Raw genomic sequence first — 72,089 nt, 5'->3', positions numbered from 1 at the left:
GACTAAATTAAAAAAGTTGAAAAATGTGAGTTCTAGAAGCTTTAGGCATGAAATTGCCATGGATTATTGATTAAAGGTCATTAAATAGTAATTTTCCCAATTTCTATAATTATGGACAAAAATGGACATGAATAGGAAAAATTTGAAAGCTTAAGGGCATTTTTGTCATTTAGTTAATAAAGGAATAAAAAGGGGAAAATAAGTCAAAATTGTGTTCATCTTCTCCATGCCATAGCTGAAATTCTCAAGCTCTCCATAACTAGGTTTTTTCAACTTTTCAAGCTTGAAAGTAAGTCAATCCTAGCCCGCTTTTGATGTTCTTTGCATTTTTTAAGTCCTTGAAACATGATCTATCCATTTTTAGCCATATTTTGAGCTAGGGTTCATGTATGAAATTTGACCCATGTGTGACATGTTTTTATTTTCATGTTTAATGGAGGAATATGAAAGTTTGATGCATGATAAACATCTTTTACTAAGTGGTTTTTCATGAAAACACCTAAAAAGGACCTTTTTGTAAAAGTTGTGAAATAAGTGGTTAAAAATCTAATTTGAAAGAAAATGTGGGCTGATATGAGTATGATATAAGTTTGGCTAGGCTTGGGTATCAAAGAAAATGAATATATTTCATTTTACGACCCTAGGGGCTAAGTTGTAATTATGTAAAAGTTTAGGGGAAAAAGTATAATTTTACCAAAGTATGATTTATGGACTATTTTGAACAATGTGATGATTAAGTGAGCTAAATTTGCTATTATAGATAAAGAAAAACGGAGTCGGACCTAGACCGGGGAAAGAACAAGATTTTTGACTAAATCAAATTAATTGTCCATATTTTGTACCAAGGTAAGTTCATGTATAAATAATGCAATGTTGTATCATGTTTTAATGCTCAATTAATGTATGAATTTATATGTTTAATTGTTACAATGAGTGTATGAATGATACTATGGTAAATGAGAATAACGTTGTGAACGAGTTCGACAAAGATGAGATGTCGAGAAAATCCCATTTAAACCTTAGGAATAGTTTAGGAAACAAGTGACATGTCACTAGGAACTATGTGATTGTGATCTCATGAAATTATGTGTATATGTGATTATGTAAATCCATGTGCTAGTCTTGTACGTTCTACTGGTGGCTGGGTAGCCCGGCATATGTTGCGGGTACCTGTCAGCTTGTGTGAGCAGCCCGAGTAGTTACGTCCTGATTGTCAGCTTGTGTGAGTAGGCCCATGATTAGCCCAAGAGCGAGTAATGTGTGAATATGATGTGAGGTAGCATGTGGCTACGTTTGAAGCACTATGTGCAAGTTTTCTATGTATCTGATAGTATTCAGAGTGTTCAATGGGTAAACCTGTGAGTTATTCGATAAGTAAGTCAATGATGAGGAAACATGACAATGTGTTACGAGTTGGTACAAGTATGTACGATAAACTCATATGAATAAGCTCAATATGTGATGAACTTTTGGTAAGATTTGAAATTGTGTAAGTTATGTCTACAAATTAAGCTTTACCTATGAATTTATGATAACACATAAGTAAACTATGTTATGTCAATGGTATTTTTACATATGATTATGTTGCTATTTATTTGCATGTGAATTTACTAAGCTTTATGCTTACTCCCCTCTCTTTCTTATTTTCTTATAGTATTGCCAAGCTAGCTCGGGGATCGAAGGACGTCGGAGTCTCGATCACACTATCAACCGAACATTTGGGTATAGTTAGTCTCAATATTTTGAGTATGGCATGTATAGGGACTTGGTCTTTTTGTTATATGTCATATTGGTTTAGCCAAATGTATTGGCTTATGGTAACATTTGATTCACTTTGTATATGGCCATGTGATATGGTTCATATTGATCATTTGGGTTGTAACCCTAATCAATTATGCATGCATGCAATGTATTATGCTTGATGTGATTGCTTGTGGATGAGATGTGTGATGAATGGCACATGTGCTAAGTGAATGAATCATGGCTAATAAGGATGACTAAAACTATAGTATGTTAAAGTAGGTTTAGCATGATGAGTGAATATGAAAATGGTGTGGAATGTCATATGAAAATCTGATGATTTGGATATGTGATGTGTTGACATTACAAAGGCATGAATTAATCATGTTTATGAGTTTTTTAGTGACTAAATATAATAAGTTGCATGCCATCTAAGATGAATGAGTAAATGAGCATTTAAAGGTGACAATTGGCTCGGAAAATAGCATCAAATTTGTCCACACGGATAAACACACGGGTGTATGTCTAGGCCGTATGTCACACTCGGCCTACCCCATGGGCATGCAATCCGGCCGTGTGTCCCCTGCACCATAATTAACGCAAAACAGAATGCCCAGTAGTAAACAAATGAGCAAAGACACGGCTCTTTGTCTCAGTCGTGTGAAGGGCACGGCTTTAGGACATGGGTGTGTACCTAGGCCGTGTGAAGTCTGCACTTAATTTTTAGAATTTAATTCACCACATGGCCTAAGCACAAGGGCGTGTGACTTGGTCGTGTGACCTTATTTGCTTGATGACATCATAGTCAGAGAGTTACACGGGCTGAGGATACGAGCGTGTCCCAAGCCACACAAACGTGTGTGACCACACAGCCTACCCATATAGACGTGTGACTCTCCAAAACAAGAAAAATTTCCAAGTGTCAAAAGGGTTCCGAAGGTTCTCGATTTAGTCCCATGTACGTTTTGGGCCTCATAGGCCCTTTAAAGGAACAAATTGCATGTGATTGAAAGGTTTCAAATTGGATGAAATTTTATGGATCGATTTTGTGTGTTTGTTTACGTTTAAGTCCGGTAATGCCTTGAACCTTGTCTCGGCGTCTGATACGAGTAAGGGGTGTTACAACAATGACAGAGACTTAGCTTATTTATACCACTACGGAGAAGGAATTACTAGCAATGGTCTTTGCATTTGACAAATTATGTTCTTATTTAGTAGGAAGAAAGGTCAAAGTCTATAGAGATCACTCGGCTATCAAGTACTTGGTATGAAAAAAAGATGCTAAGCCAAGATTGATTACGTGGATACTCTCATTACAAGAGTTTGATTTGGAAATTAGATATCAAAACAAAAAATCAAGTGGCTGGCCATTTCTTAATTAAAATGCAACAATCTCTAAACATAGAAGGTTGTTCGCATGATATAAACTAATTCTAATTTTGAAAGGGTTGGATTGGTTGGATTAAAATTAAATGAAATGAGCAAGTACTCGATAGACACTTGTAGTCAACTCTAGACGTAGAGTCACGATCATACAGAAGGAACCCATGCAAGATACCTAAAAAGCCTATAGACACGGGTAAGATAACTTGAGGTTTTTCTTTCACGAGAGGCATGCCATTTTAGAACTCTTTTATGCAGTAAAGTAGATATGATTTTGCCAGGGTATTATTGACAATAAGGGTTGATTCTAGGTAATCTCTACCTTCCGAATCAAGATCACTTTATCCATATTCTTTATCTTAGTATCTTTTTCACAACATATTTAGTTGTCTATTTCTTTGTTTACAGTCTATTAGGATAATCACTCTCATTATTGCCATTACATTTCCACTTTCACTTTTTCCATATCACTTCCAATTACTCATCAATTCCATCTATCACATATATCATCATTCATTTGAATTATCACTGCATTGTTACCTTAGTTTGCTATAGCACTTTATTCATTATTCTTGCCATATCATTAACCAGATTATAATAACTTGACCACTTTTGTGCTTCAAGCCGATCCTCGTAGGAACGATACTATCATCAATTTATTACTTGAACTGACGTGTATACTTGCACAAAACTACATATAATTTTACACTCAAAAACATGTTAGGCACTTAGCTACAAACTCTGTCATGTCTCGTTTCAGCCTAGGCCACCAATATTGCTCCTTTACATCCCGATACATCTTATTTCCTTCGATATGCATGTCATAAGGGCTAGCATATGCTTCCTGAAGTATGATTTGTCTTAATTCATTATTATTTGGAACACAAAATCTCCCTTGAAAGCACAAAATTCCATCATCTTTAAACCTGAAATCTTCAGGTTTTCTAACTTCTAGCTGTTTTATTATGGCAACAAAGATATGTCTAAATTTTGTTTGGCTTTGAACTTGTTGGCTAAGGTGGGTTTCAATTGCAATTTGGCTAGCAAGCTTCCATCATCCACTAGACTTAGCCTAGCAAACATTTTTCTTAAATCTGTAATCTATTTTCTACTTAGAGCGTCGGCTACAACATTGACTTTTTCGGGGTGATATTCAATTACAAAACCATAATCTTTTAGTAGTTCTAACCACTTATCCAGTTGAAGTAAATAACCAACCTTGTGTCACGCATCTGCATTAAAAAATCCAACATTGTGCAAGTTTACCATACATGAAATCAATGCAACATCTTCTTTCGGAACCTATTTCCTTTTGGTTCCTTTAGAATTTTGGGAAGAAGTTGCAGTTGATTGTGAAAAGCCTGACATACATAATCAATTAATAGATAACAAAACTCAATATAAGGCTTGATTTAGTTTGAGAATAGACTAAACCTGTATGCCTAATACCACTAAATGTAACACCTTACACTCGAGCGATCGTCAAATTCAAGATGTGAGACATCACATTCGTCACTGAAGCAACTACGATCTCATTTCAACATCTAAAAGAAGAATCATATGAACAAATTAACTTTAATCATAAACTCAAATAAGTAAATGAGATTTTAAAATTTTAAAAGCATTATTAATTCAAATTCGATTTATAAGTAACCTTATGAAAGCTCTCATGAATCACTGATAACAAATGAGAGATCAAAACGTAAAAATGGATAAAGTTGGGATCGTGTTGCGACATTGAAGAATGCATATCATGACACTAAATGCAATTAAATTTTGTTGTTGTGAATTTATCAAGGAATGTCACAATAGCTTGATGTTGTGACTTTAGCAGGGAAATGTCATGCCCATTGAGACAATTTGCTCAAGAATGCATCATTTCTTACAAGATTACCAAGCATCAATACCATTTGGTCCAAAGTGACCCAAAAACTCATCCCATCACATTATGGGCATTATACAAAAATTCCAAATAACATCCTTGGCATACTTATACATATATAAATACATTATCACAAGAATATACATATTAATACTAGATTCATGCATCATACTCATTTACTAGGCATGCAAGCAATATCTCAATCATAACATAAAATAACCAAAATGAGAAAGCATACCATCTTATCACTAGATTAATACATATACATACTACCAAAAATATATGATCACATTCCAAATGCAAACTTTTCCTATAATAAGAACCAAAATAACAAGATGAACATAAGGACCAATACATGACACTAGGTACATGTCACTTGTTACAAGCATATCAAAAACTGTACAAACTTTGTTGGGTCGATAATTGAGTCCTAGATGCTGCCATACACCTCAAGTCCTCAAGATCTAACATTACCTATGCATGAAAATAAACAAAATGTACAATGAGCAATAATGCTCAATGGTGCTAACATGATTTAATGTAATAACCAAATATAAGCAAAATACCAAATAAATTTAATATGACGAGACTCTTATGATCGGTATAAATGTAATACTTCTCCCCCATACAAGTAGTGCCTCCAAATTTTCAGTGTAAAAACTACTATAGCCAACTCTAAATCATGAGTCGCGTAGTTGCACTCATGTTGTAACAGCTCGATTTTGGGCCTAATCGGAACAATGGTTTCGGGACCACAAATTCAATGTAAGAAAATTTATTTTTATTATATTTTTATGGTCTACGATTTCACAAAAGGCCAATTTTGGGGGATCTTAGGCATTCTAAAGCCTATTTAAACACCTGAGGAGGAACTTAAAAGAGGAACGGAGAGTAGGAAGTAAGGAATTACTAAAGGAAAGTCAATTGATCCATCTTAGAAGCTAGATTCATCATCAAGACTGAAGACCTCCCTTCAAGTTCCTTCAGGAGTTTTGGGTTTTCTTATGTTTTGTTATCTTTATGCTTTTGACATGTTTTCTTCCATAAGTATGAACTAAACCCCCTAAATACCTAAAGGGAATAAAACCTAAGACGGATCTTATCATTATTATCTGAATTGTATGATAAATATTTGACTTGGTCTTAATTATATGTTCTTAATTCTTGTTTTGATATTCCAGGTTATTAATTCAAGTTAAGCTCTTATTCAGAGGAGGAATAGACCCTGTCTAAGAGTAAATTTGTCATAATTAAGCGGAGTTGATTGCACGCCTAGAGATAGGGTGATAAGATTTTGCCGGATTAGGGTGAAACCTAATAAGGGAATCCATAGATTGAGTTAATGCAATTCTAGGGTGTTAATTAGAATGAGATTTGAATTATTCAAACTAAGGTTAGACGTTATTAGCCTCGAGAGAGATAATAATATAACTAAGGAATTTCTACGGATCAAGTCAAATGAATAAATCTTCTAATTCAGAGTCAAATAACAAGTGAAGTCTAGGTGGATTTTTCCTTAGGTATTGTCTTTATCAATCGGATTTTCCCAAAAGTATTTTCCCAAATCTTAATTCTAAGCATTCTTAGTTAGTAATTAGTTTAGATAACCAAACCTCTTAATTTTTTAGGCTAGATAATAAAAAGGAAGTAAATACTAGTACTCGTAGTTCCTTTGGGTTTGACAATCTGGTCTTCCTAAACTATACTACTATTCGATAGGTACATTTGCCTTAATCGTGATAATAAGTTAGTCTCAAGAACGATCCTTTCATAAATCTTTAAAACCTGTCACGAATATCACTTATCATGTGTTATGCATATAAAACGGGTGTGGAAAGGTAACGAAATAGTAAGTTTATACCTGAAGTATAGAATGATGAAAAAGGGAATAATGAATTGAATTGATATTATCTGAGCTAATGAGAGTAAATGTAATGGAAAGTAACGAAATGCTAATGAAAATAAGAAAAATTTGAAAGGATTTAAAGTTATTTAAAATCCTATTATGCTAGGGATGATATGTATAAGTGATGTTGTGGATTTATTCACCTTGTGAGTTGTTGAATATAGCTTCATGAATCTTGCAGTATCGGCATTGGATTATTCTTAATATGTATAAATTTAATATTTGAAATGAATTGATATGATTAAAGTTTATACGAGCTTACTAAGAATTCATTGCTTACATAGTTATTTTCCTTTACTTTTTAGATTATCGGAAGCTCAATCAAGTTGAAAGCTAGTAGGAAATCTATCACACTATCCATCGGCTCACTCAGTATTTTCGGTTGGTTTAAATTTGGCTATAGTGGCATGTATAGGTTATTTTGGCTAATGTTGGCCTATATGTTTTGTTTTGATTATAGCCATTTGGGTTGGCTTGTGTTTTGATATATTTTGGTATGGATATATGTGGCCTTAATTTTGTTGAAGTGTGGCTTGATTGGTGGTTGAGTGATAAAGGGTAAAATGATAGTTATATGTGCACTTTTTATAAGTGTTTTGTGAGTTGATGAATTGGTTCTGAATTGGTACCTTGTTGTGTAAGACATATATGTCTAATTATGCTAGAAATTGAATGGCATGTTTAACATAAATTGGTATGTTTTGGTAAAGTGATCTACATGATATGTAATTATGCAATTATGCATATAATTTTGTTGAAAATTTGGTTATATATAATACATTGTTAAAAATGTTTATAATTGTCATTTGAGGTGCCTATGGACATATTGGTTGTATATGAATATACTACATGTTTAAGGCTTGATTTTGCTTGTTTTGGATGCCATAATATGGCTTGTTTATATGCAGAATGTTAAATATAGGTGGATGCCAAATTGGGTGAGAAATATGGCTTGTAAAATGGCCTATTTTCGTCTACACATGCAGAGACACGGGCATGTGTATCAGCCGTGTCTGAAACACGGCCAGGTGACACGGCCGTGTGTCCCTTGTAGTTTTTAAAGGGTTACAAATCAAGCTGTTGCATAGCCTAGCACACGACCTGGCACACGGGCATGTAAGGTTACTTTGAAGGGTACACGGCCTAGCACACGGGCGTGTAACTTGGCCATGTGACCAAGTCAGTAAGTTACACGGGCATGAACATGGGCTGGGACACAGCTATGTGTCCTTATTTCAAATGCCCACATGGCCTAAGACATGGACGTGTCTCTTGGCCGTGTGACCCCTGCAGTTTGTAAATTTTCATCTTTTTCTGAAAAATTCTCTGAGTTCCTGATTTAGTCCCAACTTGTTTCTAATGCGATTTTAGAGCCTCAAGGGCTTGTATAAGGGACAATATGAATGATTCTAATTGGTTTTTCATATGAATGCCTTTAAGATATGTAATGTTCAAAATTCGATTTGATTATACTATAAACTCTGGTAATACTTTGTAACCCTGTTCCGACGATGGATACGGGTTAGGGGTGTTACATCAAGACTTCAATTTAACATAATATGGTCATTTGAAGATATTTAAGTCATTTTTAAGCGTACTTTAAAGTTTAGTTCTAGTCTGAGGTCTTCGAGGCTTAATCAAGGGTAAATAGGGTCAATGTCGCAATACAGGGATATAAGTATCGCGACACTAAACCAATGTTGTAACGTTAGATGCCAATGTCATGATACCAAAGATAAAATATCCACTTGGGTCTCCCCTCCTTCAATATCGTGACATTGGGATGGTATCAGGATATCGAGCTTTGTATATTGCAATACCAGAGACAAAATACCTAAGACATTTTTGCATCTCCTAAAAAGAAGTTAATTCTATCTCAACCTTTCTATAACAAATCAAAACACTTAAGGAACTCAAAACACACTAGATTATCATTCAAAACTTTGCTTAACATATAAATATACCCATTTGAAGAAATTTAATTTCCAAGTACAAAATGATAATAAATATCTATGGTATAGTTGTAACAACCCATTTTTCAGTGGTGCAAGAATTAGTAGTTTCGGGGCCACAATCCGACAAGTGAGTCTGTAAATATTATTATTTAATATTTTCGAGTCAAATATAGTATTATAATAAATTTTGATTTGATAATTTTTGTTACTTGAATAAATAGTTAAATTTAAATGGTTTGTCCGTAAAATCAAGTTGTTTTGGAAAATGAGGTTTCAAGACCTCACTTTTATAAACCGAGCTATTAAATATTTTTATTAAATATTTATAGAGTGATTATAGGAGTATTGAAATTCAGCCAAAAATTTTAATGTTTAGATAGTTAATTTAGTAGAAAGGACTAAATTGTAAAAGTTGGAAAAGTTAATCATTATTAGTTTAGATGGACTAAATGGGTTTAAAAGAATAGTTAAATGGTTTTAAAATACAATTATGCCATACCTTAGTGAAGTGGTCGATTTATGGATGAAAAATAAATGAATAATATGTTAACTTATATTAAAATAATGTTATAATTAAGTTAAAATGTATTAAAGAAAACAAAAGGTAAAAACCATTTATTTTTAATAATCTTTTCCCTTCCATCTCCATCGAATCTCTACAAATAAAATATCAAGCCTCGACCAAGCTTCCAAGCTTTGCATGGTACGTTATTTTAGCCCAATTTTTATGAATTTTATGTTTTTGAGATCGTTACAACTAGGTCTAGTTTACCCGTATCTTCGATTTCAAAATTGTTAAAGATTTTAAAACATGCCATTGATGAATTTGTAATGTTTTTGAAGTTTGATGATAGATTTATAAGATTTATAGTCCAATATGACTATTTTGTAAAGTGATTTTAGTTGATTTAAAGTTTAATGACTAAATTGTTTAAATAGTAATGTTACATGAATTTTTTGTGAAATTTCAATAAATATGGGTTGTATAAAATTTGGCTAGCATTGATTTGGTTAAATTGAGATAGATTAGAAAGTTTCAAGTTTAGGGACTAAATTTGTAACAACCCTAACCCGTCTCTGTCGTCAGATTAAGGTTACAGAGGATTACCGTACAAATCAGAACAATATAGTCATTTGACATTAATTATTTATAACTCATTACCAACCAAACAAACATATACATTTTGGCCTTAAATTGGCCCTTCGAGGCCCTAAAAATAGTTTAAAAACAATTCAGGACTGATTTTAAACAATTTAGAAAAATTGGGAAAAAGTTGAAAATTTTGAAACACGGCCATGTGACATAGCCCAAACCGTGTGGTGCTTGAACAAAGGGACACACAGTCATGTCCAATCCTGTGTCTTAAACTGTGTAACTCACTGAGTTAGGTCACACAGTTATTTCACAGGCCGTGTGCTAGGCCGTGTAACTCATTGACTTGAAATAATAAGTTACATCGTGTGTAGCCAGGCCGTGTGTTCCATACTTTAACCCTAAAAACAAGTCATTTCAAGTCTAAAATTTGCCTAATCATCTACTCCAATTGTACATACATTCAATAGCCCTAAACACCTTCCAAACACATATAAACTTACCAATACAAACAACCTATTTCAACTAACCGGTATGCCATTCAAAGGCACCACATTTTAACCAAAACAACCTCAATCAATATAGACCATAATGTCACATCCCAAGCACAAAACATACTCAATTTAGTTACCTAGTGACATCAATTATAAACCATTTACTTTTCATACTAAATATACCAAAAAGACCATATGTTACAAGTACCTAAAGGTAACCAAAAGTTTTAAAATTTCCTAAGCAATAATATGACACCCCTAGCCATTATTCGTCGCCGGACTAGGGTTAAAGGCATTACCAGACAAATCGAAACATTTAACTTTCATTTCATAAACATCAAAGCATCAAAGATCAACATCAATATAGAGTCCCTTATAAAGGTCTTCAAGACCTAAAACATACATCAGAAAAGAGTCGGGACTAAACCGAAGACATACAAAATTTTCCCAAAAACTTAAACATTTTTCAAACAAGTACAGGTTACATGCTCGTGTAATCAGGACGTGTGCCTTCCATGGCATTAGACACGCCCTTGTGTCTAGGCCGTGTCAAAACAAGGCATACATGCTGACTTGCTCACATAGCCACAAGACATGCCTGTGTGCCTTGGCCGTGGTCTAGTCTGGCTTGAGCCACATGGCTAGCCACACGCCTGTGTGCCTTGGCCGTGTTCGAACCTAACTTACAATTGTAGGGTACCCCAGGGGACACACGGTCGTACCACGACACACGGCTGAGACACATACCCATGTCTCTACTCTTGTGGACAAAAATAGGCCATTTGAATAGCCAATTTTCCACACCAATTTGGGTCAACCTACAAACACCAAACCAAACATATATGCACAACCATTTCAGCCAATATCTATACCAAACCATACATAATTCATGCTATAACATTATCAATCATTTCAAATCTCAATTTTTACCAAAACTTCTCAACATTGACCATTTCTTTTGGCCAACCAAAACATACCATAATTTTACATTAGCATCACATATCATATACCATTATAAATCTATAAGTTCTAACACAAACTAGCCATATCACATGGCTAAATATGTACATCACAAAACATAATTCCACAACTTCTAGCCTATACATGTCATACTTTAACATATACATTTTCAAAGTACCAAAATAAGGTTCGATAGTGTGGTGACAATCCTCGACGATCCCCGAGCTCACAATAGCTTTGATATCTATAAAACAATGCAAACACACACAAAGTAAGCTTTCAAAAGCTTAGTAAGCCATAATTAAATAAACATATCATTCAAAGAAAATAAGTATCATCAAATCATTTATACTTTGTATACCAATGCTAACACAAATCTCATATTCAAATACTTATCATTCATTCTCAATTAGGCTATACAAAGTAAATATACCTGAATCTGATATGATTTCACCAAATCATTCATTTTCTCAGAATGCCCATTTGAACCGTTCAGAAACGTAAGGATACGTGGATAGCTCAGAGAACATATACAATGCCAACGTCCTAGACGTGGTCTTACATGTAATCAAACATAGATGCCACTGTCCCAGAAAGGGTCTTACACGAAATCAGATACGATGCCGATGTCCCAGACATGGTCTTACACGTAAAACATAATTCGATGCCAACGTCCCAGACGTGGTCTCACATGGAAACACATATCGGATCCTATGTCATGACATATGTATCCTAACTATTCCTATGGTTTGTACGAGGCTTTTCGGACGTTGTCATATTATCTGAACTTTCTTGGATTTTCTCATATTCAACTCATATTGCCATTCATCAATGTTCAATAGCATATAAGCATTAATATTCCAATTCAAATCACATTTACTTGTATATATACTTACCTCGTACAGATTTGGATAGATGGAATTGGTTACTCAACAACTTTCGATTTTCCCTGATCTAATTCTGTTTTCTTTAATTCTTGATCTATATAAATTCAAATTTAACTTATTCAATCGTAAATTCATTGAAAACAATCCATAAACACATATTTAGGGCAATTTGCAAACTAGTCCTCACATTTTCACATTTTGACACTTTAATCCCTAATTCCCCAAAACACAAAATACACATAATTTGCATATACTCATCTTGGCCGAATATTTATAGCACTCATACAAGTCGACAAATTTTATTTATTTTACATTTTAGTCCCTCAATTTACAGATTTCAGAATTTAGCCTATTTTACTCAAAATCATCAAAAATCAAAAGACAAAACATATAAACCCGGCATCAAAATTTCATATTTCATCATATAACAACATAAAGCTCATGAATTTATCCATAGAACATTTCAAATTCATCATCGAAATTAGAAATTGAGACATGGGCTTGATAGTATACAAAGCAACGATTACAAAAATGTAGAAATTATCAAAAGCCGAAGCAAAAACATACCTTAATCAAAGAAAATCAATGGCCGAACCCTAATGTTCTTTTTCTTTTTCTTGTATTTTCAGCACAAAATGGATGTTAATGGTCATTTTCATGCTTTTTTTTTATTTTAATTAACATTAATAAACATTTTACCTTATTAACCTTATTATAAACATAAAAAAACATATATTGGATGGTCATTAATGTCCATTCAAACTTCCAATGGACAAATAACATAATAAGGACCTCTCATTTATAAAGCCAAATCAAATAAGCACATTTAACAAGTAGCAGTAACTTTTACATTTTACGCGATTAGGTCCTTTTTATCAAATTGAACACACAAACAATCAAATTTTCAAACGAAACTTTCACATATGCTAGTTCACACATCATAAACATGGAAAATAATATTTAACTATTTTTCTGACTCGGATATGTGGTCTTGAAACCACTGTTCCGGCTAGGGTCAAAACTGGACTGTTACAATTCTCCCCATTTAGGGATTTTCGTCCTCGAAAATCTTACCGTTAAACAGATTCGGATAATGTTGTCTCATAGCATCTTCAGGCTCCCACATGGCCTCTTCAATACCATGTCAATGCAACATCACTTTTACTAACAAAATTTTCTTATTTCGCAGCTCTTTAACCACTCGAGCTAAGATACAGATTGGCTTTTCTTCGTAAGTCATATCAGACTGAATTTCAATCTCAAACAGAGGAATCACATGCGAAGGATCGGATCTGTAATGTCAAAGCATCAATACGTGAAACACATCATGAATGTAACACCCCAAACCCGACCCAAACATTACGATGGAATCCGGCGTGTCACATTGAAGCGTTACTAGAAAAGTCATGTTTTACCTAGAGTCTTTCTTAGTGTTTAAAGAATATCTTCATTATAGATTAAAGTGAATGGAAGCTGTGCACTAGGTAGGATGCCAGAAAAGAGGAGGTAAGTCAATTAGACTGCTTAAGTACCCAGCTCTCTACGGATCCAATCCTAGACATGCACACAACCATTGCCACACTTTAATTGAGTGATTGTTCAGGGGTAAAACCAGTTCGTTTAAAACCATTTGAGTAAGCTTATTAATTTTGAAAACGTTTTCATTGTGGAAGCTTTGCTTTGTTATCACGATATTTTGAAATCAACTAACCTTTTTAAAACGCGCCCTAGAGCTATTCATCTTCAAACAATTAAAGCAATATCATGCCTAAGCTAACAAAACATACTAAAATAATTAAAAACAATTAAAGCGACGTTATTACAACTTAAACCCAAAACAACTTAAAGTAAATAAGTGCTGATCAAAACACATGAAGAAAATCAAATTTGCAGAACATGTGGCCACTCCGAATCCCTCACGGCTTCAAGTCCACTATGGTTGGGGATTACCTACATGGATGGAAACAAGGGGTGAGTTTGGAAAACACAGTGTGTAAAATAACCCAACCATAGTCCAAATTAGTTCAAACCATAGAAACAGATTAAGTTGGGCCTTAGCCCTATATAGAATTCAGAATGAAGCCCATAGGCCCATAAAAGATACAGAATAGATATATCATGTATGCAGAAAACCCAACCCATATCCATTTCTATACACCCTCGTACCAACCTTACACTATATGGGGAGACAACTCGACCCACCCATTCGCTACACGCCACAGAATTTGCAGCATGGCTGCCAGAACAGATATTGTGACAGAGTCACCAGATACAGATATTGTGGCAGAGCCACCAGAACAGATGTTTGTGGCATAGCCACCAGAAACAGATATTTGTGGCATAGCCACCAGAACGCTTCCTCCATCAATATAACCCATATACCATTCAACAGCTATACATGTCACGGCATACAACATACGGAATCAGAATATCATGTATTTTAGTCAAAATTAACCCTAGGGGTATCATGGTCATTTTGCACCTAGGGGTATAATGGTAATTTTTATACTTAGGGGTATTTTAATAAAATTTACTATTTTAGGGTTTTCATGCATATACAGCCATTAGCGTTTAACAGAAACACTTACCGAGCATTTTTACCGAATTGAACCTATTGGCCCATTAACCCGATTTCGGCCCATTAAGCCCAAATATACCGAAGTGCACGAAATTGCGCACTCTGCAATCTTACCGCTTGAGATTACCAGGATTTACAAACAAACCATCTCACGAGCGCTCGCACGCTCGCAAGTCCACAAAATGGCTCTTCGACATTTTGGCTTTTCGGCTTTTGCCGATCTAGTCTATGAGTGGGTGTCGTTTACACACCTAATTTGTAACGATATGTTGGCGAGATCCACACACGAGTTGCCTACAATCGAGTTACCAACACGTCAGTCTACATATCAAAACAAACTACATACTATACCCCTTACCATATTCAGCCAACATTGCCTTAGACCCTAAAGTTCTTACCTTTCTGCCGAAATATGGACTAGATCTAGATGTCCAACCGAGTTAGCCTTCAAGCCCTTCGCTGTACGCCCCCTTGTCAACTCTAGCACATACAAAACCAAAAGAAAGAGGCAAAAATGCCCTTAGTCCCAACGTTAGCCACCCTTAAGGGGTTTCGGCTTTTACTTAAATCATGAGTAACTAGCGAAAGTGATTCGAATACTTACCAATCATTGTTCTGCCCAAAAGAGTGTTCCTATCTATGATATTAATCCTGATCTACCTTAGTTAGAAGAAATAGGTTCAAGTGGCCAAAGATTCAGCTTCTTAAACCACAGATATGAAGGTTTCAGCTTTTTAAAGAAAAAAAGGAAAGGGGTTCGGATATAGCAAGATTCGGCCTCCTAGATGTGAGGGAAACAAATGAAGAGAAGAAGAGAAGGAAAAGAGATGGTAGGTTCAGCCACTTGAGGAACAATGGAGAAAAGATAGGTTCAACTATGAGAGAAAAAAGAAAAGGAAAATATGAATGAAAGAAAGGGGAGAAGGGGAAGTAATATTTGGTTATGGCAAGGGAAAACGGCACATAGACCTAGCCGAATTTGCCTATACTAAAGACCCTTGGCCGGCCAACTCTTGCTCCTCAAAAGTCCAGCATTCGGCCAACACCAAGCTCCTTGATCAGCTCCTAAATTTCCTCCCTTATCTCTCCCTTACCCAATCCCCTGAATAGCTCAAACTCTTCCTAACAGAGTTCCACCTATGTTCCAATACCTACCTTTCCTGTTCACAAAAATAAATACCCTATTTAACTTACCTTGCGACTTGAACCTTGGCTTCCCCTAAACATCCACACGCCACTTCCCAAACACCTATGTGGCGTCACATGCCACTTTACCACAGATCTTCTTGTGTCTTATTTTACCAGCTTTAATTTAAAAGCCCATAATGCCAGAACCCTCTCTCTCTAAAATCAAAAATTCAGAAATTGCCTCAAATTAAATTTACTCTTGGGCCTTTTAAAGGCCCACTAACATACTCAGACCTACATCAAACAGTCAAAACACAGAAATTCTAAAATTCATTAAAAATCACAGAAATCCCAAAAATCCCGAAAATTGGGGCGTTACAATGAATCTTTTCTAACTCTGGTGGAACAATCTCTATGCTACCGACCCAATACGCTCAGTAATCTCATACGGCCCGATAAATCTCAGACTCAATTTGCCTTTTCTACAGAACCAAAATACTTTCTTCTACGAAAATACTTTCAAAAACACTTCGTCTTCGATTTTAAACTCAATGTCTTTTCTTTTCAAATCCGCATAAGATTTCTGACGATCGGAAGCTGCTTTCAAACTATCTCAGATCACTTTTACTTTCTATTTAGTTTCTTTTATCAAATCAATTCTGTGAATCTTATTTTTCACTGAGCTCAATCCAATACAAAAGTGTACGGCATTTGCGACCATATAAAGCTTCGTATGGTGCCATTTTAATGCTCGACTGAAAACTATTATTATAAGTGAATTCAATCAAGGGCAAATACTGTTCCCACGTACCTTCAAACTCAAGAATGCAACATCTTAACATATCCTCGAGTATCTGAATAATTCGTTTGGATTAACCATCCGTTTGTGGATGAAAAGCAGTACTGAAGTGCAATTTAGTACCCAAAGCATCTTGTAATTTCTTCCTTAATTGTGATGTGAATCTCAGATCTCTGTCTGACACTATAGACAAAGGCACACCATGAAATCTCACGTTATTAGAAATGTATAACTTAGCTAATTTATCAAGCGAGTAATCAGATTGAACCTGAACAAAATAAGCTGATTTCATCAATCGATCAACTACAACCTAGATAGCATCTTTCTTTCTCAGAGACAGGGGTAAACCCGAACAAAATCCATTGCCACTCGATCCCATTTTCATTCCGGAACCATAATCAGTTGTAACAAACCAGATGGCACTTGATGTTTAGCTTTATTTTGCTAACAGATAAAAAATTTTGAAACAAAGTAAAAAATATATCTTTTCATTCCAAACCACCAATAATGCTATTTTAGATCATTATACATTTTCGTACTACCCGGGTGAACAGATAACCGACTGCTATGAGCTTCATTCAAAATCATTTGAATTAACTCTTGATTTCTCGGAACACAAATTCTGCCTCAGAATCTCAGACAATCATCTTTATCAACTCTGTATTCTGAATCAAACTTTAAATCACACTAAGCTCTTTTAGCTAAAATCTCATTATCAATCTTCTGAACTTCATAATTTGTTGTAAGAACAAAGGTCTCGCTTTTAGTTTAGCTGAAACTGGACCATCATCGGACAGAACCAAATGAGCATTCATCGTACGCAGAGCAAATAATGATTTTCGACTCAAAGCATCAGCAACAACATTTGCCTTGCCCAGATGATAATCTATCACAAGTTCATAGTCTTTTAGCAGTTCTAACCATCTTCTCTATCGCAGATTCAGATCTTTCTGAGTCATCAGATATTTCAAACTCTTATGATCAGAATATACATGACATCTCTCACCGAACAGGTAATGACGCCAAATCTTTAGAGCAAACACAATCACAGCTAACTCAAGATCGTGTGTCGAATAGTTCTTTGGCTTTAACTATCTTGAAGCATAAGTAATGACTTTGCCTTCTTGCATTAAAACACATCCCAGTCCGATCAACGAAGCATCACTGTAGATCACAAATTCTTTACCTAATTCGGGTTGTACCAGTATCGGAGCTTCAATTAACAAAATTTTCAACTGATCAAAGCTCTTCTGACACTTTTTAGACCGCACAAATTTCATTTCTTTCTGAAGCAGTTTTTTTAACGAAGTCGCAATCATAAAAAAACCTTTTACGAATCTTCTATAATAACTAACAAGTCCCAAAAAATTGTGAACTTCAGAGACATTTTTCAGAGGTTTCCAATCCAAAATAGCTGAAATTTTGCTTGGATCAACTCGAATACTAGAGGCTGATACAATATGATCCAGAAAACCAACTTCTCGCAACCAGAATTCACATTTACTGAACTTCACATACAACTGTTTATCTTGCAGAATTTGTAGCACTAATCTTAAATACTCGTCATGTTCGGATTCATCATATGAATAAATCAAAATGTCATCAATGAATACAAAAACAAATTGATCTAGATGTGGTCTGAAAATTCTATTCATCAAATCCATAAAAATAGCAGGTGCGTTAGTCAATCCGAAAGGCATAACTAAAAATTCATAGTGATCATACCTCATTTTGAAAGCAATTTTCGGAATGTATGAGTCTTTCACTCGCAACTGATAATAGCCTGATCTCAAATCTATTTTCGAAAACATATCAGCTCCTTTCAACAGATCAAACAAATCATCAATTCGAGGCAGAGGATACTTATTCTTGATAGTCACTTTGTTCAACTGACGATAATTTATATACAATCTCATCGTTCCGTCTTTCTTTTTTATGAATAGAACAAGAGCACCCTAAGGTGAGAAACTCAGTCTAGCAAATCCTCTATCAGTCAATTCTTACAACTGAGACTTTAATTCTTTTAGTTTAGTCGGAGCTATTCTATACGGAGCTATCGAAATCGGAGTAGTACCAGGTACCAATTCAATGCCAAATTCTACTTCTCTAACCAGAGGTAATTCCGGAAGTTCTTCAGGAAACACATCAGGAAACTCGCATACAACAGGCACTGATTTAACTTTCTTTTCTGACATTCTCGAATCAATCATATATGCAAAATAAGCTTCACAACCCTTTCTCACCATACTTAAAGCTTTTATCGAAGATATCACAACAGGTAATCCATTCAAATCACTAGATTCAATTCTGACTATTTCATTATTTTTGCATCTCAAATAAATAGTTTTCCTTTTGCAGTTCACAACAGCATCATGCAAAGTTAACCAATCCATACCTACGATTATATCAAATTCATCAAAGGGCAACAGCATAAGATTAGCCGAAAAACAATTGTCTCGAAACATTAATGGACAATTCTTGCAGACTTTATCAACCAAAACACATCTACCTAGGGGGTTCAAAACTCTAATTACAAATTTAGTAGACTCTATAGGAAAAGTCTTACTGTTCACTAAGTTCATGCATACATACGAATGTGTCAATCCAGGTTCTATCAAAACAATCATAGAAGTATCATAAAGAGTAAATGTATCCGTAATCACATTTGGTGACGAAGCTTCCTCACGAGCTCAAATAGCATAGGCTTTGACAGGTACACGAGCCTTGGATCTAATAGTTGTAACTTTTTTCCCTCTCTGACTGCTACATACATTTCCCATATTTCTAGGAGGTCTACCACGAGAAGCATTGCCACTCTGTCTCAAATTTTGCAAACTTTCTTGCTCGAAAGATTTAGGGCAATCGCAGATAAAATGATCTAATGACCGACATCTGAAACAAGCCCGATCATACAGTTTACAATTAACAGGATGTCTTTTAACACAATGCTTGCACTTAAGGCGATCAGATTTAGCATTTTCGACACTGACAACGGATGTGGCTGGAGCTTTGAAGTTTGACTGCGATCTAGCACGATCTCTATTCGAATGCCCCATATTAGTCGTTGAACGGCTATTATCCTCTCTAAATTTCTTTGATGCAGACTGAAATGATTTGCTCGATGATCTCTTTTGTACCTCTTTAGCTTCAAAATTAGCTTTTCTTTTCTCTTTCCCAAGATCTTTAGCTTTACATGCTCGTTCAACAAGCACAACAAATTCTTTGACTTCCAGAATTCTGACTAACAAACGAATATCTTCTTTTAAGCCATCCTCGGATCTTTTGCATATTATTCTTTTCGTAGATACACATTCACGAGCATACTGACTTAATCCCGTTCATATTCTGTGACAGACATACAGCCTTGTTTAAGCTCAAGAAACTCTTAACGTTTCTGATTGATGAATCTCTAACTGATATATTTCTTCTAAAATTCAGCTTGGAAGAAATCCCAAGTAACTCGTTCACTTGGAACCACAGATGTCAAACTCTTCCACCAATGGTATGCCGTATCTCTCAGAAGGGAAACATCACATTTTTTGCATTCTTCAGGATTTAACGATAATTCATCAAACACTCTTATCTTGTTCTCTAGCCAAAACTCGGCTTTTTCAGCATCATCGCTCGTTGTAGCTCAGAACTCTTCAGCCCCATATTTTCTAATCTTATTGACTGGTGGTCTACTTAACTGAACCGGATTCACTGGTGGCATAACAAGAGCTTGTACCGAATTAACCGGGGGTGGAGGTTGTTGTACAGCCGGATTGGTTCTAATATATTGGCCAAACCAATCGTTCATCATCTGATAGAAGGCTTGTCTAGCCTCACCATCATGACTACTCGTAGCTGGTCTAGAATCGGATGGCGTCGTCCCTTGTGTGGGAACAGGCACATTGCTTTCGACATCGTCCGCTACGGCTCGTTCGGGATCCATTTGCTATATAAAAGCACATTTCAATGTCAGGATTCATCGCGCTATCGCAGTTCATAAATATGGCATGTATAGCAAGACACACATACGCTACGTTAATCCTAGAACTGACTAAACCGCAGCTCTGATACCAATAAAATGTAACACCTCTAACCTGTATCCGTCGTCGGACTAGGGTTAAAGGCAGTACCAAACGTATTAGAACTTTAACTTTCATTTCAAAAACATCAAAGCATCAGAGATCAACATCAATATAGAGTCCCTAATAAAAGTCTTCAAGACCTAAAACATGCTTAAAAAAAAAGTCGAGACTAAACCGAAGACATACAAAATTTTCCCAAAAACTTAAACATTTTTCAAACAAGTACAGGTCACTTGTAGTTATTTATCATTCAATGAATGACTGAAAAATGATTCACGGATTCAATTAGAATCTTTCTTATTTTCGAGATAAGCAAAGCATGCAAAGTCGTACTTACTTTACTCTTTCTACCCATCAGGAGAATACAATTTCTCCTCTGTTTCAGTCATTTTTTTTTAGTTTTCAGTAAAAGTAAATAGCATAATCGTGGCTAGGGAACTATACTAGTGACCATTTCAGTTGGAAAATGTAGTCAGATGTTTGGGGTACTATAAGTGATCAAGGGGTGGTAACTCATATCACAGGAGGAAATTTTGCGCAGAGTTCTATTACTATTAATGGGTGGCTACGCAATTTCTTATGGGCACAAGCATCCCAGGTAATTCAGTCTTATGGTTCTTCATCACTTAATGAAATCCAAAAAAGAGGGTGTGGATGATTCATATCTAGCTTTGTATAAATTTTTCTTTATTATTTCCTCCCCCCTCTTTTGGTCTATTCAGACTTTTCTTTTTTAAAAATTTATTATTCGTATTTCTTATTCCTTTGCTACTATAGAATATTGCTACTATAAAATATAGAATACCGTGTTCTATAACAAAAAAACCCGTAGTTTTTGGATATCAAACGGACCTCCTCGGAAGGTAATTTTAATGTGGCCGATTTCCTCCTTTGCAATCGGTTTAGAACATGAGACCATTGCTCTAGCTAATTGTCCACCCTTCCAAGTGTGATTTCTATGTTATGTATGGTCGTGCCTAAGGGCATATCGGTTGAAGTAGATTCTTCTTTTGATCGATCGGTCAAAACCCTTCCCAAACTGTACAAGCTTCTTCCAAAGCATACGGCTTTCGGATGTAGATGATGATATCTATACAGGACTTAACCCAACACCTTACGGCACGAAGTGACGACGACCATACACCACCGTGTCCGCGTTCCCAAAGGCACCCTCTCTTTCAAGAGGATTCGCGGCATGTCAAGCCTCGGTAAGGTTCTTCGCTTTGCATCGAATTAAACCACATGCTCCATCGCTTGTGCAGCCCCGTCAATTCCTTTGAGTTTCATTCTTGCGAACGTACTCCCAAAGGGATACTTAACGCGTTAATGGATAGATAGAGAGGAGGCGAGCTTTTGGTTTTTCATGTTGTCAAAGAGTTGAACAATGGATTTTTGTGTTGTCAAAGAGTTGAACAATGAAAATAGATGGCGAGTGCCTGATCGAATTGATCGGGTCATGTAGGAACAAGGTTCAAGTCTACTGGTCATTAGGATGCCTCATTTGCATACATCACGCACTTCCACTTGACACCTATCGTAATTATAAACATTTCGTCTCGCGTGACCTTCTCTTGAATTCTCAAAACTTCATCACTCGATCCCCGCAGGATAGAGAACCCTTGCCGAGAGTTATTTGACTTGAGTTATGAGAGTACGAATGCTTTTTTCTTCTTTTTTTTTGAAAAAAAGACGAGGTTAAATGTCTAATTGATTTGCTGGTTTATGGATCTTTTGACATGCTAATTCCATACATTATAATTCCATACATAGACATAACTTTAAATTAATCATTTTTTCTCGAGCCGCACGAGGAGAAAACTTCTTATACGCTTCTAGGGGGTATTATTTAACTACATCTATCCCAATGAGCCGTTTATCGAATCGTTGCAATTGATGTTCGATCCCGAAGAGAGGAAGAGATCTTGAAAAGTGGGTTTTATGATCCTATAAATAATCAAACCTATTTAAATGTTCCGCCATTCTCTATTTCCTTGAAAAAGGAGCTCAACCCACAAAGAATCTGCTCATGATATTTTAAAGAAGGCGGGGTTTTACAGAACTTACTCTTAATCAAACAAAATTCACTTAATGAAATCCAAAAAGAGGTGTGGATGATTCATATCTAGCTTTGTATAAATTTTTCTTTATTATTTCCTCCCCTAAGAAAGAAAATAAGTGTTTAGTAAAACATTGCTTCTTTCATTCATGTATTGGATTTTCCCAAATGAAAATGAAAAATTATTGTTTTCACCAATAATCTTTATGGCCTTCAAATGTAATGACTAGAAGAGCTCCGATAATAATGATCCACATAAAAGAGTTGCATAGCTCGTAATGCTTCATCTCTTCAGGAAGCAGATGATTATTCATCCGCTTCTCATGTTCCGTGAATAGCTGGGACATTGAGGAATATCCAGAAAGGCACTTAGGGAATCGGTCTGATTCTATCTCCGTTCGTTCCGTTTGAAGAAAGGAAGGATCCCAAAGAATCGATCTTTCTATTAATTGCTAATAACTTGTAATTTGATTAATTGATAAGCATTTGAATTGTTATATAATTTCGATTGTTAATTGGTTTAGTAGTGGAATTTGATAAAATCGCCTCGAAATGAAGAAAGTATCTGTCCTAGCTCGACCAAATATTCTTTCGTATCAAGAATCAAGAACGAAAATGCGGATATAGTCGAATGGTAAAATTTCTCTTTGCCAAGGAGAAGACGGGTTCGATTCCCGCTATCCGCCCAGGGCAATGTATTTAAGATAAGAGGATAAAAGATTCGTTATAGTTGACTGTAAATAGTTGACTGGAATAGATTGACCCCAAAATAGCATATCCAAATTATAAGAAATCCCATAGAAGCCACAAGTGCGGAATTTACACCTTCCAAATTTGTATTTGTTCGGGTATGGAAATAAATCGCGAATACGGTCCAAGTAATAAACGCCCAAGTTCTAGGCTGTGAAAAAATAGGGCATACATAATGTCTTGCTCACACGGCCACAAGACACGCCCGTGTGCCTTGGCAGTGGTCGAGTCTGACTTGAGCCACACGGCTAGCCACATGCCCGTGTGCCTTGGCCATGTTCGAACCTGACTTACAATTGTAGGGTACCCCAAGGGACACACGATTGTGCCACAGAGACGTGTGTCACACACGGTTGAGACACACACCCGTGTGGACAAAATAGGCCATTTGAATAGCCAATTTGCCACCCCAATTTGGGTCAACCTACAAACACCAAACCAAACATATATGCACAACCATTTTAGCTAATATCTATACCAAACCATACATAATTCATGCTATAATATTATCAATCATTTCAAATCTCAATTTTTACCAAAACTTCTCAACATTGACCATTTCTTTTGGCCAACCAAAACATACCATAATTTCACATTAGCATCACATATCATATACCATTATAAAACTATAAGTTCTAACACAAACTAGCCATATCACATGGCTAAATATGTACATCACAAAACATAATTCCACAACTTCTAGCCTTTACATGCCATACTTTCATATATTCATTTTCAAAGTACCAAAATAAGGTTCGATAGTGTGGTGACGATCCTCGAGCTAACAATAGCTTCGATATCTATAAAATAATGCAAACACACACAAAGTAAGCTTTCAAAAGCTTAGTAAGCCATATACAAATAAACAAATCATTCAAAGCAAATAAGTATCATCAAATCATTTATACTTTGTATACCAATTCTAACAGAAATCTCATATTCAAATACTTACTTTTCATTCTCATTAAGCTATACAAAGTAAACATACCTGAATCTAATATGATTTCACCAAATTATTCATTTTCTCGGAATGCCCGTTTGAACCGTCCAGAAACACAAGGATACGTGGATAGCTTAGAGAACATATACAATGCCAACTCCCTAAATGTGGTCTTACATGTAATCAAACATCGATGCCACTGTCCCAGACAGGGTCTTACACGAAATCAGATACGATGTCGATGTCTCAAACATGGTCTTACACATAAAACATAAGTCAATGCCAACGTCTCAGACGTGGTCTTACACGGAAACACATATCGGATCCTATGTCATGACATATATATCCTAACTACTCCTATGGTTTGTACAGGGCTTTTCGGACTTCATCACATTATTGGAACTTTCTCAGATTTTCTCGTATTCAACTCATACTGCCATTCATCAATGTTCAATAGCATATAAACATTAATATTCCAATTCAAATCACATTTACTTGTATATAGACTTACCTCGTACAAATTCAGATGGATGGAATTAGTTACTCGACAACTTTCAATTTTCCCTAATCTAATTTCGTTTTCTTTAATTCTTAATCTATATAATTTAAATTTAACTTATTCAATCATAAATTCATTCAAAACAATCCATAAACACATATTTAGGGCAATTTGCAAACTAGCCCTCATATTTTTACATTTTGACACTTTAGTCCCTAATTCACAAAACCACAAAGTACACCTAATTTGCATATACTCATGCTTGAATAGCACTCATACAACTCCACACATTTCATTTATTTTACATTTTTGTTTCTCAATTTACAAATTTCACAATTTAGCCCATTTTACTCAAAATCATAAAAAATCCAAAGACAAAACATATAAACCCAACATCAAACTTTCATATTGCATCATATAACAACATAAAGCTCATGCATTTATCCATGGCACATTTCAAATTCATCATAAAAATCAGAAATTGAGACATGGGCTTGATAGTATACAAAGCAACGATTACAAAAACGTAGAAATTATCAAAAATCGAAGTTAAAACATACCTTAACCAAAGAAAATCAATTGCCGAACCCTAATGTTTTTTTTCTTTTTCTTTTTTCTTGTATTTTCGGCACAAAATGGATGTTAATGGCCATTTTCATGCTTTTGATTTATTTTAATTAACATTAATAAACATTTTACCTTATTAACCTTATTATAAACATAAAATAAACATACATTGGATGGTTATTAATGTCCATTCAAACTTCCAATGGAAAAATAACATAATATGGATCTCTCATTTATAAAGCCAAATCAAATAAGCACTTTTAACAAGTAGCAGCAACTTTTACATTTTATGTGATTAGGTTTTTTTTATCAAATTGAGCACACAAACAATCAAATTTTCAAACGAAACTTTCACATATGCTAATTCACACATCATAAGCATGGAAAATAATATTTAACTATTTTTCTAACTTGGATATGTGGTCCCGAAACCACTGTTCTATCTAGGGTCAAAACCGGACTGTTACAAATAAGTTTAACATCCAAAGTACATATTCGTACCAAGATGATCACTAGCATATTCAACAATTACCATTACACAAAATTCCTATACATGCCATTTATAACCTTGGCCAAAATAACACAAAAACTATTAAAGTGATTGTTGGATAGTGTGATAGATCTTCGACAAGCTTCCAACTGATCGAGCTTTCGATAATCTACGAAACAAAGGAAAATAACTCCGTAAGCAACTAGTTCTTAGTAAGCTCGTATAAACTAAAACATAACTTACCCTTCTTAAACTCATTTTATGAAATATGCATAGCATTATTACCATACTAATATGTTTAATACAATCCTATAAACATCACCACATTCACAAATTAGTAAGTTCATGTATATTACATATAAGAAATCAACCATTTCACAAATGAAACTTAATAAACATGACATCCTTCAAATAGGCGTTTAATTCCATTCAACTCATTTGTATTTATCAAGTTTACTTTTCATAAGATTATGAATAATTACCCAATTGTATACATACCTTTCCATAAACCTTTACGTACCTCTTGAACCATCTAGAATTACATCAAATACTCGAGAATGCTCGCACATAGTGTGCCTTTCCATATAACCATAACCTGACCTTTTCAATAGTGCTAAAATGAGCTATGAAATAGGCTTGCTCACACGAGCTGTAGGTCGGAATGGTAGCTACACGATGCTTCTCAAACGAGCTGTGGAGAATCCACAACAAATGTAGGACCTCAGCCATCGGTAGGACATTTAATACCATCACCCGAAACATGAAATCCCTAATGACAAGAATTCTTAAGGCTCAAACGGGATCATTTATATTTCATTTAATCAAATCATCGATATACTCATATAACCAAGTCGGTTTATACTAACATAATATAACAAATAACCAATTAATTATCATTAATAAGATTATAATTCATACGAACTTACCTAGAAAACTATGGTTGCAATAATCGAGTTAAAGTCCTATTGTGGTTTATCTTGACATAAATAGATAATTTCATTCAATTAAGTACTTCAATTAACATCAAGCATTCAATTCAATCCATAATTCACATTATCATAAAATTACGATTTACCCCTCCTATTTTAACTTTTTCACAAATTGGTCCTTAAGCTCAAAACTTGTAAAAATACTATTTTTTCCTTCCATACATGCAAGCTAAATTTCTTAGGGACCCATACCGGCCCAATTAAATCATCATTTCATCATGTTACCATGAAATTTTACTATTTTCATAAATATATCTTTAAACCCTGAATTCACTAAAAATTACCAAGCAAAATAAGCTTATTCAACAGTCAACCTTAATATTCTATCAATCAACTTCACAAACACAACAATTTCATTCATAGTAAGCTGCTCTACCTTTAACAGTTTTGCAAATTAATCCCTGGGCTAAGTAGATTAAGCTAAAACGAGCTTAAAAACATAAAAATCAATAAAAAATGAGGCTAAAAAACATACCATGCATGACAAAAATGAAAAACCAAATCTTCCTTCCCTCCTTCAATGGCTATTTTCGGTTTTGAGATAGGAAAAATGAGAAAGATGACAGCATTTTTCCTTTTTCTTTGTTTAGCATTTTAATTTAATTATCAAATTACAAAGTTAACCTTGAAAACTATTAAAATTTCTTTAAAACCTATCCATAAACATCCACTATCATATAACATGGTATAATTACCATATAAGTTCATTAACTTACCTTTCCATAGCCGTTTACTCATTTTAACTAATAGAATTCAACTTTTGCACCTTTTTCTATTTAGCTCTTTTTACCTAATTAACCATTTAAACTTTAAAATTTATTAACAAAAAAATTTAATAATACCTTAAATTAACCATATAAACATTAAATTAATAATAATATATGAACTCACTTGTTGGAGACGTGGTCTTGAAACAACTATTTTTTGACACGGCTAAAAACAAGTTGTTACAACTCTCCCCCTAAAGAAATTTTCCTCCCTAAAAACCTTACCAGAAAATAGGTTCGATTATTGCAGTTTCATAACTTCTTTTGGTTCCCAGGTAGCTTCCTCAACCCCAAGACGATGCCAGAGAACTTTAACTAAAGCTATACGTTTATTCCTTTTTTTTATGCCTTGAGCTAAAATTCTGATCGATTCTTCATTGTATGACATATTTGGTTGAATTTTAACATCAACAGGTGAAATCACAAGTGAAGTGTTAGATTGATACCTCCATAACATCGACAGATGAAATACGTTGTGTATTTTTCTAATTCAGATGATAAAGCTCAATGGTAAGCTACAGGCTCAATTCTCTCAATGATCTCATACGGCTCGATGAATCGTGGACTAAGCTTCCCTTTTTGGCCAAAACAGAGGACTTTTCTCCAAGGCCATACTTTTAAGAACACTCGATCACCGATTTGAAATTCAATATCTTTTCTTTTCAAATCCACATATAATTTCTGATGATCAGAAGAAGCTTTCAAATAATCACGAATTACTTTGACATTTCTTCAGTTTCTCGGATCAAATCAACACCAAAAAGCTTTTTCTCACTCAATTCAGTCCAATATATTGGAGTTCTACATTTTTTACCATACTAGGCTTCATACGACGCCATTTTAATACTCGCTTGATAACTATTATTATAAGCAAACTCAACCAACAGAAGAAATTTGTCCCAGCTACCTTCAAACTCTAAAATGCAACAACGGAACATGTCCTCGAGTATCTGTATCACTCGCTCAGACTGACTATTGGTCTGTGGATGAAATGTTGTACTAAAATGCAGTTGAGTGCATAAAGTTTCGTACAATTTACTCTAAAATCTAGAAGTAAACCATGGATCCCTATAAAAAATAATAGACACTGGCACACCAAGTCTAACAATCTCAAAAACATATAATTCAACCAACTTCTCAAGTGAATAATTTGTATGCACTAGAATGAAATGTGTGGATTTAGTTAAACGATCAAAAATAACCCAAATAGCATCATTCTTCTGCAGGGACAAGGGAAACTCTGATACAAAGTCTATCGTAAATCGATCCCATTTCCATTCTAAAATCATAATCGGCTGTAATAGTCCAGAAGGTACTTGATGCTCGACTTTGACTTTCTGACAAATCAAACATTTTGATACAAACTCTAAAATTTCACGTTTCATACTTGGCCACCAATACATTTGTTTCAAATCACCATACATTTTGTTACTACCAAGGTGTATCGAATAACTACTATTGTGAGCTTCTTGCAAAATCTTTTGTATGATATCAAAATTTCTCAAAACACAAATTCTATTTCGAAAATATAAACTACCATAGGAACTAACTTGAAATTCTAAATCAAACATCTTTTCAATCTGTTCTTATTTAGCAATCAACTCAGAATCACTTTTCTAAGCTTCACAAATCTGTTGCAAAAATGTCGGTCTAGCTTTTAATTTGGCCATAATAGAACTATCTTCAATCAACCTCAAACAAGTATTCAAAGCTTGCAAAGCAATTAAAGTTTTTCTACTTAAAGCATCAACAACAACATTAGCTTTTTCTTAGATGATAATTATTGATTAGGTCGTCTTAGCAGCTCCAACCATTAATGTTGTCTCAAATTTAACTCTTTTTATGACATCAAATACTTTAGGCTTTTTCGATACGTGAAGATATGACACTTCTCTCCGTAAAAATAGTGTCGCCAGATTTTTAAAGTAAACACAATAGCCGCAAGTTCCAAATCATGAGTCGGGTATTTTTTTCTCGTGCGGTTTCAATTGACGAGAAGTATAAGCTACCACTTTACCTTCTTACATCAAAACACAACCTAACCTATTAAGTGAAGCATTGCTATAAATCGTAAATTCCTTACCGGACTCTATTTGAATCAACACAGGGGCATCAGTTAACAATACTTTCAAATTATAAAAACTTTGCTGACATTTTTTAGACCATTAAAACTTGACATCTTTCTGAAGAAGCTTTTTCAATGGTGTAGCAATCATCAAAAACCCTTTAACAAATCTCTGATAATATCTGACTAATCATAAGAAACTTCTGATCTCTGAAACATTTCTCGGAGGCTTTTAGTTTATAATCGCTAATATTTTACTCGGATCCACAAATATCGATATTGTAACACCCCAAACCCGGCCCAGACGTCATAACCGAATTCGGTGATGTCACATTGAAGTGTTTTTCGAAAAACTCGTCGTCTAAAAACCCCTTCTTTAACTAGCCTCTTTGTATAGTTTGAAAAAAATGATTTAAAGCCTTATTGCTCATTGATAACGTGGGATTTTTACTTTAAAAGGTTGCTTTTATTTAAACATTATTAACTTTGTAAATAGTTTTTTATTTGCGAAAGCTTTGAAAATGAGTTACGTATTTGTGGCAGTTTTGAAAACGTTTGTCTTTTTAAAAACTCGTGTTTTTCCTACTGCTAGCAGTTGTAAATCACAAATAAATTTGAGTAAAATACCAAAATCAAAAATAAACCTGAGAGGCCTTACTACATAATGAAAAACCCAAAATAAAACCTTAATTATAATATTAATAAATAACAAAGTCGAGTGGCCACCACTGAGTCCTCCGTTACATCTATCCGTCTAAGTCTGAGGATTTCCTGCACAGTTAACAGATGGGTGAGTTTACGAAAACTCAGTGTGTGTAATCCCATAGTAGCAATCAATCAGAGTAAACAAAATTTGGGCCTAAGCCTTTTCAGTCTCAGTTAGGGCCTTAGCCCATTTCAGTGGCAGTATCAGTGGGGCCTAAGCCCTTTACAGTATCAGTACAGTATGCAATCAAAAAATCAAACCCAATCCAGCCTCTATACACCATCTCCGTACCAACCCTACACACCCTGTGGGGATAAAATCGACCCACCCATCCCTACACTCCAAGTAGCACCGGTTGCGACACTAAAACAGTATTTGCAGTAGAGCTACTAGTAATAGGCTTATAGCCTTTAATACACTTCCTCCAAAATCATATATCCCACCTCATGCAATGCAACATAATTTAAATGTATATACAGTACAAATAGCATGCTCAAACAGTCATACATCACATAGGGGTATATCAGCCAATTACAAAAATAAGGGTCCAAGTACACTTACCAACCTAACAGTAGGTTCACAGTCATCTTGGGCAACCTGTGCAACCTTAACAGTCAATCGGTAATAATGGGCCCACGGCCCATATTGCGGGCCCATGTGGGCCCACATGCCCGTATGGCCCACATCGCCCAAAAATGGCCTTAGCCGTGTGGTTTACAAAGCTTGGCCCAATATTTACCACAATTTTGTGTGATTTTCTTGTGTGGGGCCCACAGGCCCATTGGGCCTACATAGCCCAGTTCAGCCCAAAATGGCCCAATATCGTTTCGACCTATGAAGACGCTCATGGCCATCTCATTGACCACATGGCCATATTTTGTTACACGGCCTACCACACGGGCGGCCACACACCTGTGTGGTGTTGACAACCCATTTTTCAACTTTTCGGCTTTTCAGCTTTTGCCGTTTCACATTTAACAGTAGTATTACGCACACCTGTTATGAAATTGTAGTCAAAGTACTTCCGAGATCAAAGCACCAATGAGTAACTACAGAACCTCCTCCAATACCAATTGATTTTTTTCAAAGTCAATCCTAAACCAAAGAACAAGTGACTGATTAATAATAATCTAAACCCTCAGTACAATATACAACTTACCAACCTTCAACCAACACTTACCGAGGGTGGAAATATCACTTGTAGGGAAAGAAAGGAATCGTCCTACGCCCCCACTACTGATTCCGCACTTCTAGCATCATTTGGTAGACCATAGGTGTTAGATGAAAATCATCAAGGCAGAATTGAGAAAGAGTGAGAAGGTTACACTTGATCACAGTAAAGATAAAAAGAAAAAGAAGAAGAAGTTAAAACTTTTGAGAAGTAGACCATCCAATAATCGGCCAAGATCCAAGCTTAGAAGTTACCCGAATTGAAAATGGGGTATTCAATTTTAGTAAGAGAAAAACAAAGGATATTAGGGTTCGACCAACACAATAGAAAAAGAAGAATCAAAGGGAAGAGAAGTGCTACTCAGTAAATCGGCCAAGCTGAGAAAGAGAAGAAGGTCGAATCGGTAGAAAAGAAGAAGATAGGGGAAAGTAGTATTCGGCTAAGAACAAGGGGAAATCGGCAGCACTCTTGGGGACCTTTGAGGGACTACCTGAGACGAAAAAGAGGAAAGAACACAAAACAAGCTGTTTGAAAACCGGAAAAGCAAGGAAAGCATTTGGCACCCTGCAAGACTATGATCGAAATTTTTGACAAAATGAACACCTCTATTCGGTCAACAACCTAACACCTACCCCTCAACACCCCTACCAAAATCGAAACTCTGTATGGCATCAATTCAAATTCGGCACAACCACTTTCAAACAATTCAAATTCTTTGATTTCCTTCTCAATTTCCTCCCATCTACAATCTCCAACACCTGAAATCCCCTATCGATCTCCTCAGATTCGACTAACAACAACCCTATTTAAATCTATTCAAACTCTTGGTGTTTCGATCAAACACAAATTCCTCCCATAGCCATCAGTAAAAATGATCTCCATTTTCACAAGTAGGGATTCGAACCTCAGACCACTAGCACACCTCACACGCCACTATCTAGTAGACTAGCAGACCCATTCTGTCATGTTTCTTTAACAAATTTTACTTATAACCCTACTGACCTAAGATAGGGGTTTTATCCTTAAAAGCACAATTTTTGTAAAAGCCAAGGCTTGAACCCATGACTTCCCAAACACTCCCAGAGCACAAAACACTAAGTCAGACATGCTGTCATGTCACAAACACACAAAAATAATTTTATCAGGGATTTGGGGATTTGGCGTGTTACAATTATACCCTCCTTAAAGAAAATTTTGGCCTCGAAATTTACCTGGTCAGAATAAGTGAGGGTATTGTTGTCGCATCGCCTCCATAGATTCCCACGTGGCCTCCTCTAAGCTGTGATTACGCCACAAAATCTCAACCAGTGGAATAGACTTCCTTCTTAATACTTTCACATCTCGATCAAATATTTGAACTGGTTCCTCTTTAAAAGTCAGATCTGGTCTAACTTCAATCTCCTTAACTGGTACAACATATGTAGGATCAGAGCAGTAGCGTCTCAGCATAGAGACATGGAACACATCATGAATTCGCTTTAATTTTAGAGGTAGTTCTAACTGGTATGCAACTGGTCCTACTTATCTCAGTATATGGTAAGGCCTAATAAACCTTGGGCTCAACTTGTCCTTATGCCTAAATCCTAGTGCCTTCTTTCATGGCCAGACCTTGAGAAAGACAAAATCTCCCACAGAATACTCAATTTCCTTACGTTTTAGATCTGCATATGACTTCTGTCTGTCTGACGCTGCCTTCAGTTGACCCCGAATTAATCTGACCTTATCCTCGGTATCAGATACTAGCTTAGGGCCCAAAACACGCCACTCACCCAACTTAGTCCAACATGAAGGAGGGTGACACCTATGGCCATATAGTGCTTTGTAAGGTGCCATCTATATGCTAGATTGATAGCTATTGTTGTAAGCAAACTCTGCTAGTGGCAAGTAATCCTCCTAACTGCTTGGAAGTCAACCGCACAACTCCTTAACATGTCCTCTAGTATCTAAATCACCCTCTCTGACTGACCATCTGTTTGAGGATGGAACGCAGTACTAAAGTCCAACCGTGTTCCCAGAGCTTCATGTAACTTCTTCCAGAATCGAGACGTGAAGCGAGGATCTTTGTCAGATATTATGGAAATTGGTACCCGATGCAGTTTCACTATCTCTGACACATACTGCTTAGCCAGCTTCTGTAACGAATAGTCAGTGTGAACCGGTATGAAATGGGCAGATTTGGTCAATCGATCCATGATGACCCATATCGATTCCTTTTTAGTAGGCGTTAAGGGTAGCCCACACGAAGTCCATAGTTATTCTTTCCCACTTCCACAGTGGAATCTTAACTGGCTGAAGCAACCCAGAAGGCAACTGATGTTCTGTTTTAACCTGCTGGTAAGTTAGACATTTCCTCCCAAAGTCAGTAACCTCATGCTTAAAACCTGGCCACCAATATACCTCACGAAGCTTTGTACATCTTATTTCCACCTGGGTGCATAGCATAGGGGCTACTATACACCTCTCGTAGTATAGAATGCCTCAAATTAGTATCCTTAGGTATACAAATTCTGCCTCAGAAATAGAATACCCCTTCACAGTTCATCCCAAAATCCACAGTATTACCATTTTCGACTTGACGGAACCGAAGACCCAATGACTCAACCTCTAACTATTTATTCTTAATCTGCTCAATCCACAACGGTTTCACTTGGAGCTCTTCCAACAAACTACCGTCGTCAAATAAACTAAGCCGAGCAAACATCATCCTCAGATCAGTCATGGCTCTACGACTCAATGCGTCAGCCACCATATTAGCTTTCTCAGGATGATATTCGATTGTACAGTCATAATCCTTAAGCAACTCAATCCATCTACACTGCCTAAGATTTAACTCCTTTTGAGTGAGGAGGTACTTGAGGCTTTTGTGATCCGTGTAGATGATACACTTCTCACCTTACAGGTAATGCCTCCAGATTTTTAGTGTGAATACCACCGCAGCTAACTCCAAGTCATGCGTCGGATAATTTTTCTTATAAGTCTTCAGCTGTCAAAATGCATACGCTATGACCTTACCCTCTTGCGTCAACACACATCCCAACCCGACATGTGATGCATCACTGTACACAGTGAACTCCTTCCCAAACTCTGGCTGTATTAAGATAAGGGGCCTCTATCAGTACTTTCTTGAGCTTCCCAAAGCTCTCTTGCTGTGCATCAGTCCAGTTAAACGATACACCCTTATGTAGTAGCTTAGTTATGGGTGCGACAATCAGTGAAAACCCCTCTATGAAGCATATATAATACCCCGCCAGTCCTAGGAAACTGCGAATCTCAAATACCATTTTAGGCGGCCTTCAGTCCGACATTGCCTCAATCTTTCAAGGATCAACCTTAATCCCCTCAGCAGATACCACATGACCAAGAAACATTACCTCACATAACCAGAATTCACACTTGCTGAACTTGGCGTACAATTGTTTCTCCCTTAAAATTTGCATAACTACTCGGAGATGTTCATCATGTTCATCTCCAGTCCTCGAATACACCAGTTGTCATCGACAAATACTATAACAAATCGATCCAGATAGGGTTGGAACACTCAGTTCATCAAATTCATGAAAGCTGCTGGCGTATTTGTCAGTCCAAATGGCATTACCAGGAACTCGTAATGACCATAACGAGTCCTAAACGCCGTCTGTGCACATCTGCCTCTATAACCCTCAATTGATGATGCCCCGATCGAAGATCTATTTTAGAGAATATCGACGCTCCTCGTAGTTGGTCGAACAGATCATCAATCCTTGGTAGAGGGTACTTATCCTTAATGGTCAGCTTATTTAGTTGCCTGTAATCAATGCACATTCGCATGGATCCATCCTTCTTTTTCACAAACAAGACTGGTGCTCCCCATGGAGATACACTTGGTCAAATGAACCCACGGTCTAGTAGCTCTTGAATCTGGGCCTTATGCTCCACAAGCTTTTTTGGTGCCATTTTATAAGGGGTGATGAACACTGGAGCTGTACCAAGAAGGAGCTCAACCCGAAACTCCACTTCACATTCTGGAGGTAACCCAAGTAGCTCTGTAGGAAAGGCGTCTGAAAAATCCTTTACCTATTTTGATATCCTCAACCGAAGAGTCCCCAACATCTAAAACACTGACGTAGGCCAAGAATACCTCACAACCCTTGTGTACTAACTTCTTAGCCCTTAACACTGAAATCACATTCGACAATTAGTTCTGACGTTCCCCAATGACAACTACCTCGCTGTCCTCCTCAGTTCTTAGTGTCATCCTTTTTGTGGCACAATCTAAACTCACTCTGTGTTTGACTAGCCAATCTATCCCCAGTATTAGGTCGAATTCTCCAAAAGTCAATTTCATAAGATTAGCCAAAAAGACGACTCCTTGTATCTCTAAGGGAACATCTCTAAACATCTTATTTACCCAGACTGACTACCCTAACAGACTTAGTACAGTAATCTTGCTCGAAGTACTCTCAACCGTAACCTCCAGGTTTTTAGTAATTGAGCAGGCAACGTAGGAATGAGTAGATCCTATATCCATCAATGTAGTGTAGGGTACATTATAAATAAAGAATGTACCCGTGATGACGTCCGGAGCGTCTGCCTCCTTTCAACGACGAGCAGCATACACTAGAGCTGGCTACCTCGCCTCAGCCTGACCAGCTCCTCGGCCCAGTGCTCTCTGACCACGACCCATACCATTTCCACCATTGGTCTGCCCACGGACTCTCGATGGCTGTTGAACAACCCTCTAAGGTGCATTACCAAAACTAGTAGCTGGCACCTGATTGGTCCTCTATGGACAATCTCTGATGCGATCCTCCATAGAACCGTACCTCAAACAAGCCCCAGTCTATTTCCAGCACTCGCCCTGATAGCGTCTCCCACAAGCAGCACAAAACTGCGGTCTAGTAGTAGAAGTCGGGGCCCCAACTCTAATTGGCCCATCAGCTCTGCCCTTTTTCTTAGGCCTCTGAAATGAATTTGAAGGCTCAGCATCCCTCTTACCTCTGCCTTTCTCTCTGTTCTGGTGTTCAGCGTACTTCACTTCCTCGGCAATTTATGCCTTGTCAACCAGTGCTGCAAAATCATGCTCCCTCTGAGGAGCTATCAGAACCATTAGACCATCTCTGAGGCTATCCTCAAATTGAACACACTGCTCGTATTCGGTTGCCATCATCCCACGTGCATAGCGGCTCAATTGCAGAAATTCAGCCTCATACTCAGCTACTGACTTATCCCTCTGAGTTAGGTTCAGAAATTCCCTCCTACAGGCATGCACATAGCTAGCACCTACCTACTTAGCTTGGAAAGTAGTTTTGAAAAACTCCCAGGTCAAACGGTCGGCATAAGTGCCCTATTTGACAGTAAGCCACCACTGGTAAGCCTCGTCTCTCAGTAGTGATATTGCACCCTTTAGTTTCTGTTCGAGGGTGCATTCGAGGTCATCCATGATCCTCTCTATGGCCTCAATTCAATATTCAGCCACGTTAGGGGCAACTCCAGCAATACCTTTGAATATCCCAACCCTATTAGACCTGAGTCGTTCCATAACTGACCTACGGCCCATAGTACCAGTATTAGGCCCAGCCACTCGACATCACTTGGAATAGTGTGTCGTCCCTAGCCACTCGATTTTGAGACCCTGTCTCAGTCATAGTTGAAGCTGGTGCCTCTCTAGCTTCCTCATTAGGCTAGTGTCCAGATGAAGAAAGCCCAGCCTGAGCACCTCCACGGACTTTGCGGTGGCCTCTTTCACGAGTACCTCTGGTGCTCATTATTGAATGCGCTTAATCTGTATTAGTAGTTTTATGTAGATCAATTTATAGTTCCAGTGTTTATGAACAAATATTTTATGAACAATAGTGTTTCAGAGTTCGTTTTCACAGTTCGTAATCTTACTACAGTCTTTGGTTTACTCTATCTAGAGGGTTTCAGTACAGTCTACTACCTACGGTAGTCTTAATAATTTCTACTCAATTATTTCAATATAAACAATCAATAATTTTAAAAAGACTTACAAGATCGGCACGGAGACTCGGTGTACCACTCCTTCAGTAAAACATTTCAAAACATATCTGTAACACCCCGAACCCGAGACCATCGCCGGTGTCGGACACGAGGGGTTAACAAGCCAAGTCCACATATTTTGCCCACCAATTTGACATTTCCAGTCAGGCTGGAAAACTGCGTCACTGTCGCCTTAAAAATCATATCTCGAGTTCCAAAACTCGGAAACTGGTTTCGTAAATTTTCCCTGAATTTAGACTCATATATCCATCCATGGATTTATTTCTAGAATTTTTGGTCAGGCCAATTGGTACAGTTTATTAGTTAAAGTTACCCATGTTATAGGGATCGACTGCTTTGACCTTCGCGCATTACAACTTGAATATATCTCTGCACAGGGATTTAATACTGGTGCCGTTTGTTTCTAATGAAACTAGACTCAAAATGGAATCTGTACATATAAGGCATGACTCCTAATTCTTTCTGGATAATTTATAGTAAATTTTTAAAGTTGCGACAGGGGACCCAGAAACCATTCTGGCCCTGTCTCACAATAGCTTTAATATCTCTTAACATGTAACTCCTATGACCATTTCGTTTCTTCCATATGAAAATAGACTCATCAAGGTTCATTTACATAGCTTATTCACTATTTAATACCATCCCTACAAATTTTGGTGATTTTTCACATTCACGTCACTGCAGCTGGCAGCATCTGTTTTGAAGGTAGGTCTTACCTATTTTGTAGTCTCCATGAACCAACTAGTCTTGCCATACATAGGTTCACATATGATCATTTTAACCATACCAATGGCTGATCATGTGACCAACATTCCCACTTCCAATCCATAATCACATCATGACACCATATATATATATACAAACCGCAAATAGTCTAAGTTCAGACTTCACTTTTACGAGCCATTTTCGCATGGCCGAACACATATACATCACAGCATATTTAAACCAACAAAGGGTAGTCCTATACATGCCATTTCAAAGTTCAACCAAAATTTATACCAAAATGGAGGCGTTGATAGTGTGGATGACTTTGACTTTAATGATCCCAAATCCGATTGCTAACGAGCAAAATCTATAAAACAGAGAGCCAAAGCAACGGGTAAGCATTTTTATGCTTAGTAAGTCTCAAGGAATAAAATCAGCTTTAATTAAAGCAATACATTCACATAGCCAAATGCATCATTTCATTAATACACATTCACATAATCATTCTTGCTTCCCACTTCATCATTATATACTTTCACAAGGTATCAACCTATTCAATAGCTGAAATTGTTAGTCGATTGAGCGAATGTTGCTCAAACATGTCGACTTTCCAATGCACATATAAACATACCTTATTCTTTGGGCCTTTCGAGCGTACTAATTGAATTTATTACAGCAACCAACACTCACCTCCAGCCCAAGCTTCTTCGAATACAACCGGATATAACCACGTGCACGAATGCCCTTGGTCTTAGCCGGATAGAATGACTCGCACGAATGCCTTGGTCTTAGCCGGATGTAGCCACTAGCACAATTGCCTTCGGTCTTAACCCGGATATAATTTCCAGCATAAATGTCTTCGGACTTAGCCGGATATCATTCAATTGCTCATGCACACATGCATCAATAATCATTAGACATTCATATTTCATTTTCGTTACTAAGGCTCAAACGCAAATATAATCACAAGCATAATCGCCGGGACTTAGCCGGGTATCATTCAAATACTCATACACACATAAATCAATAATCAATATACATCCATATTTCATTTCACATAATTCAAGTAGGGTCACTTCTTGAGGACTTACCTCGGATGTTGTCGAACGGCTTTTACGGCTATTCGATCACTTTTTCCTTCCCCTTGTCCAATTGTGGCCCTCTAAGCTCTTGAGCTAATTCAAACAAATTCAATTTATTAAAACCTCATTGTGCTAGCTTATGGCGAATATGACAAGGAGTTTAAATGGTCATATGGCCACCCTTTCGCTTGAATACACAATGGTCATGCACATTTTATACTACATCAAGCAATTCAATACAATTCATTCGAGCATCAAGGAAAAGCTAAGGCCATCAATAGGCTCCCTAAGGCCGAATATACATGTCCATGTTGAGGCCAATTATGCACTTAATACCACACAAAAACAGCATGCATTTTACTAGTTAATGCTTTGCATATTGTAGCTCAAAACTTATAATATAGCATCAAGCACTCATATGTGTGCTAGGCTGAATGTGCTTGCAATTTCACAAACCTTTTTCAACATCTTCTTCTTTAAACAAACATATTCATCACTTACTTCATAACCAAAACATCATGTGCAAACATATATATACATATATGAGCATGGCGAATTTCAAGGTGTCCATATAGCCATCCAAAACACAAATTTTAACTAACATGCAAGAAGCATGAACCATGCTCATGAATGCATCATGGCGAATACATCACAATCATGCCCTTTCATCTTCAATCATGGTTAAACAAAAGAAAACTCAAAGTCTTACTCAAGATGGCTACAAAGAAATTTCAAGAGTAGACAATCCATCATTGCATGCATCATCATCAAGCTTCACACTTAACATGCAATGGCTTTATCACAATACCAACCTTGACCAAATACCACTTCCATGGCATAACAAGGATTTGAACCATGGCTAACATGAACATCAAGTTGGCAACTAAAACATGCATGAATCTCATGACACAACCTCATACATACCTCAATCTTGATGCAAGTTTAGCCAAATATCCTTCTAGATCTCTTCTAAACAAAGGAAATGAAGCAAAAATCTCTTCTCCTCTTAGTATTTTAGGCCAAAAGGAGAGAACAAGGATGAACAAATTTTTTGTTTTCTCTTCTTGGTTGCACGGCAATGGGGGGGGGGAATGCTACTCTCTCACACACATTTTTTTTCATTCTTTTCTTACCCATGCTTATTTGTTTATTATTTCTCCCTAATGCCCAACAAAACATGTTTCATGACATGTTTAGCCCATATCTCTTTGTCATGGCGGCCATCACTTGTAAAAGGGAATTTGACATGCAAGTCCATTATTTTGCATGCATGCTTTAATTAGTCATCACACATTTCCCTATCGTACTTTCAAAGTTCACTACTAAGTCCTTTCTAGTGGAATTCACCTTTATAACACTAAATCAATCATCATAAAATGTCATACATGAGCACACACATATTATAGGCATCAAAATAAATTTTAATTATTTTTATGCCTCGGTTTTGTGGTCCCGAAACCACATTCCGACTAGGGTCAATTTTGGGCTGTCACAACTCTCCCCCACTTAAGAAATTTTCGTCTCCGAAAATCTTACCGGTAAATAGGTTTGGATATCGCTCTTTCATAGAGTTCTCGGTCTCCCAAGTAGCTTCTTCTATCCCGTGCTTGAGCCATAACACTTTCACTAGCGGAACCCGCTTGTTTCGTAACTCTTTCACTTCCCGTGATAGGATACGAATCGGTTCTTCCTCATAACTCATATTGGCTTGAATTTCAATTTCTGATGGACTAATCACGTGCGATGGATCGGATCTATAGCGTCGAAGCATCGAAACATGAAAGACATCGTGAACCTTTTCGAGTTCGGGGCAAAATCAAACGATATGCCATCGGGTGACTTCGCTCGGATATCTCATATGACCCAATGAACCTCGGGCTCAACTTGCCCTTACGGCCAAATCGAGTATCTTTTTCCAAGGCGATACCTTGAGAAACACTTTATCTCCCACGATACTCGATATCCTTACGCTTCAGATCCGCGCGTCGACTTACGACGATCGGAGGCTATCTTGAGACTTTCACGGATTACTTTCACTTTCATTCAGCATCTCTAATCAAATCCACCCCGAAAATCTTGCTTTCACCAAACTCAGTCCAAAACAATGGTGTACGGCATTTACGATCGTACAAAGCCTCGTAGGGTGCCATCTTAATACTTGATTGAAAGCTGTTGTTGTAAGCGAATTCAATCAACGGCAAATACCGTTCCCATGAACCATTAAACTCAAAGACGCAACATCTCAACATATCCTCAAGTATCTGAATTATCCGCTCGGATTGACCATCGGTTTGGGGGTGAAAGGCGGTGCTGAAATGCAACTTGGTACCCAAAGCTTCTTGCAACTTTTTCCAAAATCGCGAGGTAAATCTCGGATCTCTATCCGACACGATGGAAATAGGCACCCCGTGTAATCTCACAATCTGAGAAACGTACAATTCGGCTAATTTGTCCATTGAAAAATCCGTAGGTATGGGGACAAAGTGAGCCGACTTAGTCAATCTATCTACCACGACCCAAACCGCATCCTTCTTACTTGCTGACAATGGCAGTCCGGATACAAAGTCCATTGTGACTCGATCCCATTTCCACTCGGGTATCGTGATTGGCTGAAGTAATCCTGAAGGCACTTGATGTTCCGCTTTCACTTGTTGACATATTAAACATCTCGAAACAAAGTCGGAGATGTCTCGTTTCATACCATGCCACCAAAATCGACGTTTCAAATCGTTGTACATCTTCGTACTCCCCGGGTGGATTGCCATTCGGCTACAATGGGCTTCATTCAGAATTATCGAAATGAGTTCCGAATTCTTTGGAACACACAGACGACTTTTGAACCTCAAACAATCGTCATCATCGATTTGAAACTCCGAGTCCTTGTTCGGAACACACTCAGCCCGTTTTGCAGCCAACTCGTCGTCAACTTTCTGAGCTTCTCGAATTTGATGTGTCAATAATGGTTTGGCTTTCAATTCAGCCACTAACACACTATCGGATCGAACAGACAAGTGCATATTCATCGCTCGTAAAGTGAATAATGATTTACGACTCAAGGCATCCGCAACCACATTCGCCTTTTCGGGGTGATAGTCAATGACCAGCTCATAATCCTTTAACAGTTCGAGCCAACGTCTTTTTCGCAGATTTAAGTCTCTTTGGGTCATCAAATATTTGAGACTTTTGTGATCCGAGTACACATGGCACTTCTCACCAAATAAGTAATGTCGCCAAATCTTTAAGGCAAATCGATGGCGACTAATTCGAGATCATGGGTCGGATAATTTTTCTCGTGTGGCTTTAATTGCCTCGACGATAGGCCACAACTCGACCTTCTTGCATCAATACGCAACCTAACCCAAGGAGGAGGTGTCACTATAGATGACAAACTCTTTGCGATTCGGGTTGCACTAGAATTGGGGCTTCATCAAATAAGTTTTCGTTGATCGAAACTTTTCGACATTTCTCCGTCCATTCGAACTTAACATCCTTTTGGAGTAGCCGTCATCGGCGTGGCTATCGTTGAAAAACCTTTACAAATCGTCGGTAATAACCGGCAAGCCCCAAAAGCTCCGAACCTCAAGAATATTTCTGAGGCTTCCAATTAAGTATGGCTGAAATTTTATTCGGGTCGACTCGAATACCCGATGCAGATACCACATGACCCAAGAAGCTAACCTCTCTTAACCAAAACTCACACTTGCTGAACTTAGCATGTAATTCCTTATCCCGTAAAATTTGCAGCACTAACCGCAGGTGTTCAGCATGTTCGGTCTCATTTCTTGAATAGACCAAGATGTCATCAATGAACACGAATACGAATCGATCCAAATATGGTCTGAAGATCCGATTCATTAAATCCATAAATACCGTAGGGGCATTAGTGAGCCCAAACGGCATCACTAGGAACTCATAGTGACCATATCTCGTTCTGAAGGCAGTCTTGGGTACGTCCGAATCTCGGATTCGCAATTGATAATAGCCCGATCTCAAATCTATTTTCGAGAACACCGAGGCTCCCTTCAGTTGATCGAACAAGTCATCGATACGTGGTAACGGATATTTGTTCTTTATCGTCGCTTTATTAAGCTGACGATAGTCGATGCACAGCCGCATGGTTCCATCCTTCTTTTTCACGAACAACACTGGCGCACCCCAAGGCGAAAAACTCGGGCGAGCAAAACCTCTATCCACCAATTCTTGCAACTGAGCTTTCAACTCCTTTAATTCCGTTGGTGCCATACGACACGGAGCTATCGAAATTGGAGTGGTACCGGTACCAATTCGATGCCAAATTCTATTTCCGAACAGGTGGTAAACCGGCAATTCTTGAGGAAAACATCCGGTATTCACAAACCACGCACGATTCAGTTTCTTTTCGATTCTTTGTCATCGAGCACGACGCAAGGTACGCTTCGCACCTTTTCTTACATATTTTCGGCCAACATTGCGATATTACACGGTGGCAACCCCTTTAAGTCCGTAGACTCAACCCGAATTATCTCATTATTCGCAACCTCAAATCGATAGTCTTGCTTTTGCAATTTACAACCGCATCGTGCATGGTCAACCAATCCAAACCAAGAATAACGTTGAATTCATCGAACGGCAAAAGCATCAAGTCCGCGGAAAACAAGAACCTCGAACACTAAGGGACTTTTCTTGCACACTTTGTTGACAAGCACGTAATGACCCAAGGGTTTGACACCGAATTACAAACTCAAGAGACTCAATAGGCAAAGTCTTCTTTGGATGCTAAGGTTTCACATATATAAGAATGAGTAGAACCGGGGTCAATCAAAGCAATCACATTAGTATTGAAAAGAGTGAAAGTACCGGTAATGACATCTGGAGAGGCAGCATCCTCACGTGCGCGTATGGCGTAAGTCCTAGCAGGAGCCCGAGCCTCGGATCTGATGGTAGCATCTCTAGATCCTCTCTGACCGCCACTAACATTACCCATATTTCTAGGTGGCCTACCTCGAGCAGTGGTAGCACCCGGGTTTCCACTCTGACTTACATTCTATTCAAGCATCCTCGGGCAATCCTTCATAAAGTGGTCGGCCGATCCACACTTATAGCAGGAGCGATCACGAAACCAACAGCTCCCCGAATGCCATTTGTCACAATGTAGACACTCCGCCTCTCTCGGCGATCATTTCCACCCATGGCGATCAAGTGACTCGTGTGGTCACAGGGGTCGATCGCGTCCTCGTCTAGAAAAGCCCAAACGCCTCTAAACCGGCTCACATCATCTCGAAATCTCTTCGATGCTGTTGAAGAGACTTTCCGAGGACCTCTTTCGAATTCTCCGGTTCCCACATCAACTTTTGTTTCTCCTTTCTAAGCTCTTGGCTTTACAAGCTCGCTCAACAAGTACTACGAACTCGTATTTCGAGAATGCCAACGAACGTCCTTATATCATCATTCAGCCCATCCTCGCTGCGTTTACACATAATAGCCTCGGACGAAATGCATTCTCGCACAGATCGGCTAAGCCTCACAAATTTTCGTTCATAGTCGATAATCGACATAGAACCTTGCTTAAGATCAAGAAATTCCCTTCGCTTTTGGTCGATGAATCTCTGACTGATATACTTTTTTCGGAACTCGGTTTGAAAGAATTCCCAAGTCACTTGCTCTCTAGGTACCACAGAAGTCAGAGTACTCCACCAATAGTAGGCGGACTCACGTAGCAAGGAGATGGTACACTTTAAGCACTCATCGGGTGTACAAGATAGCTCATCGAGCACCCGGATCGTGTTATCCAACCAAAATTCAGCTCGCTCAGCATCATCATCATCCGTAGCTTTAAATTCAGTGGCCCCATGTTTTCGAATCCTATCGACTGGGGGCTTACTTGACCTTATTTGGTCAGTCACCGGAGGTATTGTAGGTGCGGGGGTTGCATTTGTCGGGAATGGAGGTTGTGGAACAACCGTGTTAGTTCGAATGTATTGGTTAAACCATTCGTTCATCACACTATTAAAGGCTTGCCTAGCCTCATCATTCGGATTGCTGGCCATAGGTTGAGAGTCCGCCGGTGCTGTCCCTTGCGCGGGAGCAGGCGCCACACTCTCCACATCATCAGCTATCGCTCGGTTGGGATCGGGATCCATTGCTATAAACAAACACAAAGTCAAATTGTCAGAAATCACCACACTATCGATTCATCATTTAATGGCATGTATAGCTAGACCCCAAACACATCACGGTAGTCCTAGAATCGACTAAACCGTGGCTCGATACCAATAAAATTGTAACACCCGAACACGAGACCATCGCCGTGTCGGACACGAGGGGTTAACAAGCCAAGTCCACATATTTTGCCCACCAATTTGACATTTCCAGTCAGGCTGGAAAACTGCGTCACCGTCGCCTTTAAAATCATATCTCGAGTTCCAAAACTCGGAAACTGGTTTCGTAAATTTTCCTGAATTTAGACTCATATATCCATCCATGGATTTATTTCTAGAATTTTGGTCGGGCCAATTGGTACAGTTTATTAGTTAAAGTTACCCATGTTACAGGGATAGACTGCTTTGACCTTCGCGCGTTACAACTTGAATATCTCTCTGCACAGGGCTTTAATACTGGTTCCGTTTGTTTCTAATGAAACTAGACTCAAAATGGAATCTGTACATATAAGGCATGACTCCTAATTCTTTCTGGATAATTTATAGTAAATTTTTAAAGTTGCGACAGGGGACCCAGAAACCATTCTGGCCCTGTCTCACAATAGCTTTAATATCTCTTAACATGTAACTCCTATGACCATTTCGTTTCTTCCATATGAAAATAGACTCATCAAGGTTCATTTACATAGCTTATTCACTATTTAATACCATCCCTACAAATTTTGGTGATTTTTCACATTCACGTCACTGCAGCTGGCAGCATCTGTTTTGAAGGTAGGTCTTACCTATTTTGTAGTCTCCATGAACCAACTAGTCTTGCCATACATAGGTTCACATATGATCATTTTAACCATACCAATGGCTGATCATGTGACCAACATTCCCACTTCCAATCCATAATCACATCATGACACCATATATATATATACAAACCGCAAATAGTCTAAGTTCAGTACTTCACTTTTACGAGCCATTTTCGCATGGCGAACACATATACATCACAGCATATTTAAACCAACAAAGGGTAGTCCTATACATGCCATTTCAAAGTTCAACCAAAATTTATACCAAAATGGAGGCGTTGATAGTGTGGATGACTTCGACTTTAATGATCCCAAATCCGATTGCTAACGAGCAAAATCTATAAAACAGAGAGCCAAAGCAACGGGTAAGCATTTTATGCTTAGTAAGTCTCAAGGAATAAAATCAGCTTTAATTAAAGCAATACATTCACATAGCCAAATGCATCATTTCATTAATACACATTCACATAATCATTCTTGCTTCCCACTTCATCATTATATACTTTCACAAGGTATCAACCTATTCAATAGCTGAAATTGTTAGTCGATTGAGCGAATGTTGCTCAAACATGTCGACTTTCCAATGCACATATAAACATACCTTATTCTTTGGGCCTTTCGAGCGTACTAATTGAATTTATTACAGCAACCAACACTCACCTCCAGCCCAAGCTTCTTGAATACAACCGGATATAACCACGTGCACGAATGCCTTGGTCTTAGCCGGATAGAATGACTCGCACGAATGCCTTCGGTCTTAGCCCGGATGTAGCCACTAGCACAATTGCCTTCGGTCTTAACCGGATATAATTTCCAGCATAAATGTCTTGGGACTTAGCCGGATATCATTCAATTGCTCATGCACACATGCATCAATAATCATTAGACATTCATATTTCATTTTCGTTACTAAGGCTCAAACGCAAATATAATCACAAGCATAATCGCCGGGACTTAGCCCGGGTATCATTCAAATACTCATACACACATAAATCAATAATCAATATACATCCATATTTCATTTCACATAATTCAAGTAGGGTCACTTCTTGAGGACTTACCTCGGATGTTGTCGAACGGCTTTTACGGCTATTCGATCACTTTTCCTTCCCTTGTCCAATTGTGGCCCTCTAAGCTCTTGAGCTAATTCAAACAAATTCAATTTATTAAAACCTCATTGTGCTAGCTTATGGCGAATATGACAAGGAGTTTAAATGGTCATATGGCCACCCTTTCGCTTGAATACACAATGGTCATGCACATTTTATACTACATCAAGCAATTCAATACAATTCATTCGAGCATCAAGGAAAAGCTAAGGCCATCAATAGGCTCCCTAAGGCCGAATATACATGTCCATGTTGAGGCCAATTATGCACTTAATACCACACAAAACAGCATGCATTTTACTAGTTAATGCTTTGCATATTGTAGCTCAAAACTTATAATATAGCATCAAGCACTCATATGTGTGCTAGGCCGAATGTGCTTGCAATTTCACAAACATTCTTCAACATCTTCTTCTTTAAACAAACATATTCATCACTTACTTCATAACCAAAACATCATGTGCAAACATATATATACATATATGAGCATGGCGAATTTCAAGGTGTCCATATAGCCATCCAAAACACAAATTTTAACTAACATGCAAGAAGCATGAACCATGCTCATGAATGCATCATGGCGAATACATCACAATCATGCCCTTTCATCTTCAATCATGGTTAAACAAAAGAAAACTCAAAGTCTTACTCAAGATGGCTACAAAGAAATTTCAAGAGTAGACAATCCATCATTGCATGCATCATCATCAAGCTTCACACTTAACATGCAATGGCTTTATCACAATACCAACCTTGACCAAATACCACTTCCATGGCATAACAAGGATTTGAACCATGGCTAACATGAACATCAAGTTGGCAACTAAAACATGCATGAATCTCATGACACAACCTCATACATACCTCAATCTTGATGCAAGTTTAGCCAAATATCCTTCTAGATCTCTTCTAAACAAAGGAAATGAAGCAAAAATCTCTTCTCCCTCTTAGTATTTTAGGCCAAAAAGGAGAGAACAAGGATGAACAAATTTTTTTGTTTTCTCTTCTTGTAACACCCCGAACCCGAGACCATCGCCGGTGTCAGACACGAGGGGTTAACAAGCCAAGTTCACATGTTTTGCCCACCAATTTGGCATTTCCAGTCAGGCTGGAAGACTGCGTCACCGTCGCCTTAAAAATCATATCTCGAGTTTCAAAACTCGGAAACTGGTTTCGTAAATTTTCCCTGAATTTAGACTCATATATCCATCCATGGATTTATTTCTAGAATTTTTGGTCGGGCCAATTGGTACAGTTTATTAGTTAAAGTCACCCATGTTACAGGGATACACTGCTCTGACCTTCTCGCGGTATAACTTGAATATCTCTCTGTACAGGGATTTAATTCTGGTGCCGTTTGTTTCTAATGAAACTAGACTCAAAATGGAATCTGTACATATAAGGTATGTCTCCTAATTCTTTTTGGATAATTTACAGTTAATTTTTAAAGTTGCGACAGGGGACCCAGAAACCATTCTGGCCCTGTTTCACAATAGCTTCAATATCTCTTAACATGTAACTCCTATGATCATTTCGCTTCTTCCATATGAAAATAGACTCATTAAGGTTCATTTACATAGCTTATTCACTATTTAATACCATTCCTACAATTTTTGGTGATTTTTCACATTCACGTCACTGCAGCTGGCAGCATCTGTTTTAAGGTAGGTCTTATCTATTTTTTGTAGTCTCCATCAACCAACTAGTCTTGCCATACATAGGTTCACATATGATCATTTTAACCATACCAATGGCTGATCATGTGACCAACACTCCCATTTCCGATCCATAATCACATCATGACACCATATATATACATTCAAACCACAAATAGTCTAAGTTCATGCTTCCTTTTACGAGCCATTTTCGCATGGCCGTATACATATACATCGCCACATTTTTAAACCAACAAGGGTAGTCCTATACATGCCATTTCAAAGTTCAACCAAAATTTATACCAAAATAGAGGCGTGGATAGTGTGGATGACTTCGACTTTATTGATCCCGAATCCGTTTGCTATCGAGCGAAATCTATAAAACAAAGAGCCAAAGCAACGGGGTAAGCATTTTTATGCTTAGTAAGTCTCAAGGAATATAATCAGCTTTAATTAAAGCAATACATTCACATAACCAAATGCATCATTTCATTAATGCACATCCACATAATCGTACTTACTTCACCATCCCAACACTTATGTTCATACACAAATAACGGCTTCATTAAGGCCGATAACTCGCTCCATCATAGGAGCGGATATTCATACGCTCTTACTCCTAGCGCGCAAAGCACACACTGCACTTACCTTGTCATTGGGAAATTTCACAAGTGCATTAGCTGAAATTTTCCAGCAAGCTTATAATTTTCAAATCACATACCTTCGGAGTTTAACCGGACGTCGCTACTCGTTCAATCGCCTTGGGACATAGCCGGTTATGGTAACCCGCACCAAGGCCTACGGACTTAACCCGGATATCACGATTTGGACAAATGCCTTGGTCTTAGCCCGGATTTAACAACTTGCACGAATGCCTTCGGTCTTAGCCGGATATAGCTACTAGCACAATTGCCTTGGTCTTAACCGGATATAATTTTCAGCATAATTGTCTTGGGCTTAGCCCGGATATCATTCAATTTCTCATGCACACATACATCAATAATCATTGGGCATACATATTTCATTTTCCTTACTAAGGCTCAAACACAATTATAATCATTAGCATATTCGCCTTGGGACTTAGCCGGGTGGAATTCAAATACTCATACACACATAATCAATAATCATACACATCCATATTTCATCTCACATAATTCAAGTAAGGTCACTTCTTGAGGACTTACCTCGGATGTTGTCGAACGGCTTTTATGGCTATTCGATCACTTTTTCCTTCCCTTGTCCAATTGTGGACCTCTTAGCTCTTGAGCTAATTCAAACAAATTCAATTTATTAAAACCTCATTGTGCTAGCTTATGGCCGAATATGACAAGGAATTTAAATGGTCATATGGCCACTCTTTAGCTTGAATACACAATGGTCATGCACATTTTATACTACATCAAGCAATTCAATACAATTTATTTGAGCATCAAGGAAATGCTAAGGCCTTCAATAGGCTACCCAAGGCGAATATTCATGTACATGTTGAGGCCAATTATGCACTTAATACCTCACAAAAACAGCATGCATTTTACTAGTTAATGCTTTGCATATTGTGGCTCAAAACTTATAATATAGCATCAAGCACTTATATGTGTGCTAGGCCGATTTGTGCTTGCAATTTCACAATTATTCTTCAACATCTTCTTCTTTAAACAAACTTATTCATCACTTCCTTCATAACCAAAACATCATGTGCAAACATATATATACATATATGAGCATGGCGAATTTCAAGGTGTCCATAGCCATCCAAAACACAAATTTCAACTAACATGCAAGAAGCATGAACCATGCTCATGAATGCATCATGGCGAATATGACAATCATGCTCCTTTTCAACTTCAATCATGATAAAACAAAAGAAAGCTCAAAAACTTACTCAAGAGTAGACAATCCATCATTGCATGCATCATCATCAAGCTTCACACTTAGCATGCAATGGCTTTATCACCATAACAACTTTGGCCAAATACCATTTCCATGGCTTAACAAAGATTTGAGCCATGGCTAACATGCACATCAAGTTAGCAACCAAAACATGCATGAAACTCCTAACACAACCTCATACATACCTTAATCTTGATGCAAACTTAGCCAAATCTCCTTCTAGATCTCTTCCAAACCAAGCATGAAGCAAAAATCCTCCTTCTTCCTTAGTTTTGGCTCAAAGAAAGGATGAACAAAATTTTTTCTTTCCTTCTCTACAACTCACGGCAATGGGGGATTACCACACTCACACACATTTTTTTTCATTTTTATCACCCATACACCTTTGTTTATTATTTCACCCTAATGCACCAACAAAACATGTTTCATGACATGTTTAGCCCATCCTCCTTGTCATGGCCGGCCACCACCTATAAAGGGGGAATTTTACATGCAAGTCCATTATTTTGCATGCATGCTTTAATTAGTCATCACACATTTCCTATCATACTTTCAAAGTTCATTACTAAGTCCTTTCTTGTGGAATTCACCCTTATAACACTAAATCAATCATCATAAAATGTCATACATGAGCACACACATATTATAGGCATCAAAATAAATTTTAATTATTTTTATGCCTCGATTTTGTGGTCCCGAGACCACCTTCCGACTAGGGTCAATTTTGGGCTGTCACAACTCTCCCCACTTAAGAAATTTTCGTCCCCGAAAATCTTACCGTAAATAGGTTTGGATATCGCTCTTTCATAGAGTTCTCGGTCTCCCAAGTAGCTTCTTCTATCCCGTGCTTGAGCCATAACACTTTTACTAGCGGAACCCGCTTGTTTATAACTCTTTCACTTCTCGTGATAGGATACGAATCGGTTCTTCCTCATAACTCATATTAGCTTGAATTTCAATTTCTGATGGACTAATCACGTGCGATGGATCGGATCTATAGCGTCGAAGCATCGAAACGTGAAAGACATCGTGAACCTTTTCGAGTTCAGGGGGCAAAATCAAACGATATGCCACTGGATCGACTCGCTCGGATATCTCGTATGGCCCAATGAACCTCGGGCTCAACTTGCCCTTACGGCTGAATCGAGTATCTTTTTCCAAGGCGATACCTTGAGAAACACTTTATCACCCACGATACTCGATATCCTTACGCTTCAGGCCCGCGTACGACTTCTGACGATCGGAGGCTATCTTCAGACTTTCACGGATTACTTTCACTTTCTGTTCAGCATCTCTAATCAAATCCACCCCGAAAATCTTGCTTTCACCAAGCTCAGTCCAAAACAATGGTGTACGGCATTTACGACCGTACAAGGCCTCGTAGGTGCCATCTTAATACTTGATTGAAAGTTGTTGTTGTAAGCGAATTCAATCAACGGCAAATACCGCTCCCATGAACCACTAAACTCGAGGACGCAACATCTTAACATATCCTCAAGTATCCGAATTATCCGCCGGATTGACCATCGGTTTGGGGTGAAAGGCGGTCTTGAAATGCAACTTGGTACCCAAAGCCTCTTGCAATTTCTTCCAAAATCGCGATGTAATCTTGGGTCTCTATCCGACACGATAGAAATAGGCACCCCATGCAATCGAATAATTTGGGAGACGTATAATTCTGCCAACGTCTTTGTCGCAGGTTTAAATCTTTCTGAGTCATCAAATATTTTAGACTCTTGTGGTCCGAATAAATATGACACCTTTCTCCAAACAAGTAATGCCGCCATATCTTCAAGGCGAACACTATGGCTGCTAGTTCAAGGTCATGGGTCGGATAGTTTCTCTCATGCGGCTTTAGTTGTCTCGACGCGTAAGCCACAACTCGACCTTCTTGCATAACACACAACCTAACCCAAGCAAGGATGCGCCATCAGATATGACAAACTCTTTACCGGACTCATTTGTACTAGCACTGGGGCCTCGGTTAAACAAGTTTTAGTCGATCGAAACTTTCTTGACAGCGTTCGACCACTCGAACTCAACATCTTTTTGGAGTAGTTTCGTCATCGGCGCAGACTATCATCGAAAAACCTTTCACAAATCGTCGATAGTATCCAAGCAAGCCCAAAAGCTCCTAACCGGTAACATTCCTTGGAGGTTTCCAATTGACTATGGTCGAAATTTTGTTCAGTCCACCGACACCGATCGCGACACCACGTGCCCAAAAAAGCTAACCTCTTTCACCAAAATTCACATTTACCGAACTTTGCGTATAATCGCTTATCTCGTAAGATTTGCAACACTAGCCTCGGTGTTCAGCATGTTCGGTTTCATCTCTCGAATTGACCTAAATGTCATCGATAAATACAACTACTGAACCGATCCAAGTATGGCCTGAAAATTCTATTCATTAAATCCATAAACACCGCGAGGGCATTAGTGAGCCCAAACGGCATCACCAAGAATTAGTAGTGACCGTACCTCGTTCTAAAAGCGGTTTTGGGTATGTCCGATTCTCGGACCCTCAACCGATAGTACCCGCCTTAAATCTATCTTTGAAAACACCAAGGCTCCCTTTAATTGATCAAACAAATCGTCAATTCGTGGCAACAGATATTTATTCTTTATCGTCACTTTATTGAGTTGACGATAGTCGATGCAAAACCTCATGCTTCCGTCCTTCTTTTCACAAACAATACCGTGCGCCCCATGGAGAAAAACTCGGTCGGCGAAACCTCTATCCGTCAATTCTTGCAATTGGACCTTCAATTCCTTTAACTCCGTTAATGCCATACGATCTGAGCTATCGAAATTGGAGTGGTACCGGTACCAATTCGATGCCAAATTCTACTTCCGAACAAGTGGTAAGCCGGCAATTCTTGGGAAAACATCCGGTAATCACAAACCACGGGCACGATTCGGGTTTCTTTTCGATTCCTTGTCATCGAGCACGACGCAAGGTACGCTTCGCACCCTTTTCTTACATATTTACGTGCCAACATCGGCGATATTACGGTGGCAACTCCTTTAAGTCCGTAGACTTAACCAGTATTATCTTGTTATTCGTGCTCCTCAAATCGATAGTCTTGCTCTTGCAATTTACAACCGTGATCGTGCATGGTCAACCAATCCAGACCAAGAATAACGTCGATCTCATCGAACGGCAAAAGCATCAAGTCCGCCGGAAAACAAGAACCTCGGAACACTAGGGGACTTTTCTTGCACACTTTGTTGACAAGCACGTAATGACCCAAGGGGTTTGATACCCGAATTACAAACTCAGTAGACTCAATAGGCAAGTCTTACTGGATGCTAAGGTTTCACATATATATGAATGAGTAGAACCAGGGTCAATCAAAGCAATCACATTTGTATTGAAAAGAGTGAAAGTACCGGTAATGACATCTGGAGAGGCAGCATCCTCGCGTGCGCGTATGGCATAAGTCCTCGCAGGAGCACGAGCCTCAGATCTGATGGTAGCATCTCTAGATCCTCTCGACCGCCCATCGACATTGCCCATATTTCTAGGTGGCCTACCTCGCAGCGGTAGCACCGGGTTTCCACTCGACTCACATTCTGCTCAAGCATCCTCGGGCAATCCTTCATAAAGTGGTCGGCCGTTCCACACTTATAACAGAGCGATCACGAAACCAACAGCTCCCGAATGCCATTTGCCACAATGTGGACACTCCGCCTCTCTCGCGATCATTTCCACCATGGCGATCGAAGTGACTCGTGTGGTCACAGGGGTCGATCGCGTCCTCGTCTAGAAAAGCCCAAACGCCTCTAGACCGGCTCACATCATCTCGAAATCTCTTCGATGCTTGTTGAAGAGACTTTCCGAGGACCTCTTCGAATTCTCCGGTTCCCACATCAACTTTTTGTTTCTCCTTTCTAAGCTCTTGACTTTACAAGCTCGCTCAACAAGTACTACGAACTCTCGTATCTCGAGAATGCCAACGAACATCCTTATATCATCATTCAGCCCATCCTTGAAGCATTTACACATAATAGCTTCGGACGAAATGCATTCTCGCGCGTACCGGCTAAGCCTCACAAACTTTCGTTCGTAGTCGGTAACGGACATAGAACCTTGCTAAGATCAAGAAATTCCCTTCGCTTTTGGTCGATGAATCTCTGACTAATATACTTTTTTCGGAACTCGGTTTGAAAGAATTCCCAAGTCACTTGCTCTCTAGGCACCACAGTCGAGTACTCCACCAATAGTAGGCGGACTCACGTAGCAAGGAGATGGTACACTTTAAGCACTCATCGGTGTACAGGATAGCTCATCGAGCACCGGATAGTGTTATCCAACCAAAATTCAGCTCGCTTCGGCATCATCATCATCCGTAGCCTTAAATTCAGTGGCCCCATGTTTTGAATCCTATCGATTGGGGCTTACTTGACCTTATTTGGTCAGTCACGGAGGTATTGTGGGTCTTGGGGTTGCATTTGTCGGGAATGGAGGTTGTGGAACAGCCGTGTTAGTTCGAATGTATTGATTAAACCATTCGTTCATCACACTATAAAAGGCTTGCCTAGCCTCATCATTCGGATTGCTGGCCATAGGTTGAGAGTCCGGCCGCTGTCCCTTGCGCAGAGCAGCGCCACACTCTCACACCATCAGCTATCGCTTCGGTTGGGATCGGGATCCATTCTAATAACAAACACAAAGTCAAATTGTCGAAATCACCACATTATCGATTCATCATTTAATGGCATGTATAGCTAGACCCCAAACACATCACGGTAGTCCTAGAATCGACTAAACCGTGGCTCGATACCAATAAAATTGTAACACCCGAACCCGAGACCATCGCGGTGTCGGAACACGAGGGTTAACAAGCCAAGTTCACATGTTTTGCCCACCAATTTGGCATTTCCAGTCAGGCTGGAAGACTGCGTCACCGTCGCCTTAAAAATCATATCTCGAGTTTCAAAACTCGGAAACTGGTTTCGTAAATTTTCCCTGAATTTAGACTCATATATCCATCCATGGATTTATTTCTAGAATTTTTGGTCGGGCCAATTGGTACAGTTTATTAGTTAAAGTCACCCATGTTACAGGGATACACTGCTCTGACCTTCTCGCGGTATAACTTGAATATCTCTCTGTACAGGGATTTAATTCTGGTGCCGTTTGTTTCTAATGAAACTAGACTCAAAATGGAATCTGTACATATAAGGTATGTCTCCTAATTCTTTCTGGATAATTTACAGTTAATTTTTAAAGTTGCGACAGGGGACCCAGAAACCATTCTGGCCCTGTTTCACAATAGCTTCAATATCTCTTAACATGTAACTCCTATGATCATTTCGCTTCTTCCATATGAAAATAGACTCATTAAGGTTCATTTACATAGCTTATTCACTATTTAATACCATTCCTACAATTTTGGTGATTTTTCACATTCACGTCACTGCAGCTGGCAGCATCTGTTTTAAGGTAGGTCTTATCTATTTTTGTAGTCTCCATCAACCAACTAGTCTTGCCATACATAGGTTCACATATGATCATTTTAACCATACCAATGGCTGATCATGTGACCAACACTCCCATTTCCGATCCATAATCACATCATGACACCATATATATACATTCAAACCACAAATAGTCTAAGTTCATGCTTCCTTTTACGAGCCATTTTCGCATGGCCGTATACATATACATCGCCACATTTTAAACCAACAAGGGTAGTCCTATACATGCCATTTCAAAGTTCAACCAAAATTTATACCAAAATAGAGGCGTGGATAGTGTGGATGACTTCGACTTTATTGATCCCGAATCCGTTTGCTATCGAGCGAAATCTATAAAACAAAGAGCCAAAGCAACGGGGTAAGCATTTTTATGCTTAGTAAGTCTCAAGGAATATAATCAGCTTTAATTAAAGCAATACATTCACATAACCAAATGCATCATTTCATTAATGCACATCCACATAATCGTACTTACTTCACCATCCCAACACTTATGTTCATACACAAATAACGGCTTCATTAAGGCCGATAACTCGCTCCATCATAGGAGCGGATATTCATCGCTCTTACTCCTAGCGCCAAAGCACACACTGCACTTACCTTGTCATTGGGAAATTTCACAAGTGCATTAGCTGAAATTTTCCAGCAAGCTTATAATTTTCAAATCACATACCTTCGAGTTTAACCGGACGTCGCTACTCGTTCAATCGCCGGGACATAGCCCGGTTATGGTAACCCGCACCAAGGCCTCACGGGACTTAACCCGGATATCACGATTTGGACAAATGCCTTGGTCTTAGCCCGGATTTAACAACTTGCACGAATGCCTTGGTCTTAGCCGGATATAGCTACTAGCACAATTGCCTTGGTCTTAACCGGATATAATTTTCAGCATAATTGTCTTGGGCTTAGCCGGATATCATTCAATTTCTCATGCACACATACATCAATAATCATTGGGCATACATATTTCATTTTCCTTACTAAGGCTCAAACACAATTATAATCATTAGCATATTCGCCCGGGACTTAGCCGGGTGGAATTCAAATACTCATACACACATAATCAATAATCATACACATCCATATTTCATCTCACATAATTCAAGTAAGGTCACTTCTTGAGGACTTACCTCGGATGTTGTCGAAGCGGCTTTTATGGCTATTCGATCACTTTTCCTTCCCTTGTCCAATTGTGGACCTCTTAGCTCTTGAGCTAATTCAAACAAATTCAATTTATTAAAACCTCATTGTGCTAGCTTATGGCCGAATATGACAAGGAATTTAAATGGTCATATGGCCACTCTTTAGCTTGAATACACAATGGTCATGCACATTTTATACTACATCAAGCAATTCAATACAATTTATTTGAGCATCAAGGAAATGCTAAGGCCTTCAATAGGCTACCCAAGGCCGAATATTCATGTACATGTTGAGGCCAATTATGCACTTAATACCTCACAAAACAGCATGCATTTTACTAGTTAATGCTTTGCATATTGTGGCTCAAAACTTATAATATAGCATCAAGCACTTATATGTGTGCTAGGCGATTTGTGCTTGCAATTTCACAATTATTCTTCAACATCTTCTTCTTTAAACAAACTTATTCATCACTTCCTTCATAACCAAAACATCATGTGCAAACATATATACATATATGAGCATGGCGAATTTCAAGGTGTCCATAGCCATCCAAAACACAAATTTCAACTAACATGCAAGAAGCATGAACCATGCTCATGAATGCATCATGGCGAATATGACAATCATGCTCCTTTTCAACTTCAATCATGATAAAACAAAAGAAAGCTCAAAAACTTACTCAAGAGTAGACAATCCATCATTGCATGCATCATCATCAAGCTTCACACTTAGCATGCAATGGCTTTATCACCATAACAACTTTGGCCAAATACCATTTCCATGGCTTAACAAAGATTTGAGCCATGGCTAACATGCACATCAAGTTAGCAACCAAAACATGCATGAAACTCCTAACACAACCTCATACATACCTTAATCTTGATGCAAACTTAGCCAAATCTCCTTCTAGATCTCTTCCAAACCAAGCATGAAGCAAAAATCCTCCTTCTTCCTTAGTTTTGGCTCAAAGAAAGGATGAACAAAATTTTTTCTTTCCTTCTCTACAACTCACGGCAATGGGGGGATTACCACACTCACACACATTTTTTTTCATTTTTTATCACCCATACACCTTTGTTTATTATTTCACCCTAATGCACCAACAAAACATGTTTCATGACATGTTTAGCCCATCCTCCCTTGTCATGGCCGGCCACCACCTATAAAGGGGAATTTGACATGCAAGTCCATTATTTTGCATGCATGCTTTAATTAGTCATCACACATTTCCTATCATACTTTCAAAGTTCATTACTAAGTCCTTTCTTGTGGAATTCACCCTTATAACACTAAATCAATCATCATAAAATGTCATACATGAGCACACACATATTATAGGCATCAAAATAAATTTTAATTATTTTATGCCTCGATTTTGTGGTCCCGAGACCACCTTCCGACTAGGGTCAATTTTGGGTCATCACACTTCTTGGTTGCACGGCAATGGGGGAATGCTACTCTCACACACATTTTTTTTCATTCTTTTCTTACCCATGCTTATTTGTTTATTATTTCTCCCTAATGCCCAACAAAACATGTTTCATGACATGTTTAGCCCATATCTCTTTGTCATGGCCGGCCATCACTTGTAAAAAGGGGAATTTGACATGCAAGTCCATTATTTTGCATGCATGCTTTAATTAGTCATCACACATTTCCCTATCGTACTTTCAAAGTTCACTACTAAGTCCTTTCTAGTGGAATTCACCTTTATAACACTAAATCAATCATCATAAAATGTCATATATGAGCACACACATATTATAGGCATCAAAATAAATTTTTAATTATTTTTATGCCTCGGTTTTGTGGTCCCGAAACCACATTCCGACTAGGGTCAATTTCGGGCTGTCACAATATCAATCACCTTAAACCATTTGAAACAATTCTTTTAAAATTTCCACATTTTTGAAGGAACCCAAATCCACAGTCGAGTTTTGCAACCTGACTCTTATACCACTAAATGTAACACCCCAAACCCAGCCCAAACGTCATGACCGAATCCAGTGATGTCATATTAAAATGTTTTTCGAAAAACTCGTTATTTAAAAACCTTCTCTTTAACTAGCCTCTTTGTATAGTTTGAAAAAAAACTAATTTAAAGCCTTATTGCTCATTAATAACGTGGGATTTGTACTTTAAAAGGTTACTTTTATTAAAACGTTTGTAAACAGTTTGTAATACGCAAAAGCTTTGAAAACAAGTTACGTATTTGTAGCAGTTTCGAAAACATTTGTCTTTTTAAAAACTCGTGTTGTTCCTACTGCTAGCAGTTGTAAATCACAAATAAATTTGAGTAAAATACCAAAATAAAAAATAAACCTGAGAAGCCTTATTACATAATGAAAAACCCAAAATAAAACCTTAATTATAATATCAAAAAATAACTAAGTTGAGTGGCCACCACTGAGTCCTCCATCGCATCTATCCGTCTAAGCCTGGGGATTTCCTGCACAGTTAATAGATGGGTGAGTTTACGAAAACTTAGTGTGTGTAATCCCATAATAACAATCAATCAAATTAAACACAATTTGGGCCTAAGCCCTTTCAGTCTTAGTTAGGGCCTTAGTCCATTTCAGTAACAGTATCAGTGGGGTCTAAGCCCATTACAGTATCAGTAAGTATGCAATCAAAAAATCCTACCCAATCCAGCCTCTACACCATCTCTGTACCAACCCTACACACCATGTGGGGATAAAATCGACCTACCCATCCCTACACTCCAAGTAGCACCGGTTGCAGCACTAAAATAATATTTGTAGCAGAACAGCCAGTAATAGGCTTATAGCCTTTCAGTACACTTCCTTCAAAATCATATATCCCACCCCATGCAATGCAACATAATATAAATGTATATACAATACAAATGGCATGCTCAAACAGTCATACATCACATAGGGGTATATCATTCATTTACAAAAATAAGGGTCCGGTACACTTTCCGGCCCAACAGTAGGTCCATAGTCGTCTTGGGATACCCGCTCAACCTTAACAGTCAATCAGTGATAATAGGCCCACGGCCCATATTGCAAGCCCATGTGGGCCCACACGCTCGTATGGCCCACATCACTCAGAAATGGCCTTAGCCGTGTGGTTTACACAGCTTGGCCCAATATTTACCACACTTTTGTACGATTTTCCCGTGTGGGCTACACGGCCCAGTTTGGCCTAAAATAGCCCAATATCGTTTCGACCCATGAAAATGCTTATGGCCATCTCATGACCACACGACCTTGTTTTGTTACACGGCCTACCATACGGGTAGCCACACTCCCGTGTGGTGTCAACAGCCCACTTTTCATCTTTTTGACTTTTCAGATTTTATCATTTCACATCTAATGGTAGTGTTACACACACCTGTTATGAAATTGTAGCCTAAGTACTTCCGAGATCAAAGCACCAACGAGTAACTGCAGAACCTCCTCCAATACCAATGGATTTGCTTCAAAGTCAACCTTAAACAAAAGAACTAGCGACTGATTAATAATAATCTAAACCCTTAGTACAATACACAACTTACCACCCTTCAACCAACACTTACCTAGGGTAGAAAGATCACTTGTATGGAAAGAAAGGAATTGTCCTACGCCCCCATTATTGATTCCTCACTCCTAGAATCATTTGGCAAAACATAGGTGCTAGATGAAAATCATCAAGGCTGAATTGAGAAAGAGTGAGAAGGTTACACTCGGCCACAGTGAAAATAAAAAGAAAAATAAGAAGAAATTAAAACTTTTGAGAAGCAGACCAACCAATAATCAGCCAAGATCCAAGCCTAGAAGTTGCCCGAATTGAAAAGGGGGTATTCGATTTTAGCAAGAGAAAAACAAAGGATATTAGGGTTCAGCCAACACAATAGAAAAAGAAGAATCAAAGGGAAGAGAAGTGCGACTCAGGTAATCGGCCAAGTTAAGAAAGAGGAGAAGGCATAATCGATAGAAAGGAAGAAGATAGGGGAAAGTAGTATTCGGCTAAGAACAAGGGGAAACCAGTAGCTCTCTTGGGGACCTTTGAGGGACTATCCGAGACTAAAAAGAAGAAATAACACAAAACAAGTTGTTTGAAAACCTAAAAAGCAAGGAGAGGATTCGAGACCCAGCTAGACTATTACCGAAATATTTGACAAAATGAACACCTCAATTCAGTCAACAACCTAAGACCTACCCCTCAACACCCTTACCAAAACCGAAACTCTATGTGCCATTAGTTCAAATTCGGCACAACCACTTTCAAACAATTTAAATTCCCCAATTTCCTCATCAATTTCTTCCCATCCACAATCTCCAACACCCGAAATCCCCTATCGATCTCCTCAGATTGGGCTAACAACAACCCCATTCAAATCTGTTCAAACTCTTGGTGTTTTGGTCAAATACAACTTCCTCCCATAGCCATCATTAAAAATGATCTCCATTTGCACAAGCAGAGATTTGAACCTCAAACCACTAGCACACTCCACACGCCATTATCCACTATACCAGAAAGCCCATTCTGTCATGTTTTTAACAAATTTTACTTATAACCCTGCTGACCTAAGATAGCAGTTTTATCCTTAAAAGCACAATTTTTGTGGAAGCCAAGGCTTGAACCCATGACTTCCTAGACACTCCCAGAGCACACAACACTAAGCTAGACATACTTTCACGTCACAAATACACAAGTATTTTTATCAGGGATTTGGGGATTTGGGGTGTTACAGATACAACCTGTCCAAAAAATCCAACTTGTCGCAACTATAACTCACATTTGCTAAATTTAGCAAATAACTGTTTCTCAAGCAAAATTTGTAATATTACTCTCAAATGCTGTGCCATTCTAGGAGCTAACTATATTGGAAAAGTTCTTGGTACCATCTCAATAGTAAATTCAACCTCTTTGACTGGCAGTAAACCTGGTACCTCTTTTGGAAACACATTTAAGAACTAATAAACAGTTGGAACTAATTCTAATTTTAAGTTTGAAGGCCTTGAATCAACTATATAAGCTAGATACACTTCGCAACCTTTTCTGACATTATTCTAAGCTGACATAGTTGAAATGATATTAACTGAACTATCACATTTATCTGATTCCACCCATACTATTTCACCATTTTAACATTTCAATAAAATTTTCTTTCGTCTATAATTGACAACAGCATTATGAAAAGTTAACCAATCCATGCCAAGAATCACATCAAACTCATCAAATGGTAATAACATCAAATTAGCCGAAAAGTTGTTATTTCGAATCATCAGAGGACAGCTTCTACAAACTTTATCAACTAACACAAACTGACCTAAAGGATTCGTTACTTTGATCACAAATTCAGTTGACTCAAAAGGTATTTTCTTATCTGACACTAAAGTTTTGCATATATATGAGTGAATTGAGCTTGGGTCAATCAAAGCATTAACATTAGTATCAAAAATAGAAAATGCACTGGTAATCACATCAGGTGTGTGACATCTCATTTTTAGTGGTAACAGAATAGTGTTTCAGGATCACAAATTTCTATCATTTCGAATCCTAAATATTAAAATTTGGATAAGAAATTTTGACGCTTAGATATCCAATTAAAGAAAAATGACTAAATTGAAAAATGTGCAAAACTTGTTAATTATTGCATTTGGATGAGTTAATAGTTTAACTAATAAATGTTGGAGGGCCAATAAGGCAACTAGACCCTATTGGTTGTTAGTGGATGATTTTTGTAATAGCCTAATTTTCAGTGGTGTCGGAATAGTGATTCGAGATCACTAAATCCGACAAATGAGTAGGAAATATTATTAATTTAGTGAGAATAAGTTAAATGTGAAGTTAGGAAAAATTTTGAATCGAAATAAATACTAAAATAATTAGAATCGAAAATGAGGTATTGAGACCTCGAGAATTTTAAATCGAGCCATAAATTTTTTTATAAATATTTATGGAGTGTTATAAGTTAGTATTAAAGTTTCGTTAAGAAATTTTAAAGTTCTGATAGTTAATTGAACAAAAAGGACTAAATTGTATCAAATGCAAAATTGTGGGAAATGATTAAATAGCTTAAATAATAAAAGAAAGAGGGTTTAAGAGACCCAAGGACTATTTGGGCTGGACAGCAAGGGCATGAAATCAGCAAGAAAATAAGGAGAATTAAGGGCAAAAATGGAAAATTGCAAAATTTACTTAATAAAGCTAGGACTAAAGTGGAATTATCTAGATTTCTCTTTATTTTTCTACATTCTCATCAGAAAAAATGCCATGGAAGAGTTCCCTTAATCTGGTTTTTCATATTTTTACTTCAAGTAAGTTCAATTCTTGATTATTTCTTGAAATATTTGTGTTTTTATGACTTTTACAACTAGGTCCACTTGTTGAATTCATTAGTTTTTGATTCTATGAAAGAAATTGAAAGTCGCTACGAATATGTGCTGGAAGTATATGATGATTTGGCATGGAACTAGAGCTTTAAATTGTTTATATGCTGATTTTATTGAAAGAATTGAATAGAAAGTGAATGTTTGGGACCTAATTGTAAAAGAGTTTGAAGTTAGAGTTTTATGTGGAAATTATGAATTTCAATAGTTATGAAATAACTTATAATGTCTAGGAAAAGTATTAATTGAGAAAATTATCTTAATTGAGGGGTTAATTGAGCAAGGACTGAATTGTATGAATTGTGAAATTTGGGGCAAAATGGAAATCAACATTTTGCACTAAAACTGTTTTGGACAGCAGTAGTAGTCTAACTTTGAAAAATCACCAAAACATGTATAAATGGAATTAGAGGATGAATAAAATATGAAATTAAAGCTTATTGAGTCTAGCTTCTTATAGAAGAAATCATGTAAGCAATGGAATTGTAAATCATGAGATATGATGAATTTTGTGAGACAATGTCAGAATGATTTTGGGTTCCCCTATTTTGACTTTGTAAAATCATCAAAACTTGGATAAAAATTATTAGGGGCTTAAATTTATATGTTTAGAATCCTGAATGAGTCTATTTTCAAGAGAAATAAACAGAAACATCATTTGAATCTTGCATGAGGAGATAATTATTTTTTAGTGAAGAAGGGTCGGAACTGTCAAATAGCAGAACAGCGGAGACTTCAATGAATAAACTGTATTAATTGGCCCAACCAAAAATTATGAAATTTTTATGGTAAGAAGATATGTGAGTCTAGTTTCAGGGAAAATTAGCAGACCTTAATTTGGAGTTCCGTAGCTTCATATATAAATAATTTAGTGACTATGAAACGGGTGGATAGCTTGAATAGTCACATAAGTAATTAGTGAAAATTATGGATAAGGTCACTCACAAGTGTGTTATTTATACTAAGGATGTGGATGGAGAGGAGGAGGAGGAGTAAAAAATATACATATATATATGAATGCCTCGTGTATAAATTGATCACATGCCCGATTATAATCGATAAGTGTTGAATTAGAAATAATATAATGATTTATTTGGAATATTTATTATGAAATTATGATTATCATTATAATACAAAAATCGAACTTCTGAGTTTATATGGCTAAATTTTAGTGATCATTTGTTAATTTTATGAATTTCATGATGTGTTATTTCATATGTATTGATGATAAAATCTTGAATAATGTAAAAGCATGAAAATTGAATAAATGATCAAATTGAGCATTTTAGTTCAGTGACAAGATGAATTGAAGGAAAAGATCGTGGTTGGACCATGGCAACAAGTGATAAATGATAGCTTCGGTTACACTTATCTGATCAGTGAAAAGTGGTAGCTTCGGCTACCTGATCAGTGAAAAGTGGTAGCTTCTGCTACCTGATCAGTGAAAAGGGGTAGCTCCAGCTACCTGATCAGTGAAAAATGGTAGCTCTGGCTACCTGATCAGTGAATAGTGGTAGCTTCAACTACAAGTGACAAGTGACAAGTGATTTCCGTATAAGACCATATCTGGGATATGGCATCAGTGTGATATATACTACTGCATAAGACCATATCTGGGATATGGCATCAGTGAGATATGTGATTTGTGTAAGACCATAGCTGGGCTATGGCATCGATATATGAATATGTGTAAAACCATAGCTGGGCTATGGCATAATTATGTGAAGATGTGTAAGACCATAGTTGAACTATGACATCGAGAAAATGAAGTACTCAATTTCGTAAGGTGTTCACTAATTTGAAGAAGTTTGGTAAGTATTACATGGAATTATGTGACATAAGGAAATACGAGTTGATGAGACATGAGCATAAAACTTGGTTGATGAATGAGTTCATTTGTGATTATATATTTCTACGCCTTGAGTGTATTATCCGTATGAATTGGTATTCCAAATGAGTTAATGAGAAAACTTCTAGTATGAAATAATCTGAGTTCGAAATGAAATATCATGAAAATGTACTTGAAATACATTGGTATGTCTTGTATATGCTATTTGAATTCATAAATGTGGAAAGTAAATGTATGTGGAAATATGAGATGATGATATCTGTACATGAAATTTATTGATGAATACGTACATCCAAATTTATATGATAGATTTTAGTGAATATTGAAATTGGGCTCAATAAGAGATTTGGCAATTTAAATCGTGATTGGTAGGAAGAGTCAATGAATTGCATATTCATGAATTGTTACACGTATTTGTCTGAAATACGAGGAAGTGATGGTAATTGATACATGGAAATATGAAACTATGATATAAATAAAAATATGGAATATGTTTGATAAATGTGTTCATTCATAATTATGGAATTATGTACCTCATGTGTGCTATTTGCATAAAGATGATATTCCAAATACTTTGGTGAATAAAGCTTAAATACTTTGGTGAATAAAGCTTAAATATGAAATAGTATGAAATCAAAACAAATTGTTATGAAAATGTATTTAAATTATCTGTAAGTGTTTCGTGCTTCTCGATAATGCTTTGTACTCTATTCTGGCGACGGATAAGGGTAGGGGGTGTTACATTTATTGGTATCAGAGCTTTGATTTAGCCGATTCTCGGAATGAATGAGATGTGTAAAGTGTCTAGAAATTCATGCCATATAAATCTGTGATAGTGTGATGTGTATGATCCGATCTAATCTTTGTTTTATATATAGACAGAAATACTGTTCAATCGAGCTATTTCATAAGGTGTTGAAAGTGACACTGAGGTGTTTGAGTAAGAATGTGTTTATGATGAATCGAAACTTGGAAAGGTATGAAGAAGAATTCATGATATGGATGTGATGAGGTACGAAATGAAATAGTCATAAATCGAGAAATATGGGAAAAGTGAAATGAAATGGAAGTTTATCTTGTAATGAGCGCATCTATGTTTGTGTGACATTCATAGGATATTATGTGCCTGACTTGTTTGATTAAGTAAATGCTACGAGTAAACTTACTCAAAATTCATAGAATGTATGTTTAAGTACACTTGTTTGAAAAGCATAATTGAAAAGTTCGTGTAACATAATTATATATGTTAATTTGCTTGAAGTGAATTATGTAATTGTAAGGATATGATGTTGATGATAAATGCTAAGTCATATGTGTGTATTTATGAGAGTCCAGTTAGAGGCTTTACTACCTTACCCCCTTATCAATATGTATTTTATAACTAAAATTCACGAGAATTATGTTGAATAATTCACAAGTGTGAAACCAAAGAGTATAGAAGTGGAATAATAATAATGCAGACGGAGTTAAAAACAGTTTGACAAGTGAATACAGTTTTGAAAAAGATGTCAGATTATGTTAAAGATCATTCAGATTACGTAATGTCACGGTTAAAGAAAAAGTTAACCTCAGCTAATTGACTTATTCAGATATGACGTCTAAAGTATGTGTTTGCTGAAGTTTTTCCCGAATTGGTTTTCGTTAGTGAATGGAATGATGCAGGGTTCATGATGATAGAATTAGTTAGAGAAATGATAATTGAGTAGTAAAGATGTCTGTGTGTGTGACAGTTATAGTTGAAATGAATATGGTGATCTTTTCTAGGTATTATATATATTCTTTTATCCTCAGATATATGTGTGTGGTTGTTCAGTTTTTGATGGAGTTCTTATGTTGTGAGAATGCTAGCTAACTATGTTGTTAGACCAAAGCCCTGTTGGTCTGGTCGGTTTATGATTAGTATTTCTTCATCTCTTTAGAATTTTATTCTAATATGTTGCAATGAAGTCGATGGTAAAAATTTATATGAGACTACTCTTATGTTTCTACTGATTAAGATTTTATTTTATACATGCGGGAAATATATTATCTTTGTTATGATGAAGTCCAGAGTCGGTAAGCAGAGGTTTTCTCCTAGCTTCCTCTGAAGAATTATCAAGATCTTTATTATATTCTTGTGGGTTAGATGTGCTAGTGATTGCAAAAGCATTATATAATATTTTTGAGTTCAAGTTCAGATGTCTATTTGTTAGCAAGTAAGCTGAACATCAAGAGCATTTAGGATTATTGCAGTCAGTGATAATACTAGTGTGATATGAGATAGAATGGCTATAGATTTCAAATTGGGATTGTCATTAACATCAGAAAAGAAAATGTTATTTAGTTTATGGTTAATCATTTGGCAAAGAAATATCTGTATGATTATTTCAGTAGGTATAACATTTTTATTTGACAGATCAGCTAAGCATATGTGTTCCTAAGAGGGTAATTTAGAATTTTGACAATAAGTTCCAACAATTATTCTAGAATTCAAAGGTGGCTAGAAAAAAAAATAATATTCAAGGTTAAATCAAATTGTGATTCTGAGAAGTTAGTAAAAGTGTTTCGTGAGTGTTGAAAGCAACTTCTTCTGATAAGATTTTCGGGGACGAAAATCCCTAAAGGGGGGGAAAGTTGTAACAGCCTAATTTTCAGTGGTGTCGAAATAGTAATTCGAGATCACTAAATCCGACAAATGAGTAGGAAATATTATTAACTTAGTGAGTATAAGTTAAATGTGAAGTTAGGAAAATTTTTGAAATAAGTGAATAGTGTACTAAAAATAAATACTAAAATAATTAGAATCGAAAATGAGGTATCGAGACCTCGAGAATTTGAAATCGAGCCATAAATATTTTTATAAATATTTATGGAGTGTTAATAAGTTAGTATTAAAGTTTCGTCAAGAAATTTTAAAGTTCTGATAGTTAATTGAACAAAAAGGACTAAATTGTATCAAATGCAAAATTGTGGGAAATGACTAAATAGCTTAAATGATAAAAGAAAGAGGGTTTAAAAGACCCAAGGTCTATTTGGGCTGGACGGCAAGGGCATGAAATCAGTAAGAAAATAAGGAGAATTAAGGGAAAAATTAGAAAATTGTAAAATTTACTTAATAAAGCTAGGACTAAAGTGGAATGATCTAGATTTCTCTTTATTTTTCTGCATTCTCATCAGCAAAAATGCCATGGAAGAGTTCCCTTAAGCTGGTTTTTCATATTTTTACTTCAAGTAAGTTCAATTCTTGATTATTTCATGAAATTTTTGTATTTTTATGACTTTTACAGCTAGGTCCACTTGTTAAATTCATTAGTTTTTGATTGTATGAAAGAAATTGAAAGTTTCTATGAATATGTGCTGGAAGTATATGATGATTTGGCATGGAATTAGTGCATTAAATTGTTTATATGCTGATTTTATTGAAAGAATTGAATAGAAAGTGAATGTTTGGGACCTAATTGTAAAAGAGTTTGAAGTTAGAGTTTTATGTGGAAATTATGAATTTCAATAGTTATGAAATAACTTATAATGTCTAGGAAAAGTATTAATTGAGAAAATTATCTTAATTGAGGGGTTAATTGAGCAAGGACTGAATTGTATGAATTGTGAAATTTGGGGCCAAATGGAAATCAACATTTTGCACTAAAACTATTTTGGACAGCAACAGTAGTCTAACTTTGAAAAATCACCAAAAATTGTATAAATGGAATTGGAGGATGAATAAAATATGAAATTAAATCTTATTGAGTCTAGTTTCTTATAGAAGAAATGATGTAAGGAATGGAATTGTAAACCATGAGATATGATGAATTTTGTGAGACAAGGTCAGAATGATTTCGGGTTCCCCAGTTCTGACTTTGTAAAATCATCAAAAATTGGATAAAAATTATTAGGGGCTTAAATTTATATGTTTAGAATCCTGAATAAGTCTATTTTCAAGAGAAACAAATGAAACATCATACGAATCCTGTACGAGGAGATAATTAAATTTTAGTGAAGAAGGGTCGGAACTGTCAAACAGCGGAACAGGGGAGATGTCAATGAATAAAATGTATTAATTGGCCCAACCAAAAATTATGAAATTTTTATGGTAAGAAGATATGTGAGTCTAGTTTCAGGAAAAATTAGCAGACCTTAATTTATAGTTCTATAGCTTCAGATATAAATAATTTAGTGACTATGACACGGGTGGATAGCTTGAATATTCACATAAGTAATTAGTGAAAATTATGGATAAGGTTACTCACAAGTGTGTTATTTATAATAAGGATGTGGAAGGAGAGGAGAAGGAGGAAAAAATATACAGATATATATGAATGCCTCATGTATATATTAATCACATGCCCGATTATAATCGATAAGTGTTGAATTAGAAATAATATGTTTGGAATATTTATTATGAAATTATGATTATCGTTATAATACAAAAATCGAACTTCTGAGTTTATATGGCTAAATTTTAGTGGTCATTTGTTAATTTTATGAATTTCATGATGTGTTAATTCATATGTATTGATGATAAAATTGTGAATAATGTAAAAGCATGAAAATTGAATAAATGATCAAATTGAGCATTTTAGTTCAATGATAAGATGAATTGAAGGAAAAGACCGTGGTTGGACCATGGAAACAAGTGATAAATGATAGCTTCGGCTACACTTATCTGATCAGTGAAAAGTGGTAGCTTTGGCTACCTGATCAGTGAAAAGTGGTAGCTTCTGCTACCTGATCAGTGAAAAGTGGTAGCTCCAGCTACCTGATCAGTGAAAAATGGTAGCTCTGTGTAATATCCCGAAATAGGGCCTAAACGGAATAGTGGTTGCGAAACCACAAATCCGAGGTAGAAAATTTTATTTTATTATTATTTTGAGGTTCATGATATGATCGTATGATTGTGTGAAATTTTCGTGATAAAATTCTATGCATAAAATGCTTAAGTTGAGATTAGGGACTAAATCGAATAATTTGTAAAACTTGAATTCTAGAAGTTTTTAGTATGAAATTGCTTTGGAATATTAATTAAGAGGCTTTAAATAAGAATTTGATCAATTTCTAAGTTCATGGACAAAATAGGACATGGATGGAATTTTTGAAAGTTTAATAAGGAAGGGCATTTTGGTCATTTGGATATTAAATGAAATAAAAAGGGAAAAATAACACAAAATTCATCATCTTCTTCATTAGCACAAAATTTAAAGGGTTCTCCATAGCTAAGGTTTGTTTCAAGCTTTCAAGCTCCATAGTAAGTGATTCCAAGCCCCGTTTTTAATGTTCTTTACGTTTTCGGAGTCCCGGTAGCTCGATAAAGCTTATGCTAGCAATAATTTAAGTTAGGGTTCATATTTGGAAAAATAACCATAGGTGAAAAGTGTTTATTTTGATGTTTTATGATAGAATATGAGGTTTTAAATTATGTTAGACAACTTGTGCTACTCGGTTTTAAGTGAAAACGAGTAATAGGGCTTAATCGGTAAAAATACCTAATAGTCATAAGTACATGTTAGAGTGTGAATTTGATGTTGTCATAGAAGGGAAAAATGATTAGCATGTCATAGAACATAAGAAAATAGGATGAAGTTTAAATTACGAGCCTTGGGGCAAAAGTGCAAATATGTGAAAGTTTAAGGGCAAAAATATAATTTTGCCAAAGTTTGGGTCAAGGAATGTTTTGATAAATGTGAATATTAAATAAGGTAAATTTGCTATTATAGATCAAGAAAAGTGAAATTCGGGAGTAGATCGGGGAAAAGAAAAAGTAAAGGACTAAATTATAAAGTTTAGTCACATTTTGTATCGAGGTAAGTTTACAGTAAATAAATGCAATATTCTTTTATTTTACATTATTATTGTCAATTTCCAGCATTTATATACTTATTTTTCTGAGAATATTTAAAGTCGAATTAAAGGCGAAGAGACAGAGAAAAAGCATTAGGAAGCCCCGTTTGAACCTTAGGAATGTTAGGATATTGGGGTTGACAGGACAGGACAGGACAGAAATGAGCCAGGACAGGAGAGGACAGAAATGAGCCAT

Source organism: Gossypium arboreum, chromosome 6 (genome assembly GCF_025698485.1).
Source record: "Gossypium arboreum isolate Shixiya-1 chromosome 6, ASM2569848v2, whole genome shotgun sequence".
NCBI classification, from domain to species: Eukaryota; Viridiplantae; Streptophyta; class Magnoliopsida; order Malvales; family Malvaceae; genus Gossypium; species Gossypium arboreum.
The sequence above is the reverse complement of the archived record's forward strand: the minus strand, read 5'-3'. Positions refer to the sequence as shown.